Below are 71426 nucleotides of genomic sequence, written 5' to 3'. Positions count from 1 at the left end.
GATGCTTACACTGCAAATTAAACTCCTGGGTCTGAGGTGGCATAAACTCCAGTTTCTGGAGTTTATGCCTCCTCATTGCTGTGCTCATTATGGTAGAATCACTACCACACTGCGTACCTGACCCAGGAGTTAAATTTCCAGCATTAAGAAAGCTGCCTGCCCTTTACCTCGACTCCCTACGTTGCTGGGGAATAGCCGATGCCTTCTTTCACCTGGGATCTGCTTGCACCTGCGCTAATTTTGGCGCTGCTTTTTACTCCTGCTTTACCACGTATTTTTTCGGAGTTAAAAACCCTACCAGGGTTAACTGCATGCCTGCGGAAAAGCGCATGCTAAAACAGGAGTTAAAACCTGTGTTAACACTAGCGCGCCCTATCACAACAGCCCCTCCGGGAGAGAGGCACGCTTATCCGGAGGGCAGAGAAATAAATGCAGGCATTCTCTTCCATCTGAGGAGCAGAGCAAATTTACCCGGCACAGGCCAGCCCAGGGAGCTGAAGTCTCACTGCTGCATGGCACTGCGCAGCATCTGCCACTGAGCCATCGGGCCAGGTAAAGAGGTTAAGACTCTCATAAGTCCGGATACCTTTTCTCTCTCCTCCTTGGCCTACTCTCTCCTACTCTCTCTCCTACTCTCTCCTCCTTGGCCTACCAGCTTGCACCACAAAACCACTTCAGATGGTCCTGAATGCCTCGGCAAGAATTCTCTCAAATGCCAAAAAAAGAGACCATATCACCCCAATCCTGCATCATCTACACTGGCTCCCGATAAAATACAGGATCCAATTCAAGTCCTTAATGATGATACATAAGGCCTTACATAATATCGCTCCACTCAATTTAACATTTCAAATTCAGCTACACACATCAGTGAAACCAACTAGAAGCGCATATCAGTACAGACTAACCACACAACAGGCGAAATCCTCCCTGAGGAAACGTGCTCTATCCACAGCGGGCCCTTCTCTCTGGAACTCGCTCCCTCCGGACCTTCGCCTTGAACCGTGCCACGCTACATTTAAAAAGAAACTTAAGACTTGGTTGTTCGAACAAGCTTTCCCATAGAGCTAATGAGCAAGAAAAAAGGCATTTCATATCCTCCGTATCTTCCCAGCTTATATCTCTCTGAAGAAATTAACACGAAACTGTACTTAAGCATATGCAACACTATATTTTATCCTGTTACCAGATTCTATCAAGTTCAATGTTATTTACTTACTTATGTACTTATTAACCTGCCTTTTAGTTATTAACTGGTTAACCATATTATATACCTTTCCTCAAATTAACTATTTTATGTTTATTTATGTTTATTTATGTTTTCTCAAATTAACTATGTTCAATGTAAACCGCTAAATGTTCAATGTAAACCGCTAAATGAAGCGATAGTTACGGTTCCTTAGCGATAGTTTTGGTTCCTTGTAAACCGGGGTGATATGTATACTATACAGGAACCCCGGTATATAAATTCTTTAAATAAATAAATAAATAAGCCATTCTTTCTGACGGCAGTAACCTATGGTAAGAAAATGTGGCTCACGGGTCTGTTGAAGTGTAAAGTGGGAGATGGCTGAGAAGTAAAGATTTATTTATTTTATTTTATTTATTTGTATTTTTCTATACCGGCATTCACGGAGTTCGTATCATGTCGGTTTACATAAAACAAGGGGTGAGAAATACATTATAACGTAAATAACTAATAACATAAGAGTATACATTAAAAGTAAAACAAGTGCATGGAAGAAGAAGTTACAATAAAACGAGGGTCATTCTAACTGGGATTAGATTTAGAGGAAAGATAAAAAGTTTAACAAGAAGTAAAACATTGTAGTGATTGGTACACCTACACCGGGAAGCAAGATAGGGACTCGTATCTTGCTTCCCGGTGTAGGAATGGGGAACCAGGCTGCAGTGAATATTAATTGTGTCTTACCCAGACTTGCTTGAAGGGGATTCTCCTTCCCTTTCTCACTCTTTTTTTTTTCGCCTTCACAATATTTTGCATGTGAAAAGAAGTAATTAACCGCTGGCTAATGACATTTAATAAGTTCATACTCTTTACTCTCTCTGCCTAGGGGGGGGAGGGGGGGGGGGTTAAGTGGCCCTCAGGAAAGAAAGAATTTTCCAGAGGTTGCCCCTAACCCTTGATGAGGAATGAGCACAACTTATCTGTCATGAGGGGACTCCTGTTAATATTACACAAACGTCTAAGGCAGCTGAAAACGAGAAAACAAAACAGCAAACCCCATCTTACTGAATGTTTAATACTATAATAAAAAATATGTTGGAAGGTGGAGGAACTCCCTACTTTATCATAAAATGATGGCGTGAGAAAGCATTGCAATGGGTATTAAGGACTTTTAACTAGCACGGGGCAGTTCTCGGGTGACATAATTGCCCCTAACTGGGCAGAAAATCCCAGTACATACAGGACAAGGTGGACTGCATGGCAAGAGGGGACAGGTCTTAGAACGGACTCATTTACTAGTATTTATGAATATTTACTGCATACATAGAGCCATCGGTGGGGGAGGCTCATGCTTATAGGGCTTGAGTTTGAGCACAGGAAGGTTAAGTGACTTGCTCAGGGGGCTCAAAAGAACGAATCCCGTTTCTCCAGTTTTGCAGCTCGGCTCTCCAAGCCCCACCAGGTTAGTTTTCAGTAGGGAACCTCGCTGACAATGTGCGCGTGCACTTTTAAGCCCACGCAAACTCCCACATGCCACAAACGTCTGCATTACATCCCTCTCCGAGTACTTACTAAATAGAGCTAGAGTGTGCGCCCTTCCTCGGGGGAAAAAGAGAAGCCCTTCTGCATGCTTTCTGGCTTGTCTCTCTGGGGCCTGTCTTCCGGCTCAGCCTGCAGCCTGTCGTCACTTTCACTGCTTGTCAGAAGCTTTGCTTTGAAAGGATGCAGAAACGCTGTTAGGACGGCAGTAGTTCAGGAGTTATTGCAATTAATAAAAATAAATGGCAAAGCTGAAATGGTCTCCTGTGGTGTCTAATGTTAGGTAATAAGAGCTCTGTCCTAAAGTGGTCAGAATGACTTAGCTGACAGGTGCTTATTTGCTCCCTGGGATCGGGTCCTGTAGTCCAAGTGCTCTCGCAGGCCCTCTTCGGGTCAGACGTGCACGGGCTCAGCCTATCAGCAGAGAGGGAGCGGGGTTTCTCCCATGCTGTGGCGAGGAGCGCTGTTCTCCTGCTGCACGCGCTCGGGGAGGGCACTTCCGTCGCAGAATGCGCGGAGCGTGGACTCGCTCCGGAGGGCTTTCTATGCCCCTCTTTCTCGAGGTGTGGGACCCTTAGTTCCTTAATCTTTCAGAAAACAGAATGCACTGAAATTGGACAAGTCACTCTTTGTGCCTCGGTCCATGCACCCAGCTATAACTGAGTAATACTAACAGGAAAATCTCTTCCCCCCATTTAGAAGATCCACGGTCAGGTGCTTCCATCCCAGGGGTGACTACACCTAGATGTGACATGAATTTGGATTCTGTTCGAATGAAAGCCATTATTATTATTATTATTATTATTATTATTATTATTATTTAAAAGTTTTTATATACCGGGGCACGTGAAGCACATCACCTCGGTTTACAGATAACAAAAACTTAGCAATCGCTTTACAGACACCTAACAGATTAACATTATGAATAACAACATGTATTTTTTAACTATTGAATCTGAAACATTCCTGTGTCACTCAGTAACCTCCTTGCACAGATGACACTGCCTGTAAAAATGTCATCAATACATATTCTTTCCCTTGATTTTCCAGAGTACTTTGCAAAAGATTGCCAGGCTGCCTACCTGCGTGGGAGAAGGCAAAACGGACTCTATGTCATCCGACCCAAGGACGGGCCCCTGATGGTGGTCAGCTGCCTTTTTCTGAAAGATGGAGGCTGGACAGTCCTGCAGCAGGGCTTCCGGCACGAGGAAGTAATCTGGTCCCGATCCTGGGCTGATTATAAAGTTGGGTTTGGCAGCCTGAAGCACAGTCATTGGCTTGGCAATGAATACATTCACCTGCTGACCCGGCATAATTCCTTTACTGTCAGGTTTTCACTTAACGACTCTAAGGGGCATAGTCATCATGCTGACTACTATAGCTTCAAGGTGGATAGTGAGGGCGCTGGCTATGCTCTGAGGTTAGGAGCCCATCTGGGCAACACGAATGATGCTCTCACTGTCATGAACGAGACTGGCATCCATGATAACATGAACTTTTCCACTTATGACCGGGATAACGACAGATATAAATACAACTGTGCTGCTGATAATCAGGGTGGATGGTGGTACGACAGGTGTCGTTCTGCCGTCCTAAATAGTGACCGTGGCATTTACTGGCAGGGAGTGTGTGATGACGCTAACCCTTGCCTGTCATCTGTTATAATGATTAAACCAAGCAGGATAAATTGTGTTAAAGCCCTGTCGAACTATCCTAGCTACCTGTCCAGCTGATGATCCTCGCCGCCCTCTGCATAGCGCCTCTGCGTTGGGACCACATAGATGCATTTCCCAATACTTCATGCAAGTTTGAGCTTTCATTGACATTTCCAAAATGTTAAAGTGAATCATTCCATCTGTAGGTTGATATTTAAGATGTAAAAAAATGAATGTCAGAAAGGCAAGAGTAATCTCCATACAGACAACTTTCCTGTTGATTTACACTGTAGATACCTATAGATGTACAATAAACATGCAACAATGAAAAAATAAAAAGGGTTGCCTCCTGCTTTTTTTCTTTATTTCAGCGATAAACTGATTTCCATTCATACTTGTGCAGTGGTTAGTTGGTACAGCTCTAGAGGCACCATACTGAAGCGAGGTGTCTCTCTTGAGTTAGATGCATGTGAAGCACAGACCATGAAACCCATCTTTCTCTGACAGCTCCTGCAGGCAAATCCATCTCATGCATATTCATTATGGATATCCTGAAAATCTGACTGGCTAGGTGTGTCCCAAGCACTGGGTTAAGAACCCCTGCTCGTATGGATTAACTGAACCCTTGCTGGCTGGTGTACATCTCCCATGTAGAGAAGATTAATACAGCAGAACACATCCAACAGGGCATTGTAGGGGAGGTCCTAACCTCTAGCACCACAGACCACCCCTCACAATGGTAAGAGATACCCACTTTTCTTTGACTTGTACAGCACCAGTGGTGATTTTCTGTTGGGTTTTACCAAGTCTCTTACACAGAACTAGGGTTGCCAGCTTTTCCATGGAGCGGGACCAGACACTTGGGGGGCTGGGGGCTTGGGGGGTGGCCGGCTGCAGCCACCTCCCCCTTTTTTCCCTTTTAAATAGAGTGTAGATGTTTTTTCCTAGGCAGATTCTTCCTGCCTGTCTTTGGGGCTCAGTTCGACTCTCCTCTTCCTCTGCGACTCCCAGGAGGACAGCGTGAAGCAGCAACAAGTGTCGAACATGTCCTAATGCCTCTATATCGCTCCATGGTGAGACCACACCTTGAATACTGTGTACAATAGTGGTTGCCGCATCTAAAAACAGATATAGTTGCGATGGAGAAGGTACAGAGAAGGGCAATCAAAATGATAAGGGGAATGGAACAGCTCCCCTATGAGGAAAGGCTGAAGAGGTTAGGGCTGTTCAGCTTGGAGAAGAGACGGCTGAGGGGGGATATGATAGAAGTCTTTAAAAATCATGAGAGGGCTTGAACGAGTAGATGTGACTCAGTTATTTACACTTTCGAACAATAGAAGGACTAGGGGGCATTCCATGAAGTTAGCAAGTAGCACATTTAAGACTAATAGGAGAAAATTATTTCACTCAACGCACAATAAAGCTCTGGAATTTGTTGCCAGAGGATGTGGTTAGTGCAGTTAGTGTAGTTGGGTTCAAAAAAGGTTTGGATAAGTTCTTGGAGGAGAAGTCCATTAACGGCTATTAATCAAGTTTACTTAGGGAATAGCCACTGCTATTAATTGCATCAGTAGCATGGGATCTTCTTAATGTTTGGGTAATTGCCAGGTTCTTGTGGCCTGGTTTGGCCTCTGTTGGAAACAGGATGCTGGGCTTGATGGACCCTCGGTCTGACTCAGCATGGAAATTTCTTATGTTCTTAAGTGCCACACAGCTGAGGGAGAGGCAGAGGAGGAGGAGGAGGAGGAGAGTCAAACCGAGCCCCAAAAACAGGCAGGTGACTGGAGTGCTGCCACCACCTATTGGCCACTGTACAACAGGCTGCAAAACCGGGCTGTCCAGTCAAAAATCAGGCAGTCAGTCACCGTACCTGGAAACATTTTTTAATGTTGCAGGAGCTGGGAAAATCTACAGGTGCCTCACACCTAATGTACTGCGAGATTTTTCATACCTAGCGGGCTGGCACCTCCTGACCTCTGATCTCAAGATATCAGTAGCCAGAATGTACCTGCTGCCAGTTCTAAAGATGCTGGAGAATGATGCAGGGATGGAGCAGCCGATGGAGCTCATCCCGCCGGCTGCCAAAGCGGAGAGTCCTTGGCAGTGTGCGGAAACAAGGAAGGCGGTCGTGGAGAGCCTGCGGCACCATCGGTGTTTGGCAGTGAGGAGAGCTCATCCTACCAGCGGCCAAAGTGAAGAGAGAGGGCCCCCTGGTGCCACTGAAGTGAGGAGAGTGGCCTGCACCACTCAGCTACTGGGGAAGGCAGGTGGGGGTGGGAAGGAGAAACAGAGAGGGGATCAGAACAGGCTTTTCTCCTCTCCTCCTACTATCCCAGCACTCATCAACTCCACACCTTGTATTTTTTCTTGTTTTTCAGAAAATCATCCCTGCCCAATACGTGGGGGGAAAAACATTTGTTTTTAATTATTTGTTTGCATTTATTGGGCTCCCATTAGAAAACTGGCTGGAGCGTCTTACAAAATACCAATATAACATGAATGCATTGCATAAAACAAGACAGCACAGCAAACAAGGCATAACATATATTTATGTATTTAATTGAGAGCTCAAAGTGCATTGCAGTCAGGTGCTGTAGGGATTTTCTCTGACCCAGAGGGCTTACTATGGAAGTTTATGCCACTAACGTTGAAACACTATCATCAAATAGGGTTGCCAACTCTCAGTTATGAAACATCCGAACACCTGGACGCACAGAGTAAAATCTTCGCCATTGGTGACCTTCCACTTCCACACATGACTTTGTGCTCAGTTGCTCACACACAAGCCGATACAGTAAGGTTCGCGGGAGAGAGGGCGAGCGATTCAGTAAACCAAAATATTTAAATTAGGCCAGGCAGTAAAAAGAGGCGCTAGGGACACTAGCGCATCCCTAGCGCCTCTTTTTGGACAGGAGCGGCGGCTGTCAGTGGGTTTGACAGCCGCCGCTCAATTTTGCCGACGTCGGTTCTCGAGCCCACTGACAGCCACGGGTTCAGAAACCGGACGCCGGCAAAATTGAGCGTCCGGTTTTCAACCCACGAGCTGCGGGCTGATTTTAATTTTTTTTTATTTTAATTTTTTACTTTTTTTAACTTTTGGGACCTCTGACTTTTCTGTGCACTTCCCTGGCGCTGGCAAAAATTAACGCCTATCTTTGGGTAGGCGCTAATTTCTTAAAGTAAAATGTGTGGCTTGGCTGCACATTTTACTTACTGTATCGTGTGGGAATGACTAATAGGGCCATCAACATGCATTTGCATGTTGCGGGCGCTATTAGTCTCGGGGGGGTTGGACGCGAGTTTTCGACGTGTTATTACCCCTTACTGAATAAGGGGTAAAGCTGGTGCGTCGAAAACTCACGTCCAAATGCCGGTTAACAGTGCCGATTAACAGTACGCTCCACCGGAGCGCATTGTACTGTATCGGCCTGACAAGGTACAAGTTCAAATAGCTCCTGCCACTCCTCCCTCCCCCAGCCCTGCTGCCCGGCTGTTAACACTTTTCATCTAAGCCTCAAGTGTCCCCACCGAGCATGGTGGGAAGCCGTGTCTGCACAGCAGTCTGTGCTCAGTGGCTCACACCAGCACATAAGAACATAAGAACATAAGAAAATGCCATACTGGGTCAGACCAAGGGTCCATCAAGCCCAGCATCCTGTTTCCAACAGTGGCCAATCCAGGCCATAAGAACCTGGCAAGTACCCAAAAACTAAGTCTATTCCATAACCATTGCTAATGGCAGTGGCTATTCTCTAAGTGAACTTAATAGCAGGTAATGGACTTCTCCTCCAAGAACTTATCCAATCCTTTTTTAAACACAGCTATACTAACTGCACTAACCACATCCTCTGGCACGAATGAACTCCCGCCGCTCCTCCCCAGCCCTGCTGCCCGGCCATGTCCGCCTCATCGAGCCTCGACTTGTCTCCCGAGCAAAGCAGCTTCTGCTGCTGGAGGCTCCTGCAGCTGGCCTGGCCCTGCCACTGCTGGCTGCCTGCAACCATCCACTTCCCGGACAAGCAAAGCAGCGCAGCTCCTGTTCCGTCTCGCTTTCAGGCTTGCTCCTGCCCTGCTCGGCTGCATCCGACCTGCACATATTACACTGCCACCAAAGCCCAGGCCTGCCAGGCCTGCCAGGGCTGCTCAATCGCATCATTGAGAAATAGACGGTATTACTGCACAGAAAGGTAAATAAATACAAATCATTGGTATACCGAGGGGGGCAGCAGGCCAAGGGGGGGCCTTTATTTGTATTTATTTTTATATAATTCAGTGCATAACTGGGAACTAAAATGTCACCTTCGGCCCCAAGTGAAAGGAAAATGGAAGAGTGGCGTTGCATCGGACCACGTGCCTCAGAAGACAGAGCAGGGGCATCCATAGCCTGTGTACATAGGGTCTCCGGCAGCTACTGGGCTGTGAAGAAGGAGTGGTCCATCAAGGCCACAGTGGATCCCATCTTGCAGAGGCCAAAGAAGAGATCTGTTGGGCTGCCGGCACACCACAACCCGCTGAAATCAAGAAAAGGCCTCAGTTCTCCCCCTTCCCCCTTACGTTCCATGACAGAGAGGACCCGGGTGAGAGAGAAAGGGAGTGTTAGTGTGTGTATGAAAGAGAGGGAGCTTGTGTGTATGTGTGTGAGAGCATGTGCATGTGAGAGAGAGAGGGAGCGTTTCTGTGAGCATATGCATAAGAGATAAAGGGAGCATGTGTTTGTGTATGAGAGAGGGAGAGTGCATTTGTGTGGGAGACTGGTTTATGAAAGAGAGGGAGCATGCGTGTGTATGAGAGCCCATGCATATGAGAGAGAGGGTACGTGCATGTGTATGAGAGCCCATGCGTATGAGAGAGAGGGTATGTGCGTGTGTATGAGAGCCCGTGCATATGAGAGAGAGGGCACGTGCCTGTGTGTATGATAGGGAGCGTTTGTGTGAGCATACGTATGTGAGAGAAAGGGGGGCTAGGTACTAGATGCCTAGAGTGGGACACATGAGGACCTGCTGCCTGCCAGCAGGCTTTCTGCAACTGGCCAACAGGAGGAAGAAGAAGATGAGGACCACACGGAGGGTAGAGGAGAGGAGGTGCATCATATGAAGGGTTGTGAAAGAAGGAAGGGAAGGGATATGAGGGAAGCAAAAGGAAAAAAAGGGGATAAGAGTGAGGGATGGGAATGGGGGAGAGGGATGGGGTGAGGGTGGTGAGTCACTGAGGGGGCAGGGAGGGTGGTGAGTGACAGAGGGGAGGGAAGGGAGGAAGGGGTGAATGACTGAGCAGGATGGGATGAGTTACTGAGAGGGAGGGGTGAGTGACTAATAAGTGAATGAAAAGGAAGGCAAGAGGGGAAGGGAGAGTGAGAAGGAGAGGATAGAAGGATGCCTGTGAGTGAATGATCGTGTGTATAGATAAGAGAGAGAAAAATTGTGTGTTCCTTCTTCTACCTACACACACACACCCCCTCCACTAATCCAGGACAATCTCAGGGTGACTGGAAATCAAAAGGTCCCAGTATGGAAGAAGGAACACATTTTTTTATCCTTAGTAGTTTTAATTATTGGGTGTCATTTGATTTGTCTGCTATTTTGAAATATTTAATTGATCTTTGGGAAATGTTTAAAGTTGTTTCTATCCTTATTTTTTATTAGATGCTCTATTCATCATCTGTTTTGAAATATTGTTTTTATTAATATGGTTTACTATTATGATTGATTTATATTTCTTGATCTTGTTTTATGGGGATTGATGATATTTCTGGGTTTTTTTGCATTTTTTTACTGCGTGTGACTCTGCTGAGGACTGGGAGGGGAGAGGTACTGGGGGGCACGACTGCTGGGGACTGAGAGGGCAGGAGAGGGAGACTGCTATTGTGTCTGTTTTTCTCAGATAGAAAGTGGGAAGAATTTGGTTTTCTCTATCATTTTTGGGACATGTGTATCAGAATATTTCTATATTTTTACAGTACAGGGAAAATGTTTTTCTTTGGTGTTTTACTGCAGGCAGAATCTGGCTTTTGGGGGATTTCCAAGCCAGATTTTGTCTCCATGATTCTCTTTCTAATTTGTGGTCACTTATTTTGTATTTGGTGAGGGGATTTTTTTTTTGTATCAGTATGGTTAACTATTATGATGGAATTATATTTCTTGAATTTGTCGAACAGGAAACGTTTTCCTCAGACTCAGCCAGAAACGTTTGTAGTGCTTTTAAGTAATCTTAGGCCTCAAGTAGCCTTTTGCAACAACAGCTTCCTTAACCCAGGGTTTGATCGAGCTAAAGATGTTTGCACGCTCAGCACTTAATTTGCATATATAAAACATGATTAGGATCAATGCTTAAAATATGGATTAAATAAAGGAAAAGAGAAAAATTCTCTTTAGTCATTAAGACATGACAAATAAGCCCTAAACTATGAGAGGGCCAAAAATAATGTATCATAAATGCAGATTTGGTCAACATTTTGTAGTATTCAAAAGAGAACGTACCAGGCCAGTGAAAGAAAGACACTTAGAACCCCGAAGAAATCTTTCACATCAATCTTAGAACTTACTGTGAGAATTATATTGGATTCTAATATGTAAGGATAGGAGGAAAAGACCTCAGAATTATAGCATGACACATTAGCCAAAGCTTAATGTCATGGTTTCTTCAATCATTGGTCAAAAACCTCCATCCATCTTTAATCTCCAAAAATTGTTTTTATGTTTTCTCCTTTTTTTAATGTGTAAGATGAATAATTTTCAATTGATTGATTAGCAATTTTCCCGCTTCAACTTGGGTTTTAGATATGGCGCATGCGTTGCTGTTATATGACAGTAGTTCACAATAACGTATGAGAGCGTAGCTCCGACCAGAAGTGTGTTTGGATCAGAGACAAATGTGAGTATATAGAGAGGATTTGTTACTGCAAAATTATTAATGATTTTGGTCATATTTGATATTTATTTATTTATTTATTTATTTTATATACCGACCTTCATGACACTTGTCATATCAAATCGGTTTACATGGAACTAGGGGATAACACTCTTAACAGCCATTTAACAATAGAGCAAACAGAAGAGGCAAAGTTACATTTAACAATATGAAGCATTCATGGGACAGTTTATTTGTAGAGGTCCGCCCTGAGGTAGCCAAGTCGGCGAAAGATTGGCCAACGTCCGCGGTTTTTTGTCCCGTCTTTCAGATCTATTGAAGACAATTGCGGCAGTTTTTCGTTCCATCTTTCTGATCTATTGAAGAGAACTGCAATGTCAAGATAAGTTCCCCATATAACTGGATATTTAGCGGCCGCTAGATAGCCGGATACGTCCTACTTATCCGCCTATCTGGCGTATGAATATCAACCTCTCCTAGGGGAACTCTGCACCACTTTGCAAAACAGATTTTGTGCAGAATTCCCCACTAGCAATATTGCAGAAGTCTATCGGGAAGGTTTGCTTTTTAGTGAATGATACCAAAATCTGCAACAGTGTATAAACCCTGGAAGGTGTGTGAAAAACACGAGGAGGGATCTACTGAGGCTTGAGGAATTGTCTATAGAGTCTGGCAGATAAGATTTAATGCTAAAAAAAAAAAATGCAGGGCTGCAAAAACTCAAGGGAGAGGTATAATGTAGGGGGTGAAATTCTTCAGTACACAAAACAAGAGCAGGATCTGGGGGGTGATCGTATCTGATGATCTTACATTGGCCAGAGAGGTAGATAAGGCGATGGCAGAAGGTGGTCCTGCACGGGACAGGACAGTTGGGGGAGACAGGGACAAGGCTGAAGGCTGGATGGGTGGGGGCTGAGAGAAGGGCTTATGCGTGCCGTGCAAGCGCACTTCCAGCCAGCCCTGAGAGCACACGTGCTCTGCGAGGCCGTCTTGCACGCGCAGCGTGCCCAGCGGCATTTCCCACACAGCAGCAGCCGCAACGGCAATAAGTGATTGGCTGCGCTGTTCCAGGCGGGAAGAAAAAGAGACCTGGGGATTGGTTAAAGCGCACCCTGCAGGCGGCAGTCAGTGTGGGGCTATTCTGAGGATGAAATTACGGACAATTTCCGGGTTTTCAGTGTTGCCTTTGGCTTCCGGACACAAAAACCTAAATCAGGGCAGACCGGAGAAAATCTGGACAGTTGGCAACCCTCTCATCAAAGCAACTAAAACATCAGCACCGAAACAGCCCTATCAAAAAGTCGGAGGCTGTTTGATTACTCACTTTCCAAACCCCATCTCAAGGCAAGTCACAATCAAGTGTAGAAGGTAATTTCCCTGCCCCAGGAGCTCATAATCTAAGGAGGCAATTTTCAAAAGGATTTACATGCATAAAACATTTCTTTATTATAATTTTTATTCCATAACAGCACATATGAGAAACAAATGCAACAACTGTCATAGAAACCAGCCCGAGAAAAAAATATACCATTTCTATAGAAACCGTGAACAAAGACATCATTTCCTCGCAGCCAGGTGCCTCTTACTTTTTTTTTTAAACTTATATATAACTATGGAACTGTCACTCATCCCCCCCACACACACACACACATCCTTCCAGCCACCCAAACTAATGTCACTCATACGCGCAGCCCCCATACAGTGGGACGAGGTTCCACTCAGAACACCAAGCACTAACCAGGTAGAAAGAAAAGCATACATTACCAAGTCACCGAGTGCCCCATTTCTAAAGGTTTTCCCGTGCGCATCAGTTTCCAGACACCCGAAACATTTTTCCTCCACAGCTGGGCCTTGCACGTGTGCTTTACGCTTGGCAAATACCTTAGCCAATCCGTCCAGCTGCATACGTTCCCACCATTTTCTCTGTTCCATACGTTGACCGGAGGAGTGTCATCCCCAACCCATGTCATTTACATGCCATTTGCATATCTCCCGCTAATAATGCTTCTCCAACTTTAGGCACCGTTATCCCCGTACACATTTGGATATTTTGAAGAATTTCCTCCCAAAAGTTTGAGACTATAGTGCATAATAGTTCTGTTTTTATGCACGTAGATAGGACTTTGAAAATTGCTACTTTTATGCATGTTATGCCTTTTAAAAGTCACTCCTGAATTTTGAAAAGGTTTCACGCATATAAATGGACTTTTGAAAGTTGCTGAATACATGCCAGTTTTACGCGTGTAACTCCTTTGAAATTTCACTCGTAAGCCTGCGCGTCAGGCGACGGAGGGGGAAACGACTTCCCGACGTCAAAGGAAAGTCAGTGGGCGAAGCAGGATTTGGTACCCGACTGCTCTACCCACTAACCTACTCTTCCACGTGAGGAGTGTGGAGGAAGCAGCCTGCTAAACCTATGAGCTTTTTAAATATCTCATTAAGAAATCTTTCACACTTGGCTTCAAAAAAGAATCCCAGTAATACAAAGTGTAATATCCAGTTTCTACTTTCTCTGTACATTGAGCTATTTCGTTACACTCTGCTGAGACCTAGTAGCACTAAACCTTTTGCTTTAGTAGTTTTTCCTGGGTAGAACAGGGAACTTTCAGCAAAACCCAATAAAGCCTTGATATAAAGTAGAGATAAAGTTACAGTGAGGCACATATCAACTTGATGATAAAAAACCCCAAAACATTAGCAATAGATTACACACATCACTTGCCCTCATGGTCAACCACAATAGTGCCAGTGGTTAAAGAATGCATCTGTCCAATAGACCGCACTATAAAAATTCATTTATGTTTAATAAGATGAATAAAGCATTTGTTTCACTTGAAGATCTCTTCAAGAATACCCTGTCTGTGCTTTACATACATGCATATATATATATATATATATATATATATATATATATATATATATATATATATATATATATATATATATAATTTCATTTTTCCAGTCTCATTCAACAAGGAAATAGAATACATAAGAATATAGGAAGTGCCATGCTGGGTCAGACCAAGGTCCACTGAACCCTATATCCTGTCTCCGACAGTGGCTGGATTGGGTCACAAGCACCCTGCAGTTCTCCAATAGTTCATCTATTTCTCTCCCAGAGATAAGTGCCGGCTTTCCCAAGTCTACCTGGCTAATAACTGTTTATGAACTTTTCCTTCAGGAACTTGTCCAATCCTCTTTTGAACTTCACTATTTTAGTTGCTTTGACCACGTCCTCTAGCAACAGATTCCAAAGCTTGACTGTGCGCTGAGTGACAAAATACTTCCTACGATTTGTTTTAAATTGCTGGTTGCTAGTTCCATAGAGTGTCCCCTACAACTAGTGCTGCTTGAAAGGGTAAATAACCATTCCCTAATTACCCATGCCACCCCACTCATGGATTTTATAAATTTACATAAAAACATAAGAAATCACCATATTTTATTTATTTATTTATTTAGGTGTTTTTATATACCGGGATATGTTGGGAACATCATCTCGGTTCACAGATAACTAAAACTGCAACAGGCTTTACAGAGAACAATTTAAACAGTGGATTGGGTCAGACGTATTGGGTCAGACGAAGGGTCCATCAAGCTCAGCATTCTGTTTCCAACAGTGGCCAATCCAGATTACAAGTACCTGGCTGTTGCGGGCGTGGCCCCTTGGACTGAGGTGGAGTTGGCGCAACCTACAGGATGGAGCCCTGCAGGTTCCTACCATCGACTGGTGGAATTGGATGAGGCAGAGGCCCAACTGAAGCTTCCTCTATAGTAGCCTTCATTCCTCGGATGCCGGGGCTGGCAGGTCTTAGGCGGGGGCCTCTGTTGATGAACTGGAGAGCCGTGAAGAGGGTTGGGTTACAGGCCAGGGTCTGGGGTAGGTAGAGTTCAGATGTAGTTGGAGAGCAGGCAGTAGTCTGTGGTAGGCAGAGTTCAGGCAGAATCCACAGCAGGCTGAAGTCTGAACTGGAGATCTCCTTGTACCTTGCTCTGTGGTCTACTCAGGTCTTACCTTGCCTTGCTGCCTCCAGGCCTGCTCCTATCTTGCACCTTACTGTGTGGCCTACTCAGGCCTTGCCTTGCCTTATGACTTCTGTTCCTTCTCTTACCTTAGACCCTGCTCTGTGGCTTACCCAGGCCTCTCCCTTGCTTAGTAGCAGCCTATGGGCCTTCTGTATTGTTGCCTTCGGACCTCAGTATTCTCTGTTGTCCTCATCTGCTCCTACCCTTATCTGCCTTATTTAGTCCTGTCCTTGAGGGTCTTGTTGTGACCTGCTCAGTTCAGTCCCTAGCATCCATTCCCTGCTTTGCCTTGCCCAAGTCTATGTCTGTATCCAGTTCCAGTCCCTTCTCCGTATCCTGCCTATCCTATGTCTGTACCTAGTTCCTGCCCTTGTTCAGTATCCTGATACCCTCCTTCTCTGTTCCAATACCTAGACCTCTGCTTCCAGTCTATCTCTGCCCACAATGTCCAACCGGTGCCAGATCTCAGTTTCAGCTTGTTCCTGCTCCGCTTTGTCCAGCCTGTCCCACCTGGTCCTGCCTTGACCAGATAAGCCCTACTGGTCCCCAGGACCCAAGGGCTCAACCTGCAGGGGAGGGGGCTGGCTAGGCAGAAGACCAGTCTTTGTCCAGTCTTGTAGTCCTGTACCACACCTGTTGGGGTATATCCTAACCCTAGCCAGGAACCACATGACACAGGCTCATGAACAGATGAACTTAACTTGTTGCTTGGTTTGGGACTGCAGGGACTAATAGGAGATGCCTCATCTATCAAAGTGTTCAGGCAACAAGTCTTTGAGGGCAGTTGAGAAAAGGAAAGTTTTTAATGCCCTTTCTAAATTCCTTTGGGGTCCTCAATACCGAGTAGTTGTAAAGGCAAATAATTCCACAAGTGGGGCCCTGCAATGGAAAAGGCCTTCTGTCTGGTGGAGTCAAGTCTGGCGTATCGGGGGGGGAAGGAATTTAAAGATTCTGTTGACTGGAGGAACGGAGGGAACGAAGGGGTATTCTATTTTAAGAGGAGAGGTCATGTTGTGAAGCAGGTTATGAGTAAAGGAGACAGGTTTGTATTTTATGTGCCTTTCGACTGGGAGCCAATGCAATTGAAATAATACTGGGGTTATATGGTCATGCAATGTTGAGCCGGTTAGGAGGCGAGCAGCGGAGTTCTGAATAATTTGTAGGGCCCTGCTGATGCATTGGGGCCGACCAGTATATAAAGAATTACAATAGTCCAGGGAGGAAAAGATAAGAGATTGGAGCACAGTCCTGAAATCGGATGGATTTAGAAAGGACTAGCTTCATTTTTGTGAAGGAAGACTGTAAGATGGCAGAAATATTGGGTTTCATAGAAAGCAGTGGGTCAATGGTAATACCTAAATTGTGCACTTTCATGGAAATCCGTATAGGTTCGTTGAAAAAACTGAGGCAGTCTGGAACTTCAGATTTCACACAGCGGCCTAAAATGATTATTTCAGTTTTTTCACATCAAGTTCTAATCTGTTATGTGTGCATAGACAGAGAATGGCAAAGTCGGCAGTAGAAGACCATGAAGATTTCAAGGGGAAAAGGACTTGTACGTCATCAGCATAAATTCAAGGTGAGGCCAAGAGTGGATAGAAGACGAGAAAGCGGACTTAGGTAGACATTAAAGACAGCAGCGGATAATGAAGACAGGATTAACATACAAGAGAAAAAGATGTCTGATGTGGAAGAGAAAGTGAAACAGATTGAAAGAAATCAGCAAAATATAATTCAAGTGGAAAACATTCAAAATAAGAAACTGGAGTACAAACATAAGAGTGGTGAACTTTCCAATTATACCCCAGATATCACCTACAGAGCTTTTTAAGAAATATTTAACTGAAAAGCTAAAAATTCCCATTAATTACAAAGGCTTACTATTTGCCTCAAAGGCAATCGGAAAGAGATCAAGGAAAGTAGGAAGAACAGAGATGGTTAAATGTGACCGACCTGCTGGAATTATCTCAAGAAGATATAGTCACTAAGAGAGGCGTACTACTTGTGACTTTTGCCTTTATTGTGGAAAAGAATAATATATTTAGGATGTTTTCAGAAATAGCACAGAATTGTTCCACAGTCAAAATGTGTGGGTGTACCCTGACATTACTAAGGCCACACAGGAAAGGCAAAGGAAATTCCTAAATTTAAGATCTGAGGCCTTAGTAATATGTTCTAAGCTTACAGTTCATTATCCATGTAAATGTTATATAAAGTATCATGGTAATGATTAAGAACATAAGAAATTGCCATGCTGGGTCAGACCAAGGGTCCATCAAGCCCAGCATCCTGTTTCCAACAGAGGCCAAACCAGGCCACAAGAACCTGGCAATCACCCAAACTCTAAGAAGATCCCATGCTACTGATGCAATTAATAGCAGTGGCTATTCCCTAAGTAAACTTGATTAATAGCAGTTAATGGACTTCTCCTCCAAGAACCTATCCAAACCTTTTTTTGAACCCAGCTACACTAACTGCACTAACCACATCCTCTGGCAACAAATTCCAGAGCTTAATTTTGCGTTGAATGAAAAGGAATTGTCTCCGATTAGTCTTAAATGTGCTTCTTGCTAACTTCATGGAATGCCCCCTGGTCCTTCTATTATCCAAAAGTGTAAATAACCGATTCACATCTACTTGTTCTAGACCTCTCATTATCTTAAAGACCTCTATCATATCCCCCCTCAGCCGTCTCTTCTCCAACCTGAAAAGCCCTAACCTCTTCAGCCTTTCCTCATAGAGGAGCTGTTCCATCCCCTTTATCATTTTGGTTGCCCTTCTCTGTACCTTCTCCATCACAACTTTATCTTTTCTGAGATGCGGCGACCACAATTGTACACAGTATTCAAGGTGCGGTCTCACCATGGAGCGATACAGAGGCATTATGACATTTTCCGTTTCATTAACCATTCCCTTCCTAATAATTCCTAACATTCTGTTTGCTTTTTTGACTGCTGCAACACACTGAGCCGACGATTTTAAAGTATTATCCACTATGATGCCTAGATCTTTTTCCTGGGTGGTAGCTCCTAATATGGAACCTAACATTTTGTAACTACAGCAATTGTTATTTTTCCCTATATGCAACACCTTGCACTTGTCCACATTAAATTTCATCTGCCATTTGGATGCCCAATCTTCCAGTCTTGCAAGGTCCTCCTGTAATGTATCACAATCCATTTGTGATTTAACTACTCTGAATAATTTTGTATCATCCGCAAATTTGATAACCTCACTCATCGTATTTGTTTCTAGATCATTTAAATATATATTGAAAAGCACCGGTCCAAGTACAGATCCCTGAGGCACTCCACTGTTTACCCTTTTCCATTGAGAAAATTGACCATTTAATCCTACTCTCTGTTTCCTGTCTTTTAACCAGTTTGTAATCCACGAAAGGACATCGCCTCCTATCCCATGACGTTTTAGTTTTCTTAGAAGCCTCTCATAAGGGACTTTGTCAAACGCCTTCTGAAAATCCAAATACACTACATCTATCGGTTCACCTTTATCCACATGTTTATTATCCCCTTCAAAAAAAAGAAGCAGAATTGTTAGGCAAGATGTTCCTTAGGTAAATCCATGTTGACTGCGTTCCAATAAAACAAGTCTTTCTATATGCTCTACGATTTTGATCTTGAGAATAGTTTCCACTATTTTTCCCGGCACTGAAGTCAGGCTCACTGGTCTATAGTTACCCAGATCGCCCCTGGAGCCTTTTTTAAATATTGGGGTTACATAGGCCACCCTCCAGTCTTCAGGTACAATGGATGATTTTAATGATAGGTTACAAATTTTAACTAATAGATCAGAAATTTCATTTTCGAGTTCCTTCAGTACCCTAGGATGCATACCATCTGGTCCAGGTGATTTTCTACTCTTTAGTTTGTCAATCTGGCCTACTACATCTTCCAGGTTCACAGTGATTTCTTTCAGTTTGTCTAACTGATCACCCCTGAAAACCATCTCCGGAACTGGTATCTCCCCAATATCCTCATTAGTAAACACGGAAGCAAAGAATTAATTTAGTCTTTCTGCAATGGCCTTATCTTCTCTAAGAGCCCCTTTAACCCCTTGGTCATCTAATGGTCCAACTGACTCCTTCACAGGTTTTATGCTTTGGATATATTTTTAAAAGTTTTTATTATGAGTTTTTGCCTCTATGGCCAACGTCATTTCAAATTCTCTCTTCGCCTGTCATATCAATATTTTACACTTAACTTGACAATGCTTATGTTTTATCCTATTTTCTTCAGATGGATCCTTCCAATTTTTGAAGGATGATTTTTTGGCTAAAATAACCTCTTTCACCTCACCTTTTAACCATGACGGTAATAGTTTTGCCTTCCTTCCACCTTTCTTAATGTGTGGAATACATATGGACTGCGCCTCTAGGATTGTATTTTTAAACAATGGCCATGCCTGTTGAACACTTTTGAACTTTCACAGTTACAATTCTTTATAGATGCTCACCCAAACGTGACCTGATCAGTACATATGGCTAAGTTTAGGCTATCTGAGTATCTACCTTTTGCTTATTACCTGTTTCCGCTCCATGTTACATGGCTATTACTCCCCCATGCATACCTTGATTTGAAGGGGGGTATATAAATATTAATGTAATAATAATCTTAGAAGATTATATTGGATTATGCTATTTTGATTTCTTGTACACCCTTTTTTTCCTTTCACATTATATATTATGTGTTATCGCCGCGGTCGCCGCGTCAGCGACCGGGCTCCTACCTCCTCAGCTGGGTCCGGGGGTCTGCCGCAAGCCGCGGGAGCCAGGGCCGGCCTGGCCGCATGGCGGTGATCCTCCCTCGTGGAGGACGCTGCCGAGCTCGGGAGATGGCTCCGCCCCCGAAGGGGAACGCGCGCGCGCGAGGGGCCGGCTTTTGACGGTCCAGCACCCGGATGTGCTGAACCGCCCCCTCTCTGACGTCAGCACCGGCGGGGAATTTAAGTCGCCTTCACTCCTTCCTACTTTGCCTTGCAACGAGTTCACTTCGGTGGATTAGTTGCTGCTCCAGGTGCCCCTGTTTCTGATTGTCAGTCTCAGCATTCCAGTTTCCAGTTTCCTGTTGCCTGCTTTGATCCCGGATTGTCTTCTCGCTTCTGATTCCTGCTGCCTGCCTTGACCACGGATTGTTTCCTCGCTTCTGATTCCTGCTGCCTGCCTTGACCACGGATTGTTTTCTCGCTCCAGACTCCAGCTGCCTGCCTTGTTCACGGTGCGTCTCTCTCTCCTGCCTTCATGCCTGTTCCAGTTCCGGTCCGGGCCTTTCACGCCAGTCCTCGCCTAAGTCCCAGCGGTCCGGGTCCCTACGGGCTCCTCCTGGGGGGACCTCGGACTTCCAGGGTGAAGCCACCTAAGTCCTAGCGACCCGGGCGTTCACAGCTCCTCTGGGGGCGTCACGGGTTTCCAGGCGAAGGTTCATCTACGGCTGTGCGTGTCTGCCTCCCGACCACTTCCCAGCAGGGGTCGGCCCAAGGATCCACTTCCGGATTTCAACAGTTTGCAAGGCCATGGATCCGGCAGACCTCGCCGGCTTACAGGCCATCCCGGGTCTGGCTCAGCGTCTGGTCCAGCAACAGCAAGTGTTAGACTCCCTGGCCGCCACCGTGGAACGTTTGGCTATGCGCCTGGACGCCGAACCTCAGGCTCCGGTTTCGGTACCTGTACCCGCACCAGTTCCAGTGGTAACACTCCATTCGCCCACGCAGCTTCCGGCTCCGTCCAGATATTCCGGAGATGCCAAGGCTTGCTGCGGTTTTTTAAACCAATGTTTCGTGCGTTTTGCTCTCCTGCCCAATCAGTTCCCATCGGATGGCGTCAAAGTGGCCTATATCTTTTCGCTCCTGGATGGGCGGGCATTGAATTGGGCATCTCCCATGTGGGAGAAGAATGATCCAGCATTGAGTAATTTAAATCGATTTGTGGAGGATTTCAAGGCAGCCTTCGATGAACCTGCACGCCTGACCTCTGCGACCTCTGAACTGCTCCAGCTCCGGCAGGGCTCGCGGCCTCTTGCAGATTATGCTTTGGAGTTTCGCACGCTCGCCCTAGAAGTAGGCTGGCAAGATGATGCTCTCCGAGGCGTGTTCCTGGAGGGTCTGGCAGCCCGGATCAAGGACGAGTTAGCGGCCCGCGACCTGCCGGAGGACCTTAAAGGCCTCATCGACTTGGCAGGACGCATTGACCGTCGGCTTCAACAAAGAGCTAAGGAGGGGCGTCCTTCCCGACGATTGCCCTCATTCTCTTCTGTGCCCTCCAGGTCAGCGAACTCGGGGTCTCGGGGCCCCAACGCTCCGACTGACACTCCCACGGAGGAGCCCATGCAACTTGGGAGGTCTTCTTTGTCACCCGAGGAGAGGCAGCGTCGTCGCGACCTGAGGCTGTGCCTGGCGGTAAAGGTCATTTTCTTGCACAATGCAAGGAACGGGCGGAAAACACCCGCGCCTAGGGGTTCGAGAGGAGTGCTCCCTAGGCTGTCTCCATGCAGCTCCTCAATGTACTGTACCAGTGACCTTGAGATATCCCGGTGGTTCTTTTCAGACCCAGGCCCTCATCGACTCCGGGGCTGGAGGGAACTTTATTACAAAGGAATTGGTACAACAGCTTCAACTCGCCACACAGCTTCGAGAACCCCCCTTAAGGGTTACTTCGATTCAGGGCACACCCCTGTCTGGTCGTATTTCCACGGTTACCACACCACTTATTCTTCAGACTGGCTTGTTTCATACCGAGAAGATTTCATTCTTGATTCTGGAAAGATCGGTACACCCGGTGGTTCTTGGCTTACCCTGGCTTCAGCAACATTCGCCTGAGATCCGCTGGAAGGATTTCCAGATCACCCGATGGAGCTCCAAATGTTTCCACTCTTGCATTCAACCTACGAAGGGACAACAGATTCTGCTGGCACATACCGGACTCTTATTACCGTCTCCATATGCAGACTTCGCAGATGTGTTTTCCAAAGAGAAAGCAGAACTGTTACCACAGCATCGACCTTTCGATTGCGCTATCGACCTGCTTCCAGGCTCCACCCCTCCTCGTGGAAGAGTATACCCCTTGTCTCAGCCTGAGACTCGGGCTATGTCAGATTATATTGCCGAAAATCTTGCGAAGGGGTTCATCCGGCCTTCAAAGTCTCCCGCAGGGGCGGGTTTCTTTTTTGTTGCCAAGAAGGATGGTACCTTGAGGCCGTGTATAGATTACCGCGGACTCAATGCCATTTCGAGGAAGAATCGCTACCCACTTCCTTTAATTCCTGAGTTATTAGACAGACTTCAAGGAGCCCGAGTTTTCACGAAGCTGGATCTCCGAGGGGCGTACAATTTGGTCCGTATCCGTCCCGGGGATGAATGGAAGACGGCGTTCAATACCCGGGACGGGCATTATGAATACCTTGTGATGCCATTCGGCTTGTGTAATGCTCCCGCCGTGTTTCAACACTTAATGAATGAGGTTCTTCGGGATTTACTGCACTCATGCGTAATCGTGTATTTAGACGACGTCCTCATTCACTCTCCTGATCTGATCTCCCACCGGCAACACGTTAGGCAAGTCCTCCAGATCTTGCGGGATCATCAGTTATACGCAAAGTTTGAGAAATGTCTCTTTGAACAAGAGGCCTTGCCCTTTTTAGGGTATATTGTCTCTGCGACTGGATTCCGTATGGATCCCAGCAAAGTGTCCGCCATCAGGAAATGGCCCCGGCCGGTGGGTCTAAAGGCTCTACAACGTTTCCTAGGATTTGCAAACTTCTACCGACACTTCATTCCTCAGTATTCCCGATTGGTGGCACCCCTAACCGCTCTAACCAGAAAGGGCGCGGACCTTCGAGTATGGCCTCAAGAGGCTTGTAGAGCCTTTGAAGATTTAAAAGAGGCATTTCTCCAGGACACCTGTTTACGACATCCAGACCCGACTCGGCCTTTCTTCGTTGAGGTGGACGCCTCTAGTATGGCCGTAGGGGCAGTCCTGTCTCAGAACTCTAGTGCCGGTCATCTCCTACCCTGCTCCTACTTTTCCAAGAAGTTCTCTCCAGCTGAGGGCAACTACGGGATAGGGGACAAGGAATTACTAGCAATTAAATTGGCGCTGGAAGAATGGAGACAATGGCTGGAAGGGTCTCTTCATCCGGTGACCATTTACACGGATCACAAAAATTTAGAGTTCCTGAATCAAGCCCAACGCCTAAATCCCAGGCAAGCGCGTTGGTCGCTTTTTTTTAATCGCTTTGATTTCGTTTTGAAATATCGTCCAGCCTCAAAGAACGTTCGGGCGGATGCCTTGTCCCGTTGCGAAGTAAAGGAAGAAAAAGAAGAGGTTCCACAGCATATCATCGATCCTGCCAGGATCCAGGTAGCCAGTATCACTGTATCTGCTCTTGGGCGAGTAGTGGTGGCCCGCAGAGATCGCAAAAAAGTTCTCGTCTGGGATCACGACTCCCTCTCCGGAGGTCACGCCGGAAGAGAGAGGACTCTCGATCTACTAAATCGCTACTATTGGTGGCCCAAGATACGACAAGATGTACGGTTATATGTAGATTCCTGCCCGGTCTGTGCAAGACAGAAACCTCTCAATGGCCGACCCTGGGGTCTTCTGCAACCACTGCCCATACCCACGGAGCCGTGGTCCCATATCGCCACGGATTTTGTTGTGGATTTGCCGGTATCTGAGGGTAACTCGGTAATATGGGTTACCGTGGACCGCTTCTCAAAAATGATTCATCTCGTTCCTCTGCCTAAATTACCTTCAGCACCAGAGCTAGCGCTACTATTCACACAGCACATCTTTCGGCCCCATGGTCTCCCGCAGAGTATTGTATCGGACAGAGGGCCACAGTTTACTGCCCGTTTCTGGCGTGCTCTTTGCAAAAAGTTTGGGGTGCAACTGAATTTGTCCACAGCGTTCCATCCGCAGAGTAATGGACAAACTGAACGCATGAACCGGTCGCTAAAAACTTTCCTTCGAAGTTTCATCTCCGAGAGAGGGACTAACTGGGTTTCCCTGCTACCTTGGGCCGAGTTCGCCTACAACAATCATACTCATGCAGCTACTGGACAAACCCCCTTCCAGATAGTATTTGGTCACCATCCGAGACCTCCTGTACCTGTTCCTATCTCTGTTCCTTCGCCAGCCGCTCAGACTGTTGCCCGTCAGTTCCATCAGCAATGGAGAATAATTCAACAGAGACTTGTCACAGCCTCGGAGAAATCCCAACGGAGTGCCAATCGCCACCGACGGCCAGCCCCAGTGTTTCTACCTGGCACCAAGGTATGGTTGAGTACCAGAAACCTCCAGTTGCCTAACCGAACTCGTAAGTTGGCACCTAGGTACTGCGGTCCCTTTCAAATAGCAGAACGTATTGGACTAGTTTCATACCGGCTTCGCCTTCCCTCTTCTCTCCGCATACATAACGTGTTCCACGTTTCCCTGCTGAAGCCTGTGATACTCTCACGGTTCCATCGTCCAACTACGGATGCACTATCTTCTTCCTCTGAGGATCCTACTTACCGAGTACGGGAAGTCCTGGATACCCGCTTCCACGGCCGTCGTTGGGAATACCTCTTGGCTTGGGAGGGTTGTGGTCCCGAGGAGAATTCTTGGGAGCCGGCTCGGAACATCTTGGACAAGTCACTGCTACACCAATTTCATATGGACAATCCCGGAAAGCCAGGGCCTCTGCGGAGGGGGCGTAAGAAGGGGGGTACTGTTATCGCCGCGGTCGCCGCGTCAGCGACCGGGCTCCTACCTCCTCAGCTGGGTCCGGGGGTCTGCCGCAAGCCGCGGGAGCCAGGGCCGGCCTGGCCGTGATCCTCCCTCGTGGAGGACGCTGCCGAGCTCGGGAGATGGCTCCGCCCCCGAAGGGGAACGCGCGCGAGGGGCCGGCTTTTGACGGTCCAGCACCCGGATGTGCTGAACCGCCCCCTCTCTGACGTCAGCACCGGCGGGGAATTTAAGTCGCCTTCACTCCTTCCTACTTTGCCTTGCAACGAGTTCACTTCGGTGGATTAGTTGCTGCTCCAGGTGCCCCTGTTTCTGCTTGTCAGTCTCAGCATTCCAGTTTCCAGTTTCCTGTTGCCTGCTTTGATCCCGGATTGTCTTCTCACTTCTGATTCCTGCTGCCTGCCTTGACCACGGATTGTTTCCTCGCTTCTGATTCCTGCTGCCTGCCTTGACCACGGATTGTTTTCTCGCTCCAGACTCCAGCTGCCTGCCTTGTTCACGGTGCGTCTCTCTCTCCTGCCTTCACGCCTGTTCCAGTTCCGGTCCGGGCCTTTCACGCCAGTCCTCGCCTAAGTCCCAGCGGTCCGGGTCCCTACGGGCTCCTCCTGGGGGGACCTCGGACTTCCAGGGTGAAGCCACCTAAGTCCTAGCGACCCGGGCGTTCACAGCTCCTCTGGGGGCGTCACGGGTTTCCAGGCGAAGGTTCATCTACGGCTGTGCGTGTCTGCCTCCCGACCACTTCCCAGCAGGGGTCGGCCCAAGGATCCACTTCCGGATTTCAACATTATGTGTAATTTTGAAATGTAATAAAAATAAAAAAAAGAGAGCAGCGGAGAGAGCAGATCCCTAAGGAGCACCAATAGCAATAGGGTACCATGAGGAATGTGAAGCAGCAGTTGTGTCCGATCTAAGAGAAATGAACTGGACCATGACAGAACAAAGCCAGCGATCCTGATGTCAGAATGGTGTGAAAGGAGAATGTTATGATCAAATGTGTCGAATGCAGAGGTGATATCGAGAAGAATTAGCCTGTAAGATGCGCTGGAGCCAAAACTTCCCAGGCCTGAGTCATAGCTGGAGAGTAATAGAATTTCTCTATTCGGTTCTTTATAATGCTATGGTAGTATGACAGAAACACAGCTTTCTCCTGTGGAGAAATCTGCATGCAGCAGTGGACCCCAGTGTTACTCTGTATTGTGACCTTTTCAACACTTTGGTCCCTGATCTCAAAAGTGAAGACAGCAAAATCGGTCCAGCTATTGGCTGAGTCCCGCTCTTCTCTTGACCAGTTTTGCACACTCGCTTTTGGGTAACTGTGCAATTTCTAAATTTTAGACAGACTCATGCACTAACAGAACTCTGTACTCAGCTTGAAAAAATTACCCAGGTCAGTCAAGTGCTTGAGGATGTGTTTTGCTCTCTTTTGAAGTTGGAGCTCTTTGAGAGGACATCATCTTCCGTTCATATAAAGGGTTCCAACTGACCCATGACACCATGACCTTCAGTACAAGCCTTGGTGCAGGGCAGCCTGACGGCAGTGGTTGCCACTATAGCCCCATTTTTCAAAACGAATGGGGGTGCTAAACCGAACACAAATTACCCCTCCCTAGGCACAGTTGAAGGAGTTTGCTTTTTACTGGGGATGCTCTGGCACCCACAGAGCTGGCACCCATACACTTCAGCCTTACTGTACACTGCCGGATTTAAACCCATTTTAATAAAAAGCAACAACTTGAAGAAAATGGTTATCTTTTAAAGAAAAAAAGGCTTCTTCATGCTGTTTTTGTCCAATAAACCTACTTGAACCAAGGATCAGTGGTGTAGTCCTAAGCCAGTAAATGAACACCAATAAACGGGAAGCAGTTTGGGTCTTAGAAAAAGAAATGGCAGAGACCCCAATAAAAAGATATCACCTATGTATTTAAATGGACTATTACAATGAGAATATGACTTCTCATGGTTTCAAAGAATTTGTTTTATGTATGAAATCATTGACAGAGGTTTTCCATTCCTCTGCATCACCATCAGCAAATAACTGCCCAGATGTGCTTAAAAATATTTGAACTTGATGCACGTCTGTCTTCTGTCAACCTAAATAACTACACACCTATGTAAACGCATAATTTTTTTCCTTCAGAATTTATAGGCATTCGACTGATGGAATCATCTTAAAGGTCATTGCAAGATCAAACAGCTTAGGCTTCTGTTAAGCACTCATTTCCTTGTTCCATCTTGAAAATCCTTTGCAGATCGTGATTGATACGCAGTTGTAATCCCGTGTTTTCTACAACGAGCAACAGATTGAAAGTGCTAAGGTATGTGTACAGTTTGGCATGATGAGGACAATGCAAATATTTTTTGATTACATACAGTACAGTAGCAGGAAATGTTCTTGTGCAAAAGCAAACTTTAGGCCACGTTTACCAGCTTAGGTTTTCTGTTTGCACAGGCAGGGATATTGCAAAAGCCCGTTGTCAGAGGAGAAGCTGCAAGCTGCCGCCCTGAAATTCTGAGCCAGATGGGTTACTGCCATGCATGGAGGATAATACTGAGGCATCCAGGACTGCTAATCATGAGGCAGGACTGGTGTGAAATTCAGTAATCAGTCCCCAATGAGTGGAGATGCCGTCAAGGTATAGAGAACTCCTTTGGTGGGGGAAGGGAGGAAGTTTGGCTTGACGGCTTCCTCCTGCTACTTTGGGAACCTCATCCTAATCTAAACCTGCCCCAGCTAGGGCTATCATGCTATGAGCCTTCATTTGCAAATAATCTGGTGGGGGTGGGAACTCACTCTTCTCCTTCTGTAACCCAAGTATTTCAGTCCTTAGTAGGGACCAAAGACCATGGCTCCCTTTGAAACCCAGTAAAAGTGCACTGTGAATCCAGAGCCAGTTTTACAATTAGATGGCCGCCTAGAGTGCCACAATTTGTAAGGGGGGGGGGGGGGGGGGGCATGCTGTAGTGGAGCCCTGCCATTGGAAGAAACGTAAGAGTCGGGTGCGGCAGTGCGGCTGACAGGGATCCCCAGGCCCCCTCCATATTAAGGAAAGCTGCCACCAGTGGAAAAAGATGTGGCTGGTGAGGCTCCCCAAGCCCTGCCAGCTGAAGAGGAGGAGGCTGGCACGGTGGAAGCCCGTGCCTCTGCACCCGACCGCTCTGCCTCTTCTCTGCGCTGGCACTTCCTGCTGCTCATCCTGCCACACATGAGGTCAGCGGCAGGAAGTGCCGGCCTGAAAGCTGTGAACTTGCTGCTGGTGGGGAACCCGTGCTACTGGGAGGGAGGGAGGGAGAAAGTGAGAGACAGAGAGGCAGGGGAACGGTGCTAGGGGCAAAGAGGGAGAGAAGAGGAAGAGGCAGAGAAGATGCTGGGGGAGGGGGGAGAGGCCGGGGTAAAGTGCTGAGGAAGGGAGGAAAGGAGAAGAGGCGGGGGGGGGGGGGCAGATGCTAGAGGAGGGAGAGGGCAAAAGGGAGGTAGAGAGGGAAGAAGGGCAGTGAGCAAATGCTGGAGGCGGAAGGATGGGATAGAGACAGATGCTGACAAAGGGGGAGAGGCAGAAGGGGATGGATCCTGGGAAAAGGCAGGAAGGAGAATGTACGAACTAATAAATGTCAGTACCAGATATTGCACGTGTCCCTCATTGAGCAGCAAGAACTGTCTTCAGCCTGTCGCGGTTAAAGATTGTACTGTGGACTGGGCAGTGTCTTTGTCTGAAGCAGCGCTGCCTGATGTGTTCAGACTTGCATTGTGCATGTGGCACATTTAAAACTAATCGGAGAAAGTTCTTTTTTACTCAACGCACAATTAAACTCTGGAATTTGTTGCCAGAGGATGTGGTTAGTGCAGTTAGTATAGCTGTGTTTAAAAAAGGATTGGATAAGTTCTTGGAGGAGAAGTCCATTACCTGCTATTAATTAAGTTGACTTAGATAATAGCCACTGCTATTACTAGCAATGGTTACATGGAATAGACTTAGTTTTTGGGTACTTGCCAGGTTCTTGTGGCCTGGATTGGCCACTGTTGGAAACAGGATGCTGGGCTTGATGGACCCTTGGTCTGACCCAGTATGGCATTTTCTTATGTTCTTATGTTCTTAACCTTTGCTTAAAAAGCCATCTTTGGACCCCAGTTTGTTTGCCAGCTATAGGCCTGTAACGAACTTCCCATTTCTTGCTAAATTAATTGAGCAGACAGTGTTGGGCCAGTTGGTGTTATTTTGCGTGACAAGAATTGCTCAGATTCCTATCAGTCTTGTTTTTGCCATGGTTATAGCACGGAGCTAGGTTTGCTCTCTTTAATGGACGATCTTAAGCTCAACCTGGATGGGGAAAAGATCTGGTTAGATTTGATGGCTGCCTTTGACACTTTCAGTCAGCAGCACCTGCTATCCAGCTTAAGTGATATCGCTGCCAAAGGCAGGGAGTCTCATGGTGGTCCGAGTGCTTTCCATCCGGTAGATGAAGTCTGTTGTCTAGCAGGGAATGTCTTTGTGTTTTATCCAGTTGAGTTGTGAAGTCTCTGTCCCTATACTGTTTAACACTGATCTCTCTCTCTCTCTCGGGCTGGCAAATAACTTTCCTTGAGCTTAGATTTGGAAAAGGCGAGTAATTAACTCTAAAATCCAAATCTCTGTCCATTTTTGAAAATCATTAGGTCCTATGATATCAGTGTACGTTGTTATGCATATGACCTGCAGATCTATTGTTCCCAGACTATCGGTCTTTCAGGCATTATCTTCAGTGCCAGAGTGTTTAGCAAAAATCTCCAGTTGGATGAAGATCAATAAAATGTCCCTTGCCTTAATGCTACTGACTGAGGGCCTTTGGATCCGGAAAGCGGATTTCCCAGTTTTGGATTCCTCTCCTTGCTAACCCTGTGCTGAAGAGTTTAGGGGCGTTACTTGACAATGATCTGAATCTTGAGAAACATGGTTTAAGCATCTCAAAGAATGCTAGGTTTTCATCGCTTTTGACTTGCCATCTTTAGCCATTCCTTCCCACCTGCCAGCTTAGAAGGGGTCTGCAGGCATTACCTTCTAAACCCCCCCCCCCCCCCCACACTGATTATTGTAACTCCCTCCTGCTGGGATTACCATTAAAAAGCCTTCATGGTTTGCAATGAATTCAGAGCACTAGTGTTGGAGCGTGTTTTTTTTTCCCAGGATCAGCCTGCCTTCCCTGGCTTCCTGAATCGGGCAGAACCCAGCCTAAGGACCCTGCTTGATGTGGGACCAGATTATTCGACACTGCGATGCCGTGCGTTCCGACATGACATCTTAGATCTCGAAGTGACTTTCACCTTTAGAATCCCTCTCCCAAGGTGTGCAAGCTGGGCCTGGACAAAACCCATACCTTTACATGCTTGGCGCCTTTTTTGTGGGATTCCTTTCCAAGGGCAATCCATTTGGGGAGTAAATTCCTTAAGAATGTCAAAGGCCCCTGAAGTCCCACCTGTTTATTCGTATTTCAGACTGGTTAGATTTGGTGGTGCCTACGGTTTTTAATACACGTCGGCGGCATGCCTTCCCCTTGAGTAAAGGCGGCTGTACTTTGGGCAGAAATTTTCTTATAGTTCTTGTTTTCTTTTATTACTGTGTTTTGCACTGTTCTGTTTCTACCATGATAATGGATCTGTATTTTTTTTTTTTATTTAACTCGTTATTGTCATTTTGTTTTGCAAGTTCATATTGGGCCTAATATTTAAAGCTGGCCATTTAAGTAACTTAGGCCTAGATTTACAAAAAGACCACGGCGTCGTGAATCCTGTGGTAATGGGGGGCGGGGTGGCGAAGCAGGGGACGGTCCTGCGATAGCCGACAGCGATCGCACCTCCGCTGTGCGATCGCTGCCGGCATCGCGCCAAATAACTACACCATAAAAGGTGTAGTTATTCGGCGCGAAACTGACAGCGATAAACATGTGTACCTTTCGCTGTCGGCGAAGTCTTCGCGGTGTCAGCCCCGGTGCCGCCCCGACTCCGCCCCCATCTTGGTATCGCGTGCGATCTGCTTGGTAAATGACCCCCTTAGCTGGTTAGAACTTATCCAGCTAAGTTATGTATAGCCAGAGACATGGTAAAGCTGTCTAAGCCGTATAAGTTGTACACCTAACTCGCTCCACCCCCGTTCGGCCCAATGCACGCCCACTTTTTTTGGTCATACATTTCAGCCATATAAGGGACTTATACAGTTAAATGGTGACCGCTGAACGTAGGCACATATTCAGTAGCTGCTATTTAGCTTATCCGGCTAAATAGCGCTGAAGGCGCTTTGAATATTAGGCCCATTATGTATATTGCTTAAATCTCTTTTGTTAGGCAATAAATAGTAAGATCACTATCAACTAATTACTTTGGGGTACACTGAGCACCAGGAGACAAGGAGCTTTTCCCATAGAATGGGGAGTCATTCTCTCCTGCAGGAAGGCCTTCCCTCTGAGGAAAGGGAGAGATTGTTTTGCTGCCATGACAGAGAGAGTGCAGAGCCAGCGCTGCGGCCTTCTTTCCCCCTCCTGCAGTTTGTCGGGGTGGCAATAGTGAGCGCTGCAGGCGAGGCTCTGCTCAGCTGCGGCAAGGAAGAGCTATTTATTTATTTTAAGAACATAAGAACATGCTATACTGGGTCAGAACAAGGGTCCATCAAGCCCAGCATCCTGTTTCCAGCAGTGGCCAATCCAGGCCATAAGAACCTGGCAAGTACCCAAAAACTAAGTCTGTTCCATGTTACCATTGCTAATGGCAGTGGCTATTCTCTAAGGGGTAGATTTTCAAACTATGCGAATAGGCCTACTTTTGCTGGCGCATCAGGCGCAAGCAAAAGTACGCTGGATTTTAGTAGATACGTGCGGAGCCGCGCATATCCACTAAAATCCTGGATCGGCGCGCGCAAGGCTATCAATTCTGTATAGCCGGCGCGCGCCGAGCCGCGCAGCCTACCCCCGTTCCCTCCAAGGCCGCTCCGAAATTGGAGCGGCCTCGGAGGGAACTTCCTTTTGCCCTCCCCTCACCTTCCCCTCTCTTCCCCTACCTAACCCACCCACCTGGCCCTGTCTAAGCCCCACCCCTTACCTTGTCGGGGGATTTACACCTCCCAGAGGGAGGCGTAAATCCCCGCGCATCAGCGGGCCTCCTGCGCGCCGGGACGCAACCTGGGGGGCGGGTCCGGAGGGCGCGGCCATGCCCCCAGGCCGCCCCGGGCCGTAACCACGCCCCGTACCCGCCCCCAAAACGCCGCGACGACCGGGCCCGCCCCCGACACGCCCCCCTCGGAGAACCCCGGGACTTACGCGAGTCCCAGGGCTCTGCGCGCGCCGGTAGGCCTATGTAAAATAGGCTCACCGGCGCGCAGGGCCCTGCTCGCCTAAATCTGCCCGGATTTGGGCAGATTTAGGCGAGCAGGGCTCTTAAAATCCGCCCCATAGTGAACTTAATAGCAGGTAATGGACTTTTCCTCCATGAACTTATCCAATCCTTTTTTAAACACAGCTATACTAACTGCACGAACCACATCCTCTGGCAACAAATTCCAGAGTTTAATTGTGCGTTGAGTAAAAAAGAACTTTCTCCGATTACTTTTAGATGTGCCCCAACCTTTTCATTGTAAAGTGATTTATGAATTAAAGAAAGTGCCTTGTGCTGACGTCTATAACTAATAGGTAGCCAATGTAGGTCTTTCAATATAGGTGTCATATAATCAGATCTTTTAGAGTTAGTTAATAGTCGCGCTGCCGAATTCTGAAGAAGTTGTAGCGGTCTTATCGTAGTAGTGGGGAGGCCTTAGAGACGTGTATTACAGTAGTCCAATTTGGTAAAAATAAGGACCTGTAAAACTGTTCTAAAATCAATAGTACCTGAATGTAATCCACTTTGAAGTGCCGAATAGCGGAATATAAAAGCTGCTCTATCTCCGTAAAAGGAGATAGAGCAGCTTTTAAACTACAACAAAGAGGAAAGCCGACAGTCGCTCAGCAGCGCATGGTTCCTGGGTGCGCTGGTACCTGTCATTTGAAATGACAGGTACCAGGAAGTGGATGGTCCTCTCTCCCTCCCTCCCGAAGCAAGGCGCAGGGAAAAAGTTAAAACAAAAGTGAAAAAAGAGTAATAAAAGTAAACTTACTGGCAGGAGCCGGCGGGCGCGCGTTCATCGAGGGAGGCGGGAGCCAGCGGGCGCGCGTTCATCGAGCCGGAGGGAGCCGGCGGCGAAAGCGGCCTCCAACAGCCCCCGCCGGCGGCGAATGAATGCACGCCTGTATACGCCTGTGCAATTTGGGCGCTCAAGGCGTGACGTCGTCATTCGCTGCCGGCGGGGGCTGTTGGAGGCCGCTTTCACCGCCGGCTCCCTCCGGCTCGATGAACGCGCGCCCGCCGGCTCCCACCTCCCTAGATGAACGCGCGCCCGCTGGCTCCCGCCAGTAAGTTTACTTTTATTACTCTTTATTCACTTTTGTTTTAACTTTTGCCCTGCGCCTTGCCTCCTTTTTCGCTTTCATTGCTTCGGGAGGAGGGTAGAGAGGACTGGGCTGCCCCTTTTTCGCTCACCGGCCAGGGCAGGTGAGCGAGGGCTGGGGGAAAGTTTGCTGCCTACCCTTACCCCTGCCTCTAACGCAGGGGTAAGGGTAGGCGGTAAGTTAGCAGGTTAAACGTGCGGCTAAACTGCAGGTTAAAAAGGCGATAGTCGGGGCGCGTGTTACTGTATGGGAGGGAATAGCTAATCCGATCGTTTACATCTCATATCATGCCGCGGGCGGAAGGGGTTACTCATTGATTTAAAGAGGCGGTAAGAATGGGTTAAAGGGGATAGTGGATCGCGGGTTGGGCTAACGCGGCCAAATTGTGAGTAAAAGGCGGGTTAGAAACAGGGTAACTGCGGCCGCGCTTTACTGTATTGGCCTGTGTGTAATTCAGTCCTTGTTGGTTGTTGTCTGTATATAGAACCCCACCCTCCAAAAAAGACTCAATTTCTAGAGGTACAAATTTGAAAGGTTGGATACAGAGTAAAATAAAGAAAAAAAAAAAAAAAAGTGATACTTGTAACATTTGGGCCGGCCGTGGGAAGACCGCGTGACTGGCCACACTCACCCTGAGCGCCGCTGACACGGAGGAATGCCGCCATGCCTCCCCTGCTCTGGGCCTCTCTAGGCACGCGCGCAGGCACAGCAGATCTTAAAGGCCCCCGTGGCGGGAAGCTGCTCCGCCGGTGCACACTGAGGATGCCACACGGCTGGGTGTTTAATCCCCAGCCAAGTTCCAAGCAGACGCCTCTGCAACAGGTTCTGCTGCCTAGCGGAGCTTGTTGCTAACTCTGTGTCCATGCCTCGCTGTCTTGTGTCTGTCTTGTTGCTCCGTACTTGTCTTGTTCCTCTGCCTTGCCCCAGCTGTCCTACCTTGCTTGTTTCCCTGCCTCGCTCGTTGGTCCCAACCTCGTCCGGGTCTCAGTGTCTTGTTGTCTTTTGTCTTGTCTGTCCATGGTTTGTTTCATGGTCCTGACCTCTGCTAAGTATCTGACCTCTCTCCTGCCTGCTGCCTGGATTTGACCTCAGCTATGGACACTGACACACCTCTGGACCGCTGCCTGCCCTGACCCTGGCCTGTACCCAGATGCTATCTCTTGCTGCCAGCCCAGACTTCAGCTTGTATCCTGACACCGTCTGACCACCTCCTACTGGACTCTCTTTTAAGTTCTGCTGGCCCCTGGAACCGAAGGGCTCAATCTGAGAAGAACGGAGCCTGGTATAGGTGATTCTCTAGTCTCGGCCCTAGTAAAGGCTTGCTATTGGCGTGGGCCTAGAAGGTTCACCTACTAGGCTGCATCAACCATGCCACAGCACAAGGGCTCACAACCAAAGCCAGTGCAAGGGTAGTTGACCTAGGTGAACCTTCCACCTTGCGCCCATCCCCCTGTCGTGCAGCCCCCCCCCTGCCCCCCAACTACCCCCACCGGCTCGAGTAAGGACAGACGGGTCACTTGTCAGTCAGCAGCAAGAGAGGAGACAGCTGCTGTCGTGGTGGCAGTACTAGCAGCTCAACAGCTGCCGGCAGGATATTTCACCGACGAGCGACCCATTCGTCCTCACCCGACCCGACTACCGGTTCAAGTCAAACTAATTTGACTCGAGTCGGTAGGGGGCGGCGTGACAGACGGGTCGCTCGTCGGTGAAATATCCTGCCGGCAGCTGCTGAGCTGCCACCACAGCTGCCGCGGCTACTGCCCCCACCTAGTGCTTCCGCCAGCCCTGCTCACAACTGTGACAATATTCATCAGAATTATAGTTGGTTCGAGTTCAAAACTCTAGAAAAAAAGAGAAAAAGTAAATGTTAAAATTGTTTCTAAAGTGCATCTATGCTAGAAAAAAGTTTGAAAGCGTTTAAATTTCAAATTGTTGTCTAATTGTTCATTAATGTAAAAGAAAACAAAAGTATTGTTTCACAAATGCCTGTTAAAAGAACTTGAATATTTGTTAAACTGTCTATTGCCAGCAAATTCCAGATTATTTTCTTTTTTAGCAAAAATAAAATTGTTAAACCTGTTACTTCAAGAATTGGTTATTTCAGAGGTTCTCAGGAAATGAATCCTAAATGTATCTGTTTCCTCTCCCTACCCCTGGGAGGCTTTGCGGAGTGGATTCTGGACCCCATATCTGTACAGGAGACTTGATTGGAAAGAAGGCCATCACACCAACCTCGGCTACGACAGCAGGAGAAGGTCCCTGCCACAAGGAGGCGCCGTTCAGACTCCTGCTTTGGCTAAGATCACAACATTAATCCCTCCAATGGGGGCCACGTGGCGGAGCATTAACTCCCCACCCCTCCACATTATACAGAATCTCAGGCAAAAGGCTAAAAAGGGGACCATCCTCAGCTCTTGGCTCAGACCTAACACTTTGATCGTAACCACAAGGCTGAAAAACGACAGACTGGGGAAAATACCATTGGAGCATCAGATCCAAAATGAGTGGCACAACTTAATGCAGCCAGTGACAGGGGAGACTCGGATTCACATCCCAGTATCCCCCTGGCCACCTGGTATGATGTTTTATCCACAAGACATATGTCTTTCTCAGAATTCTCATATTACACACAACAAATAGATAACAGTATTTGACTTGCTTTGCCTATTCCACTCCCTAATTACCATCCTTAAGTCAGATACGTTTTTTTCTTTTTACAGCATTTTTACAGATTTGCAGAATGACCTCTAGTTTTATGCTTCAGATAATGAGAAGGTAAGTAAATATTCAGACAGCATGTCACAGCTGTTAGGATATCCTTACAAGTTAATGAATGACCATCTAAGTCACTACCTAGATTGAGTTTGTAGTATAAAAGCCCAAGAATTCAGGACCCCAAAGCCATCCAATTCCCCTGAATGACTGTAGCTCATGAGGTAAGTTTGTTCACTGCCACTCACTGCCATCATGTGTCCCCAAATTAATTGGTAAATACTAACCCCGGTGTAACATCTTCCAGGTTCCCAAAATGCCTTCCTGTAAGAAGTGGTTAGCTGGTACCATTTTCCTGCTGTGCGTGGCCGTTTCAGTGACACTAGATGCCAACAGTATAAAGAACGTGCTCGCCGACGTGGTCAATCTAGATAAGGTAGAGGATGTGACCAAAATTCTCAATTTGAAAGAATTTTTGCAGAGAAAAGGTAAGAAACCTCTTTATCAAAGCAATGGCTCTTTTATTGTATTTGTATCCAAGAAGCATTTCAGGCAGACTGGACAAGCTGTCGTTACACTTGTTTCGCCTGTCTTGGGTTGGCTGCACAGATATTAGACGTTCCAGGGTTAAAGGGCTGGTACAAGCAGACTTGTAGGACAGCGGGGCTCGCTCTCCACTTCTCCCCATCACGTCTTTGTTTCCCTCTATTGTAAACTAGAAGCAAAACCTGAACATTAACTTTTACCATATTGTCTCTGTTTTTCGTTAAAAAGAATTATGGGAGAAGTTTCAGATGGTTTGATTTTGTTTTGCATTGTTGGAATTGCAAACGCGCATAACCCTATGTTGATGGGGGGTGGTGGTGGAGGTTTGAAGTGGCCTTGCCTGGCCCTCTGAGATTATGCACCCGGTTGACACAGGTCCTCTGCTAGCTGAGGGTTGCAGGAGAGGGAAGAGTCCTCCATGACTGAACCCTGACCACTGGGGTTCAGTAGGGGTCACCCTACAGTGGCAGTAGCTTCTGTCCACCTGGGGGAACACAATGTCTACAACATGTCCGTACTCTGCTAATGTGGACAGATAGGAGACTCAAATAGGAGACTTGATGCTGCTGCTGAGTCACAGGGTCAGTCCACAGGATTTAGTATTTTCAAGCAGAGGATGGATAAAGTATGAGCACTGAAAGGGTCAGCTAAAAGACATTGAGACATGTAGAATCAGATTTAAGTATTGTATAACCCCCCCCCCCCCCCCCCCCGAGCTATTTGTGTTGATGAATCCTAAATTGTTTGCCTAGTGCCAAATACATGTTTTTGGTAAAAATTGTGCAAGACGATGATTTGTGTCATTATTTGCACGTTTTTATCTTTGTAGTGGTTGAAATGCCCTATTCTTGTGTCAAACCTACATTTGCAGCAAAATAACAAAGGTGACTGCCCACAAAAATAATCAAAAACAGGACAATTAGGGCAGAGGGAATCTCTTATGTCCATCAATTTTGGATTCAAAAGAGATTTTATTTGTAACAGTCCAGATGTATCAACAGATATTTCCAAATTCATAGGTGGTTACACGGTCCCTCGACACGGAGCGTGTTCCGTACAATAAAGTGCGTCGGGAGGGACCCAAAATCACGATCTTGGAAGTGAATAAACGTAGAACAACAGACAAACTCCCAGAGTTCAATCTATGCAAAATGGATGCAATGAACAAAGCTTTAAAGATGAAGCAGCCCTAATGCTTGATTGGATGCTTTAAAGCTTCTGTTCATTGCATCCATTTTGCATAGATTGAACTCTGGGAGTTTGTCTGTTGTTCTACGTTTATTCACTTCCAAGATCGTGATTTTGGGTCCCTCCCGACGCACTTTATTGTACGGAACACGCTCCGTGTCGAGGGACCGTGTAACCCCCTATGAATTTGGAAATATCTGTTGAGACATCTGGACTGTTACAAATAAAATCTCTTTTTAATCTAAAATTGATGGACATTTGAGATTGCCTCTGCCCTATTTTCCTGTTTTCAATCCTGCATTTGTCAGAAATGCAAAATGCAGGGCGAGCAGGGAGCTTTGAGTAATTAATCCTTAATTACAATGGTTAAAGACGCTGATTCGGAGTGATGGCTAACCTGAAATTCTGTCCAAGCTAATATGACATTAGGCTATAAAACAACAAACCCTCAAAGGGGAAAAAAAAATCTTTTGCATTAAAATGTATTTTCTTTTATAAATGTTGGCTTTGCTTCTTGGTGCCTCACTAGGCTCTTGAATTAAACATAGAGAGATTTTGAAAAAACAGAAATCTTACTGAAATACTTACATTGTGTTACACTACTGTCTCCAGTATGTTGTACACCGAGTAATAATCGCCTTTTTGTGATTTAATACGCATTCCATTTCTCTGTCTCCAAACGATAAACTGAGGATTGGGATTTAAATCTAAAATAAGACTAGGCCTGGCGCGACCGGGTGTGCATACCGTGCATTTGCAAGGAGCGGCACACCCAGGGAGGCGGCGGGGCGGCGGCAGCAGGAGAGGTCACAGGCTGCCGGTGGAGCCTAACCAGCTGGCGGCCGAAAAAGGAGAAAGCGCTGGCGACTGGAGGGGCCCTTCTTTCTGATATGAGCATGCGTGTGAGCATGCCCGTGCACAGCTTCCGCTCCCTCCCCCCCCCCCAAGCAGGAAGATCGGTGGGCCGTGCGGCCCAAAGATAGTAGGAGCCAGGAGGCCCTCGGGGCCATGGTGGAGCTTATCCCATGACTGCCCGATGATAACAGGAGACCATGTGTATGAGATTGTATGTATGTGCGAATGAGTGAGAGCCTGTGTGTGTCTGAGAGCCTGTGCATGTGTGCATGTGTGTGTGTGACTATGTAAGAGCCTATGTGTGTGTCTATGTGAGAACCTGTGTTCCTGTGAATGTGTCTGTGTGAGAGCTTGTGTGTTTGTCTATGTTTTGTGCCTGTGAGAGCCTCTGTGTCACATATAGGCTCTCACAGGCACACACACACACACACACATAGGGGTAGATTTTAAAAGAAGCGCGATCAGCCTACTTTTGCTTGCGCATCAGACTCAAGCAAAAGTACGCTGGATTTTAGTAGATACGCGCGGAGCCGCGCGTATCCACTAAAATCCTGGATCGGCGCGCGCAAGGCTATCGATTTTGTATAGCCTGCGCGCGCCGAGCCGCGCTGCCTCCCCCCGTTCCCTCCAAGGCCGCTCCGAAATCGGAGCGGCCTCGGAGGGAACTTTCCTTTGCCCTCCCCTCACCTTACCCTCCCTTCCCCTACCTAACCCACCCACCCGGCCCTGTCTACACCCCCCCCTTACCTTTGTCGGGGGATTTACGCCTCCCGGAGGGAGACGTAAATCCCCGCGCGCCAGCGGGCCTGCTACGCGCCGGACCGCGACCTGGGGGCGGGTACGGAGGGCGCGGCCACGCCCCCGGGCCGTAGCCACGCCCCGTACCCGCCCCCAAAACGCTCCGGCCCCGCCCCCCGACACGCCCCCCTCCGAGAACCCCGGGACGTACGCGAGTCCCGGGGCTCTGCGCGCGCCGGGAGGCCTATTTTACATAGGCTTCCCGGCGCGCAGGGCCCTGCTCGCCTAAATCCGCCCGGTTTTGGGCGGATTTAGGCGAGCAGGGCTCTGAAAATCTACCCCATAATGTATCTGTGAGGGTGAGGGAGAGGCAGCCTGTGTATGTTAGAGAGAGGGAGTGTGTGAGAGAATGAATGTGTTACTGTGCATGTGTGTGAGAGAGAAGATAAAATGTGTGCGGCCCTACCTCCCCCAATCCACAACAATCTCAGGATGACTGGAAATCAGATCCCAGGTATGGAGAACAGATTTTTAAATCCTTATTACTTTTAATTATTGGGTGCAATTTGATGATTCTGCTCTTTTGAAATATTTATGTTTTTTGAGGGAAATAGTACATTTTTTAATTGGATTATTTATTCATCAGATGTTTTGAAATATTTTATTGATGTTTGGGAAATATTTTATATTCTATTCATTAACTGGTTTGAAATATTATTTTTATGAATATGACTTTACTATTATGATTGATGATTTATATTTCTTAATTTTATTATTTAATGTTTTATGAAGAATGGTAATGTTTCTGTTTTTTCATTGTTGCTCTGCATGTAGAGGCTGGCTTGTTGTGGGTCCCAGTTCAGTTCTCCTCAGCATCTTTCTGTATATAGGTTCTGATTTCTTCATTCTGTATTTGGTCAGGGTCTGACTGGGTTCTGCATATGTGACTGAGGTGAGGTATATTGCTGGCATGTAATTTCTGTGTAGGGATCTATAACAGTTTGGTTTCCTAATAAGAGTTTTATTGGTGTTCTAGGGCCTGGTGTAATATGTGCAGTGTTGCCTTTTCATAGATAAGATTGTTAGGGTTGTTTTGATATGGGAGGTTTACTATATTGTAATGGCAATTCTGTTTATTCATGGCTTTCTGAGGGTCAAGCTCCCACCCAGCACACATTATAAAAAGTCCAATTCTATAGAAGTTTCAAGTGTCTTTTGTTCAGAGTTTTCTGGTAGGCACCACAGCAGTGCATGTAAATATAATAAGCATGTTGTGATATTTTTGCCAAAGACTGTACTTTTGAATGTTCTTTTTAATTTAATTGTGTGTGTATGTAAAGGGTGTGTGTGTGTGTGTGTGTGGCATGTGTGCAAAGCTGTACGGTTTGCCTAGGAAACCTCATACCCCTCCCTATCCACGAGTTCTGGGATGGGGGGGGGGGGCTTGTCAGCATTTAAAAATATAGATTGCAGGAGGGTGCTGGGCTTTATTTGATGGGGGGAGCACAGTAATTTTCCACACAGGGCAGCAAAATAAAAACTAGCACCGGCCCTGCACACCCAGAAGGGAATAGCCACATACAAGACAAAAAAACTCCTACACAGGCAGTCAGGAAGAACAGGGTGTATGGAACTTTAAAAAAGGGATACACAAAGGCATAAAGAATTAGGAAATAAAATGAGTTCAAAGTCCCAAAATAATGGAGACCTGTGAATAACACCAAAACGGAAGAGTCAAGGAACAGCAAGGTAAGGCAGTGGGGAATCATTGCTAGCACTGCTGTGATCTGGTGTTCTTTTCTTTAATTTCATGGTAGATATTGAGTGGGTCCCACCTAGAAAGAGGTTGACACTGCCCGTAGCATCCAACATTCTTGGACTCCAGGGCTCAGCACCCAGGTGAAACGGCTTCTCTTGTTTTCCTCCCCCCCCCCCCCCCAGCCATTGCTTACACCCGAGACTGTGAAGAGCTCTACCAGTTGGGGCACACCGAGAGCGGCCTGTACGTCATCCGCCCGGAGGACTCCCCCAAGCTGGTCGTGCAGTGCTACTTCCACGACTGCGGGGGCTGGACGGTCATCCAGCGGAACAGCTTTGACACCGAGATCACCTGGGCCACGGACTGGACCACCTACAAGTACGGGTTCGGCAACATCGAGTCCGACCACTGGCTCGGCTCCAAGTACATCTACCTGCTGGCAAAGCAGAAGTGGAACAAAGTCAGAATCATTCTCACAGATGCTAGCAATAGAACGAGGCGCGCGGACTATGACAGCTTTGTGCTGGAGGACGAGGGGCACGACTATCAGCTACGTCTGGGGGAGTATCAGGGCGACGCAGGGGACTCCCTTTCCTCATCGGTGACGAAGAACATGCATGATAACATGCTATTCTCAACCAAGGATCGCGACCGGGACAGGTCAAGTCACGATAACTGTGCAGATGTCCATGGGGGTGGCTGGTGGTTCGACTCTTGCTATGATGCGCAGCTAAATCGTAAAAATGGCCTCCACTGGGACACCCTCTGTCAACACAATTGTAGGACCTCGCTTATCCTAATAAAACCTGTTCATATGTATTGCAGCAGGGTTTAGAAACAAATGAGATCCAGGAATCTATTTGTGCACATTATAAATAAATGGTTAATCGGTCAATATTGCCTCTGCAAGACCTAGAAGCTTTCTTTGTCTTAGCTAAAATGTCTAGGATCACATTTTCATTCTAATTGTCACTAAATCTGTTCCAGCTCTGCAAGAGACGAGGGTTAACTCCTCAAGTGCCATTTATCTAATAAACCAAAAGCAACGTCAGTGCTACACTGAGCCAAATAAAATTCATCTTGCAAAGTCTAGTGCTGCGTGTTAATCATTTAGCAAGGTTCAAGTCTCCTAGTAAAGCTATGATGCATGGTGTGCACGAGGCTGTATAAGCCATAAACAGTTTATAGACCACAGGAGGTAAATGTGTACTTTGATATTTCAAGAAATGGCAGTATATTAAATGAAATATACTAAAATGGGAAAGGGGAAATATGATGCAAACATTTGAAAATCTAGCAAGCATTGAATGAGAAGCTCAAGGTCAAGGGGTCCTGATATAACGCCTGATTGTCTGCTTTTAGTCTTGACTAACTTCCTTTTCTTTTAGCCAAGTCTCTTGTCCTGTATGTTTGCCTTATTAGACTGTAAGCTCTATTGAGCAGGGACTGTCTTTTCGTATGTTTGTACAGCGCTGCGCATGTCATGTAGCAAGGCAAGAAAGATTCTGGAACAAAGAAGGATCCAATTAGTAACGAACAGCAGATAATGCAGGAGGAGCTGTTGCTGAAGCAAGGAGTCAAGCCCAGGCTTCTGTTTAAATAGCCAGGCCCTGTGATGTCACCTGGAAGTGCCCCCAAGGATTTTCCGCTGGCGGCCCTTTAAATGACGGGCAAGTGTGCCCACTCATGCCCTAAGGAGAGGAGCACCAACGTGGGACGGCGCCAAGGATGTGGCTTGCAGGGCCTGGGAGTGGCTGACGGTAAGGGTGCACCGGCCACAGGATGAGTACAGTGGTTGGCACAGCCTTAGACTGCTTTCCAGTAGGTGCAGTAGTTAAAATAAACTATGGGGCATTAGGGAATGTGTGATAAAAACCTAGCACCCACTTCTGAATACACAGTGTAAACAACAGCTTTACTGCCACTGTAATAATGATATGCTTGACACATATATGCTATGAAAAGTGCGTTAGAACAGAAAAAACATACGCTGAGCATCCCATGCATGCACTGTGCCTCTGCACTGTTAATACATAGGCCCATTCCCTCATTCTAACCGGCCCTAAGCAAAAGGATCATTTAGCCCCACAGTCAGTCTCCTGATCCCTAGAAGCTTCCTCCAAAAGACATCTCAACTCCTAGCCCTCACCCCCTCCTCATACTGAGGCAACAAGAATAGTCTCTTGCCAGCTCAGCTTCCACTGATGATCTGGCACACCCTGCTGGTTGCTCCTAACTTTGAACTGCATACCATGCCTACAATTCACTTTTCCGTCCTGCTAGATGGCACCAGATTGTCGCTGGAAACAGACGTCAGTAGGTGGTAAGAACCTGTTCCTGATAGTGTGGCAGGGGGATAACTTTGGAAGGATCATCAGGGAGGGGAGGGGAGGAGAGACTCGGGCCATGGATGTGTTTTTAGAGGCAGAGGGTAGAGGGAAGAGTTCTGGATGTAGTAACCACCGTGCAGGACTGAGAGAGTTAGCTGGAATTATAGGGGACAAATTATAGAAAAGCAGAGATGGAGCCAGCCAGAGTGAAATTATGCTGTTAAAAAATCTTCAGTAAAGGCCAAAATAGTAGAAATAATTTCTAGGCACCAGAATGCCTCGTCAGTGTGTCATTTATATCGTAATTCCTGAAAATGTTCTAAGCTTTAGATTGTGTCTTCATTTATGTTCTACAAACACTGTTGCTTTAGATGCCATTTTACAGAAGATGGTTACCATTTTGTATCAGAAGCCTATTAACACCGGAGCAGTGAGCAAGGTAAACTGGAGGCTTCTGTTCTGCTTTGAGGGAAGCTTGGTTAGTAGAAGAGCATGCAAGATGGGTATGTGGAAAAAGAGAAAGCAAAGAGCAAGAGCTCATAATGGTGAGAGAAAAGCACAGATAGCAGTGAGAGTCACTTGTATTACATGAAGCAATTACACAGGAGATTCTGTATCTGCTCCTAATTCTTATCTACAGCGACGGTGCTGGATCCTGGCCAGACCTGCAAATAAATATTCTAACCAAAGTAACTAATAATATTCCAGACCTCCTCACAGAGCGGATGCTTCCCTCAGGCAAACTAGGTGGTAGCCCAGAGTGCCAAAAATGTGGGGGCAGCAAACTCCCAGCCACACGAGGCCCAGACGGGTGCTGTGTCAGAGCCAATACTACTAAAGAAGGCAGCGCTGCGCAGGAGGTACGTTATAGGAGCAGGGTGCGTCGCTGAAGGTTCACCTGGAGCAACACATACCGGTACTCTTGCACCTACTTGGAATGGATTGGGACAAGACCCTGGTCACAGGGAGCTGAGGTGCTGTCACATTTATACACACAACCAGGGTACCAAGAGCTGCTCCTGAGCAAACCTCAGTAGACCAGAGTGGAGAGCCTCACAGCTGCAGGAAACACAGGAAGGAGAGAGTGGGAGGGAGCTGACTCCACAGCCCCAAACAGGATCCACAATTCATGCACTAAAAGTGGGTTAAATGTAGCACCCGGCACTGGGGCCTTAGTACATAGCAAGCTAATGACTAATGAGGTCATTAGCATGCTCTATACATGTCTAGCATATGTGCCACTTAGCAGCATGAGAAAAGGTACAGAGAAGGGCAGTTTTCGCTACACGATTGTTTGCTGCAAAGCACCGTTCTAAGAAATGTGTGCTCGTGCACAGTATACAATGCATAAAACATAAGGAAACCGAACATAAACCTCACTCCCCAAATTCCGCCAAGCCTTCCCAGAACCCTGGGATACACATTAGGCGTTATCTACTCACGATCAATGGAACCTCCCCTTCTCTGATTACCTGGACAGCATGGATACCGACTCTAACATGTGGACTATCTCTAGTCCGGAATTTGTTATTTCTCCCTTTAACTTAACTTAATCTTTTTTCTTCCAGCTACCTAAGCTTCCAAGTTCATGGTCCGCGTTTAATGTAACTTTGTTTTTTTTTTTCCTTTACCTAGTTATTTTTACCCCTGTTCGATGTAAACCGACCTGATATGGTATTTATCCATGAAGATCGGTATAGAAAAAAATGTTAAATAAATAAATAATAAATTTTCATTACATTTATTTTGGAAATTTGTTCTACATAAATTAGGCATATGCCCCAAACAGGCCGATGCAGTATCGGCGCATAGAAAGGGGGCGCTCAACGCTGAGCGCCCCCTTTCTTAACGTGCACCCAACCACCTCTCCAGGGGACCCAATGTAATATTCAAATGACCTGCTGCACTAAAAAGGACACGCTAGGAAACAATGTGCGTCCCTAGCACCTCGGGTACCTAGGAGAAGTGGCTGTGAGCCCTGTCTGACCTGCCCTAACCTCCCTCCCCCCCCAGGTCTGGCCTCCAATTGGTCCTTTCCCCTGACATTTGACAGAGAAAAGGACCAAGCCCCTTGCAGGACAGCCTTCTGAAAGGTGATTGGTCCTTTCACTGACATATGACAGTGAAGGGACCAATTGGCAATAAGTGAAGGAGTGAATAAATCAATATTAAAGCAACAAGCACTTAATATTAATGTATTCACTCCCTCACTTTTTGCCGATCGGTCTGTTCACTGTCATGTCAGTGAAGAGGACCAATCCTTCTGAAGGCTGTCCTGAAAGGGGATTGGTCCTCTTCACTGTCAAATGTCAGTGACAAGGACCAATCGGGAACAGCTCTGTGCTGACGTTAATTTCTGAGCATACAAATGTGCGGATTTGGAGCACATTTTTTTCTGCAGAGGGGAATACATAATAGTGCTCATCATCATGAATTTACATGCAGGCGGGTTGGTACACGTTTAGGACGCGCTAACCCCCGTTTTGTATTGGGGGTTATGGCCGCGGGTCCAAAATGCACGTCCAACCGCGAGTTGAGCCGTGCGCTGCAGTCAGTGCATCGGCCTGTAAGTGAGCTCTTGAGGCAAGAGGAGATAAAGTGACCTGCCCTATCTTCTGGTCCATTAACACTAAACTGCTCCATGTCCTCCTATCTTAAGAGCCTAAAACAATGTGACTGCACAAATTAAAAAAAATTCTCTGTCCATAGGATAGCATCTATGGACAGAAAGAAAATTGTCTTCTATCTATATAAACAAAAGCTTAAAAAATATATATTCACCTATGGAAAATCACCTTTTATTTACTTCAGGACCTTTGATAAATACTAAAAAGGGCACACAAAGCAACTTAATGCCAGGAAAGTATGTGAAGAATGTCATTCCTAAGCAAAGCTCTACATACATTTTATTAAGAAATAAGGAGCTACTGAACATTTCAGAAGCTCTATGATCCTTTTTTGATTCAATTTGTGGACCTGCAATTCCCCGAAAGCTAGTCAAGAAATGTATTGAGTTAGTTCAAGAAAAAGGTATCACCTTATGTTATTCTTTTGTCATCCTTTATTTCCATCCTTCTTTAGTACAGAAATTTGCTCATAGTTATGACCATGTCTGTTCATTATATAAATTTCTATGTAATAAGCACATCATTAAACATCAAGAGAACTCAGGAACATGGTGCAGAAGGACTGTTTCCGTTACACCCAAGCTTTGCCCATGATGGTAGGTGAAAGATCGGCTTGCAGGGAGGAGGCGGGGAGGCGAGAAAAAGAGGGGGATGCTGCTGAGCAAGAAAGGGAAGAGAGAAGAGAATACTAGGGGGAGAGGAAGAGAGGGGGGCTAATGCTGGGCAGATGGAGAGAAGTGTGTGGAGGAGAGAGATGGGTATACTGTGCTGGAGCCACTGCTGAAGGAGGGAGTGCTGTGCCAGAGCAGCTGCGGGGGAGGGGAAGGGTACCAATTTCAGTTTCCATACAGAAGACCAGTTATCCTAAGGCTGGTTCTAATCACAGTGAGGTTTCAGCTGAACTAAACTGGCCCATTTACCTGTAAGAAAGATAGAAAACAGGGCTTCTATATTTCAGGAACACTTGTGCGAGTCCGAGATCACATGAGCTCTGTTATCTTTGATGCAATTCTGAATGAAATAGGATACAGAACTCAAACATTATTGGGGGTGAACAGAGAGTGACAGAAAAAAGTTTGCATGGAAGACAAAGATTAAATTTAATTGTGTCATGTCACTTATGGGTTTAACACTCATTCACTTCCTAGGTCTGGTGCAATTTCAAAATATTTACAACTAGGTCTCTTCTGGAAGTATAAGGAGCATGTTTTAATCGGAACCAGTACCTTGGGAAAAGGTTGCCACTGGGTGCATATGTCTCCTCTCCTTGTTTACCCATAAGTTTACGTAGAGTCCTGTTGCGGGACAACAGTTTATCATAAAATTCTACCCCTCCCCCAGCATAGTCTTTTGAAAGAGTGGCTGTGTGCCTGTCAGACCTGTAGTCGAGCCACTGGTTCACTGCATCATAAGCAAGGAAATATCCAACGAGTCCAGCTCCCAGCACTGCTAAGTTATAAAGTCCTCGCAATACTATGGGACCAGAATACAAACCCAACAGCTGCTTAATGGCCACCCCGGACATGCATGTGGCCAGCAAGCAAGCTGGAGCCACTGCAGCCTGTATGATGGGGCTACTGCTTTGTAAATACATCACTTCTCTAGCCAGCGAAAATTTCTGGGCATCTCTTGTCAGCGTGAGGGCTTCCTTTAGAACGGTGCCATCCTTACTAGCCCAGTCCACCTCTTCACCATTTATCAGAACCACCCGGTTCACAATCCCTTGTCCGTCATCACTGATGTTATTGTAGTTGGCAGGGATGCCAACCAGTGACCCGCCGGGCAGCCAGGGGATACCGGCGCTGACCGGGTGGAAACCAAAGGCCGCGAACGCTCTGTAGCCCCCCGCTGGCTTCACGCCGGCGTCCTGGAGCACCTCCTGGAACCGGTTCTGCAGTTTCTCGGAGAGCTCAGCAGGCTGCCCCTTGGCCCAGCCCTGGTAAAGCGTCCTGAAGGTCTGCTCGGGGAAGACGTGGCAGGCAAGGTTTGCACCGAGCAGTCCCGCGCACGAGGCCGCCAGCAGCCCGCTCCGGTACCGCTGCACAAAGGCCGCGAGCTTCAGCAGCAAGGGAGCCGCCATCGCCAGACCTGCTTTTAAGACAAACACGAGAACCTGCCATCATGCGCAAGAAGCAAGCCGGTTTACAGAGTACCCCCCACTCCTGGCCCTTTCGTGACCGAAGCGATCGGCCGCCTTCAGAAAGCTCCCCGCGTGATCAAAACATCGAGAACTCTTTCGCTGCTTTATTTTACTTTAATAGATCCGCGACTAAGGCGTTGGCTGCTGCTGTCCTTCCCCCCGCCCCGCTTGCCAGGTTTCTTACGCTTGCCACCTGCTCCCGTGCTATTTCATAGCCGCCGCTCTGCCTGCGCCGCGCGCTCAGCGAGGGTCGCAGGCGATCGGACGTCACGAACGGTCCATAAAATAAAAGGAGTGGAGAGGGGGGAGAGAACACAGACAAAGGATGACGGAGCTAGCCAATGGCTTCGGGGGGGGCGCTAAGTGTACCGTGGTTGGGAATGAATTTTACAGCAACGTGAGTACCGAAGGTGTCGCGCGCAAAAGCAGCCGCCCCCCACTTTCTCTTTGTTCACGGATGGTAGGAGCCACGGGCTGCCGTGATGTCATCAGTCTGTGCCCAGGAGGAGGCGGAGCTGCTTTGCACTTTTGCAGCTGTTGAGGAGCAGAAGATGCTTCTCTCCTTTCCCTCAGCTGTGGATGCTCAGTTTTCCTCTCCCCCTGTAACAGGAAGGGAGAAGCACTCAGTTGTTTGTTTGTTTTTTGCAGATTCAATGCGCTTGCTGCAGCACCTTACACGTTTTTTTCATGCACGCGCACCCCCTCCCCCCCTTGGTTACAGACTCCTATCTGAACCCAACTAACTCTCTCCCACCCACTCTGCACTCCTCAGGTCATTAGATTTTCGATTGCCTTTCACTTGTAATGTTCTGTTAATTGTCTGGGGTTTATTTTGCACATTTCAGAAGTTTATTTCGCTGCCAGGTTAATCCCTGTTTAAAGTTGCTGGCAGCCCGAGTCACCCGACTCTGGCCGCGTTTCGCTCACACAGGAGCTGCCTCAGGGGCTGCTGTACCAATGGGTTCTTTTCATATAACACTCATCAACGTCAGAAATTCACAAAGTGTTAATGAGGATTCTTATTTCTTTAAGTGCAGTCTGTACCTTCGATGTGAACTTCAAAATTGTATCGGGTAAGAGTAGCAAAATATCAACAATCTGTAGCACATAGTTAGATCAGAAGGCGATCTAACTTTGTGAGCGAGAGTCGGGCAAGTTCCAATAAGGAATCCCTTGATACACCGATCATTACCTTTTGTTCTGCTTTCCAGCATCATTGATCGGCTTCCGCTTTGCTTTTTGAGCTCGAGTCACCCTCCTCTGCTTGCAGCCATTCCACTAATTGCAACAGTTCCGTTACCAGGGAGATTACTTCTGTTTTTCCTGCCCTGCAATTTTTGGTCGCTATCTGTGATGTCTGGGGAACAAAATACCCAAGCTTCTAGCAGGGCAGGTTAAAGCAGACTACTACCACCCCTAAAATCCCGCAACTTTGGTTTATTTGGTCTTCTGGAAAACTTGGCTAGAAGACCAACATTAGCTCTGTTAGCTACGCACTAATCCCATTACTGCATCGTTATTCTAGCACATGCAAACACGTATCAAGCTGTGCATTAGGTTGAGTGCACTATATTGCATCGGCCCCTATGTCCTTAAGAATGCCATCCTGGCATTTGACCAGTTTTAGTTTTGTCTTCCCCTCTAAGTTTTCAGTCACTTTCTCACATTCTTAAGGACATAGGGGCCGATGCAATATAGTGCACTCAACCTAATGCACAGCTTGATACGTGTTTGCATGTGCTAGAATAACGATGCAGTAATGGGATTAGTGCGTAGCTAACAGAGCTCATCACATGTAAATGCTATGCAGATGAGGCTATTAGCTATTTCTCCCAATGCAAAAAAATCACCATATGCCTGACCCGCACTTTTTAACATGGAAAATTTAACACCAGCCCTGGAGGTGGCATTAAGTCTTGCCACATGTCAAGGGCTCTACTAAAAAAAAAATACTGCTTTTCTGTGGTTCCTCCTACTTAGTATCATTGTAATACTAAGTGGGAGGAATCACAGAAAGCAGCATCAAAAGCTTGGATGGAAAAAATGATAGGGCGCACGATATACACCCACTGTTCTGGCTCGCATAAAACATCCATGTTTTATTATCCAGGCAGCTAAACTCCCCCCCCCCCCCCCAATCAGTCCTCATGACAAAGATTCTGTAAGTCTGAAATTGTTTATTGTACAAGTAAACCTTACTTACAAGAAGTGACTCCTGATGGGAGAGAGGGGGGCAGCAATCTAATGAAGAGGATTGCTGACATGGCAAGGCAGTGCTGGTCAAGATGAGACCGGACCAAGCCCAGAGTCGCCACGCAGCAGGAGCAGTGACTCCACCCCCCACAGAAAAGGGAGGGGTCAGCGATCTTAAATACTGAGATGACACCATCCACCCGCTGCATGACTAGACATGAACTTTTTGCATATTCATCAGCTAAGCGTTATAAGAGAAGGTAAAACAAGAAAAGACAGTCAACACCCGATGACACGGAGGCATCAACCCTGCCCCTCCCGGTGCTGAAGGGGTAGAGGATCAGGGAGACTGGAGAGAGGAAAGCCCTGCCTGATTTTTGGCCGCCTGCCATGAAGCCAGGGATGGCCCCAGAGCCAACAGACGCCTCCTTAGCCCAGCCAGTACCTGGACCAAGAAAGCAAGCTCTTTCCCTCGAGAAGGTCCCCGAGTTCTCCAGACAGAGACTGCTGTGTCGCTCTTTAAAAAAATTCCCTGCATAATCTGTTATATCAAATATAAATCATATTGTGCTTTTGAGTAAAATATAGTAGTTGCCTTGTTTGTCCGCTGAAATCGATAGTAATAAGGGTCAACAAACAAGTTGTAGATGACACCTTTTCTGCCGCTGTAATAGTGGAAAAGTATCAGTCATATTATTATTGAATAACTAATTTCTTCAATTCAGCAAGAAAAAAGAACATTTAGGAAGTTTTGGAAAAATAAATGGAACATTTTTATTTCTTTACATTCAGCTCACACCTTTTCATTAGTAGCTCAAGGCAAGTTACGTTCAGGTATTTTTCCTCACAAGCTCAGCTGCTGCTGAAGACAAGACAATCGGCACTACTGCTTACCTTTTAAACTTGTTTGTAATTTACCCCTTTTGTGTGTACATTTTTGAAAGAAAACTCACTGGTTTGCATTCTTTTCTGATGTTGTTTCAAAATTTACACAACTCTATTGATTCTTAATTATCTCACTTAGGAGGAAGTGGTGTCTGTCTGCAGCAGAGGACCAGAAGGCTGATCTGTATAGTTCTTCCAGCTGCCCCAGCAGAGGTCTCTCTAGAGGACGCCGCAAGCTGTCTAGGATTCAACTTCGAGGGACTGACAAAACAGCAAGGAAGGCTGCTTAGCAAAGCCGTGAGAGCAAAAATACAGAATAAGCAGCCAAATGTCCAATCTGGATTTCTTTATTGTATAGAGACAACAGTGTGCAAATGAGCCCAACTCTGGCCGAGTTTTGCCCTCTTTCAATAGGGCTGCATCAGGGGCAATTTTATATCTTCAACATCCTCTTAAGTGTTTAAAATAAGATTGATACCCAAAGTTGCACTGCAGATCCTGCTCTGTGAACCATAAACTTTGTCTCTCTCGAATCCAAATAAGAAAAGGTCCTATTGAAAGAGGGCGAAACTCGGCCAGAGTTGGGCTCATTTGCACACTGTTGTCTCTATACAATAAAGAAATCCAGATTGGACATTTGGCTGCTTATTCTGTAATTTTTGCTCTCATAGGATTCATCTTCCACAGTCCCCCACACTGTTTTCAGTTTCAGAAAACTGGAAGGCTCAGTTGCATACTTTTCCCAGCAGAGAAATTCAGAGGACACTGCAAGCTGCCTAGGCTTCAACTTCCGCAGCCCCCAATCTATTTCCAGCTGCAGAGAACTGAAAGGCTCATTTACATGGCAGCCCCAGCAGAGGACTCCAGAGAGCCAGGAAGATTTCAGCTATCACAGCCCCCATGCTGTTTCCAGCTGCAGAGAAGTAGAAGTTCATTTGCATATTTCTCCCAGTAGAGGGCACCTTGTACCATTTAGGTTTCATCATTTACAGGCCTCATACTCTTTCTAGCACCAGAGGACCTGGAAGCTCATTTACATACTTCTCTCAGCAGCTCCAGCAGAGCACTCCAGAGGACACTGACAGCCATGAAGATTTCAGCTTCCACAGCCCTCATGCTGTTTCCAGCTGCAGAGAAGTAGAAGCTCATTTGCATATTTCTCCCAGTAGAGGAAACCATATGCCATTTAGGTTTCATCCTTTACAGGCCTCATACTCTTTCTAGCATCAGAGGACCTGAAAGGTCATTTTTATATTTCTCCCAGCAGAGGAGGCAATAATGCGAGCACTGCGAGCTATGCTTCAGCATCCACAGCCCCCATGCTGTTTCTAGCTGCAGAAAACTGAAAGGCTCATTTTCCTAGTGTGTAAACAGATGGACTCAGGACTAGTGGGTTATGCTCCCCTGCCAGCAGATAGAGACGGATCAAACTGATGTTACAGAATATATACTCCTGCAGTGACCCAGTATTCTCCGTCTCCAGCAGATGGTGGACATGCATCTCCCTATGGGGATTGCTTCAGATTTTGGAAGGAGAATTTTACATTCCATAAGGATAAGCACCGTTTTCCTGCAGTGATACCAAGTGGTCCCTCCCCCAGTTGAGAATACCTGAGGTGATTTCCATGATCCCTCAGAGGTGTGCCTTGGTCCGGTAGCTGGGTTCCCGGGGTGGACTTATTTTGCAGTGGGTGCAGGAGGCCAAGTGCGGTGGTAATGGCAGATACCCTCTTCCCCGCAGCTGGAGACCATCTCTGTGCTCAGCTGGTAAGTGCTGAGCACCAGTAAGTTAAAAAAAAAAAAAAAGGATGACATTCTTACCTTCTGAAACAGAGGCACAGGGGTTTTAGGACTTCCTCCTGTCTCCATGCACCGTTCTGACGTTGTTCCTGCTCCCGGTGGGGTTAAGGGAACTGGGCAGCCTGGCGGGTTGAGCAGCCCCTGGTGGGCTAGGCCCCGTAGTTAGGCTTCTTGCCTATGCACCGCATGGTAGGCCACGGCAATGCTTTTTGCATGCTTTTGCCCTTTAAAGGACATTGATGTGCGCAGTTTGGGCATGCATTTTGTGCACACAACTTTTTAGACTGCTGATATGCGCAAGTGCCCACACACAGAGTGTGTGTGTGAATTAAGCGGTGCTTATTTTTTGGAGGATGCCTAATTTTTGTGCACACACATTTTTGAGTGTGAGCTGTTTGGACGCACATTCACCGCCATGCTGGTATCGGTGCACAAGCAGCCTGTGTTGCCTGTCATATCCGGGCTCCTCAGCTTGATGTGGCTTCTAACCTGTGTCAGAACTGTTTGGATGCTCAGAGAGAAGATTCCTCCTGGAATCACCAGGAGGCAACGAAGTACACGACCAGCAGAGGAGACCTGTTGCAAAGGTGACTAACAGGAGCTGAGTCCGGCCTTATATACTGGAGCTTCAGCGATGTCATCATCCGGGGCCGCGGCCAAGTTCCCGCCGCGGGCCCTTTAAAAGAGACAGTGATGCGCGTGCGCCTAGGGAGGGGCGCGGTGCTGGACAGCGGCGTCTCTCCGCGGGCCACGTGGAGATGCCCGCCGCGGAACTCAGGAGCTCGTCGTAGCATCAGGAGCAACGGGGGTGGCCCGAGGACGGAGCCAGTGGCCCACCGCCGCGAGGGAAGTGGAGCCAGACGCTGGATTAGGCAGCAGAGGGTAAGAGGGCCTGGCTGCAGGCCTGCCATGGCCGGCACATGCAACCCCCCCTTACGCCCCCCCCCCCCCTTGAGGTCTTGGTTTGCCCAGATGGACACAATGAAACTGGAGGAGGAGGAGGTTTTTATCCATAATGTTGCAAGCTGGTTCCCACAAATTTTCTTCTAGGCCGTAACCCTCCCAGGAAAGGAGGTATTCCCACCGGCGGCCCCTACGGCGAACATCTAGAACTTCATGGACCTTGTAAGTAGTGTCGGACTCCACAACCAGCTGGGATGGTTTGGGAACCTTGGGCGAAGGGCAGGATAGGATTACTGGCTTCAGAAGAGACACATGGAACGTACTGTGGATTCCCAAAGTTGGTGGCAGCCGAAGCTGGTACGTAACAGGTCCAACACGATGGATGACTGGAAATGGTCCGATGTATCTCGGTGCGAACCTTTGGGAAGGTATCTTAAGCCAAATGTACCGTGCACTCAACCAAACCTTCTGGCCAGGGAGGAACTCAGGAGCAGAGCGTCGATGATTATCCGCAGACGTCTTGGCCCGGGATGCGGCTTGGCGGAGGCGAAGGTTCGTCTGATTCCAGAGTGCCTTGAGGGCATCTGCAGTAGCTTGCGCAGCAGGAGAAGGTACTGATAATGTTATGGGTAGAGGTGGTCGAGGTTGCTTACCATAAACGATGGAGAAAGGCGATGTGCCTGTGGCAGCAGCAATATGGGAGTTGTGGGAGAACCCCACCAAGGAAGGAGTTCGGACCAGTTGTCTTGATGGTCTTTAAAAATGGCGCAGGCCATCCATTGCTCCTACCATGTGACAGGGGCTGGCCAATGGCACTGATAGCCCCTGTCACATGGTAAGGGCAAAGGGCCATCGGCGCCATTTTGATTAGTGGCAGCCAACGGCCCGAGAGCAGGAGATCGCTCCCGGGACCCCCACTGGATCACCAGGTACTTTTAAAAAGTTTTGGGGGGAGTCGGGAGGGTGGGGGAAGCTAAAGGATGTGTTTTAAAGGGTCAGGGTGGGTTTTTTGTTTATCGGCTTGGGCGCAGCCGATAAAAAAAAAAAACGATCGGACCACACGCAAAAAATTTCCCGATAGTCCCCGAATCCGGAATTGGAACCGATTCTGGTTCCGATTCACATCTCTAGTTTCCACAGTCCTCACACTCTTTCTAGCACCAGAGGACCAGAAGGCTTATCTGCAAAGTTCTCCCAGCAGAGGACTAGGGACACTGCGAGCAATCTAGGCTTCAGCTCCCGTAGGCTCCACTTGCACATCTCCCGTCTTTCCAGCAGCAGAGGATCTGAAGGCATGTGCCAAAACTCTACTTCCTATACATTTTTAACAACAGATTTATCTATCTATTTGATACAATAACAGGGAATTAGTTCAAAACAAGGGTCAATAATTTGTGTAACCGGGGAGTTATATAATAAATAGATTAATTGTAGTTTCCGGAGGATCACTGACAACATAAGATAAACCCATTAGATTAAATGTATTTCAGATTAATTTGAACGTCTACTCCCTTAGAAATTCTAGATCGCTAACAACTGAACAAAATTAAGATGCAGACAGAAGTCCAGCAGTAAGAGAAGCTATCCAGCCTTTTGCACCGAGTGCGCCGCGGACGATTAGCCACCAATAGGTGAGAGGCTGCACTCGTGCACTCGGCGCAAAGAGCTCCTCAGAGAATGAGTCCAACATCTGAAGGCGAGGGCTCTGGCTGGTAAGGGGAGCAGGCTGTCTGTGGTTGTGGGGAGATGTTCAGCCTGGGAGGGTGCAGGCTGTGCTGGGGCTTGGCCTAGAGGGGCTAGGGGAGTGCAGGCTGTGCTGCGGCTGCTGGGGCTGGCAGGGTTAGTCTGGGCTGGTGCTGAGGTGGGGGAGGGAGAGTGCAGCCTGTGACGAGGCTAAATAGGGGCTGTACTGGGGCTCAGAGCGAGACTGTAGGCTGGGGTGAGGGCAATTCATAGGGACCTCGGGGGAATTTCCACGGGTATCAGCACAGTCATATACACTGTATATCCATATTTGGTTTTTTTTTTTTTTTTTTTTAAAGAAACTTGCTACTTTGGTTCCTGAAGCCTGGGGTAAAATGTGCAGGTATGGCATGTTTGTAACTATTTTGCCGTGGTGACAGGAGTCCAGCGCTACTGGAATACTCCATTTGCACATATTTTCAGAAATTAACTGGGGGAATACCAGTAGTTGCTTGTGGCTGGCTGCTGCTCAGGAAGGTGATAAGGAGAAAAAGGGACGGACAAAGCAAGCATGACCTAGGGATATCACAGGTCACGGGGGCTGTGCAGATCCCTGGAAACCGCCTGGGTGGCACTGACAAACTGGTAGTGGCAAGGTACTGTCCAGCAAGATGACCGGGGTGGGGGGAGGGGGGCCTAGGAGGCCAGAGGGTAACGGCTTCACGAGTTGTAGGAGCTGTTTAGATTATTACAAAGCTGGGCGGTAAGACTTGGGGGGCATGGATGGGCATTTGATTAAGTCTGGCAACAAAAGCTGACTTGGATAAGAGCGATCTCCTTCTAGCGGTTAAATCTCCGACTGGCAGCTGGGATATAATATGTCGGCAGACTGGATGGGGGTCAGTCGGTCTTTTTTCTGCCCTCACCTACTCTATGATTGTGATCCCCCCAGGAGGGAGAAAACTGGAACAGCTGCTGAATTGGCCATGGGATCCAAGCAGAAAATCGACGTCCTACGGCGTTCTGTGATCAGCTGTGCCAATTTCAATAATAATAATAAAAAGCACTCCTGGGAACAGTAAGGCGGATTAATTCCAGGCAAAGCCCTTCTGGTGGCTCATCAGCCATTATCTTATTGCCTTTTTTTTTTTCCTAGAAATGGCTGTGGGGATATTTCGAAACAATTACAGCCGTCCTGTCTTCACAGGTGTTTCTGCCTGTTTGCTTGCTGTCGCCCTGCTTTCTCAGCGGCCTTTCCGTTTCTGTTTGCTAATGCTCTTCATACTTTTACTCCGCAGCACGTTCTTTGTTGCCTTTTTACTGACAACGGGAGGGGATCAGCCTGCGCATTCATTACTCCCCCCGCTGAATTCAGTGCAGGTGGCTCTGAAGAGTTAAACCTCAGATTGGGGAGCAGGGAAGCTTTGGCCGTTTTATCTCCGGTGTTTCCAGTCAGCTCGGCCCAGCCCTGTAGGCTTCAGCAGCTAATGCGGCCCAGCCCTGGAGAATAATCCTCGCTCAAGGCGTTGAATGGCTCCCAGCTCCGAAGCGCTGACGTTGCTAAGGGAGGAAGCACTGCTGGCACAGAGGGTCGACGTGCCAGAGGCACTGGGGCTCGGTGCGTTGACGGCGTCGGGGCTCGAGGCGATGGCACGTGGTGCGATGACGGTGCCGCTGGCACCGGGGCCTCGGTGCTGTGTTGGCGCCGCCGATTGCGCTGCTGCCTCCGAGGAATAGCGCTTCTTTTTCTTGGCCTGCGCTGAGCTCTGCGGTGCCCCGAGAAGCTTGTTGGTGCCTGGGGGGGGGGGGGGGGGGCGGTTGTGTGGTTTACCCGACCCTGACAAGGTGGAGGAGGGGCCAAAGGCCTGTTCCAAAGTGTGGGGGGGGGGGGGGAGGTCTGTTCGAGTAGCTCCTGTTGAACTCAAGACCTAGGGAACTAGAAGAAGCTCCGCTCTGGAAGGAGGAGAAGCTGCAGCTTTTTACCAACCTGTGCAGCTCCTCCTTCTTCCAGTCTCTTGGGGCCGATGCAATATAGTGTGGTCAGCTGCGCGTGCACTGTTTAACCCATGGTTGGACACGCGTTTTTGGATGCACGTCCACAACCCCTTATGCTATAAGGGGATTAATGTGTCCAAAACGCGTGTCCAACCCCCCTGCGAAACTAATAGCGCTCATCATATGCAAATGCTATTCTCCCCAGATCCAAAAAAAATGTGCAGGCGTCAATTTCTGAGCAGCCCAAAAATGTGTACAAAAAGCAGAAAATACTGCTTTTCTGTACAACCTTCGACTTAATATCTTGGCGATATTAAGTTGGAGGAACTAAAAGGTTTAAAAAAAATTGTTTTTTTAAAGAGTGCCGGCAGTCAGGTTATAAAAAGGGACGCTCAATTAACTAAAAAGTGTCTGTTTTCCTAACCCGCTGTCAGCCACCTCTCCTGGGCGCCCGCTGCCAAGGAGGTGCTAGGGGTGCACATTTGTCAACACTGAGCGCCCGTTTTCCACGCTGATTTATTACATCGGCCCCTCTGTATCTCTGTGCTTGTGGTGACATCCATCCCCAGTGATAAACAGTTAGGTGCATCGGGGTTAGGTCCGAGACATCAATATCAGATGTCAGGGCCATCGGTGAAAGACTTCTTTTTACCACACGCAATCCTTAAAGCCGCTGAGGGGAGTGTTTTTGGAGCTTTTTTTTGTTTTTGTTTTTTAGATAGCTCTGAAAAGTGCTATTTGGGGGCTGCCGAGGCAGCGAGGTATCTCAGAGTAATGAAAATATTAAGAAAATTCCAAAAGTAGTTTAAGAAATGAAATAAAGAAAAAACTGAGAAGCTCGGGTGAATAAACTGAGAAGCTCGGGTGAATAAAGACAGAGGCTCAGAAGGCAGCACCCATGCGGGAACTCCCGCACACGCTCAGTAGAGCAAAAGTTCTGTGAGCTATGAGAGAAGGGTCTGTTTGGGGCTGTTGGATGACATCACCCAAGAGTCCTGACTAGTTCAGCCCTGCTTGTCAGCAGATAATGCTTTTTAACTACCAGATTTGTGTACAGGGGCTATTTTGTCACACTATAAACAGTTTGCAGAAAGGAAACTGTTTAGGAAATCTCCTCCTTTATTGAGAAGATTCAATATGGGGAAACCAGAAACTAGGGTGGGGGATACAGAAAGGAACTTGTTAGCCAGCAAATAGCAACGAAACACTGAATTACAACCAGGGAATAGTTCCCCACCCCTCACCTCGCCCCATTCTCTAGACAGAAACAGTGATTTATAAAAGACAATTCAACAATTAGGAAGCCCCAGAGCAACAGGTTTTGCAGGAAAATAACAGACAGCACAGGAATGTGGGACAATCACAATCTTTTTGGAACCAGCAGAAACCAAAACACCTTAATCTGAATTTCTTGGTCAGCAACTTAAATGAATGTATTAATTCAAACTGTCCTGAATATCCCTGCTTGACGAGATCTCTCAGTGTGGATCCCGGGGCTGTGCTTCCATGCTCAGTATTCCTCGCTGTTGGCTGGGATTGCTCAGTTGCCAAGAGACCCGTTTTCTAGAGGCGCCTTTTGGACGGTCCTGGCTTTCTGACCCTCTTTCACAGCGCTGATTTAAAACTAAAGCGACAGGGCTGCATGGAGATATACATTCAAGAGCCGGGAACGGCTGAAAATCTCACTCCGGACCCCGGGGCACGCTGGGAATTGCACCTGGGATTGATCTGCCGTATCCTGGCTCTTGCATGAGGAAACACATCTAAACGTGCCGAGCAAAGGCCATGCAGGGGTCTGCATCCTCAAAATGCTTTAGCGCGTGCATTGTTAAAAATTGCACGTGCTCGCTCGAACCTTACTTAACACAGGATACGCTATATTTTTTTTTTCTGGTGCCTTTTTAGTGGGCGTGCAAAAATAGGGCGCTCCCTAATCCTGAAAAGTGCAGTGTGTACATGCTGCATCTCTAAATCCCGCATATTGACCTCCTCAAAGTGAAAGAGCTGGTTGGCTTGGGAAATTCCTCCTCCCACACACACACATGAGCACCGCAGCTCCCCCAAAGGCGTTACCATGGTGGGATACTTGGTGACGTGCTGCTAGATGGGGTCATTTGGCAGAATTCTGCGGTGCCGGCGGGAGGACCATCGTGCCCCTCGTGCCAGGCTGCTAGTGATGAGGAGGCCCTCGGGAGCTGTAAGAGAATATTCCAGATGGGTAGGGGGGGTGGGGTCAGGGATTTTGGAGGCGGGGTGACCAGACTGCGTTTGAATGATCAGGGTTTTGCGGGTTGCCATGCTTGCATCAAGCTATGGGGGGTGCCATGATGTGTGTATGTAGGGGGGTGCACATCTGTGAGGTATTTGTGCTGCGGAGAGGCCTCAAGGGCAGGGCTTCCCTCCCATCGTTAAATGTTAGCATGCCAGCCCCTACAGGCATCCTAACATTTCACATCCACGCTGAGGTACATGTTGGATTTAGGTCTTTAGCGGGCATGCGAGTGGAGAGCTGCATGCAATGTTATTTCGTGTTCCTCTGCTAAAGGCTAATTTGCATAGGATGTCCCCTCATTTAGGAGTGGACATGTTCATTTTTGTGTGCAACTGTTGTGTCCGTCGGTACCCGACACCCTCTCTCCGCCCTCCTCACCTCTTTGGCGCCTCCCTCTTTATCCGCGGGAAGATTGGCTGCCGCGGCGTTCTTCTGCCGAAGTCCTCCGGCGTCCCCGGACCGGCTGGACGCTGCAACCCGCCATGTTTCCTGGAGGCCCAGGGGCGCGCGTGCGGCACGGCCCCGACTGAAGTACCGGCGATGGCGCGAACCTCAGGGGCGTCCCCCTAAGAAGACGTCACCCGCGACGGAGATATAAGGTCTTAGAATTTGCTAACAGATTGAGTTAGCAAGGGATGGGTTACTCTACCTAAGCTACTCTGCCTCCTCGGACTTACCAGGGGTACCCGCTCCTCGGAGGCCTCGCTCTCTCCTTTGTTTTTCAGGTGCCAGTCTGGAACCGGTACTCGCTCCTCGAGGGCCCTCGTTCCCTGACTTACTCGGTACTCTCTTCTGCCTGGAAGTCATCACTGCCAACTACCTCAGTGAGTTACCATCGCTCTCTCAGAGCTTTCCCTGGAACCAGTAACTCGCTCCTCGAGGACCTATACATTCCAGCTCCTGGGCTTCTATGAGACATTGTGCGAGTGTTACCATCTGGTTCGGTACATGAACTCTCTGCATACCCTGCCTACTCACTATATTTCAGTTTCTCCTCAGCTCAGCCTCCAGGGATCGCTGTTCCAGTATCTGAGGGACTACAGCCCAGCCAGGCATTCCAGCTCACTACTGCCACCTCTGGTGGTTCAGTATACTGTCTAATAAAAGAACTACCGTAGTGTGTGTCTGTCTCCTAACTCTGAGCCTGACCGGTGGTCCCTCTCGGGATCTTTCCCCCGGGGGCGTGGTCATCTGCCACCGGTCCAAGGATCCATCCACAACTCTCCTAAATAACAACAGATTGCTAATCCCAAGCGGATTGTTAACTCCGAATTGAACAGCAACGTCTTCTGATCCTAGTTTTTAGCGTGCATGCTAGAGCTTTTGGGGTGAATTTTCAAAACTTTACATGCGTAAAAATGCACATATACATGCTTACGTAGCCTATACCCACGTATTCCGTATTTTATAAAAGTAAACAATACTTACGCATGTTCACTTTCATGTGCACATATACACACATAAAAAAAGGCAGTCTAGGGGTGTTCCAGGCAAGGCTAAAAGTTGCACCTGTAAATTGCTATTTTAAAAGACATGTATGTGCATACACATGGCAATTTACTTGCATATTTTCACACCTACCAGTTATCTGGCGTAAGTGATATTTCTCAGTTTTTGGTCCTTCCTTGTGGAACTCTATACCAGACAGTATCCGAATGACATCTAATCGAAATGAATTCAAAAAGATGGTTAAAACCTTTCTATTTAATGAAGCATACAATCTCAGTACCACCATTTAAATGTTTACTCTGAATTATCCATATCTGCTTGATACTTGTAAAGAAAGAATTATTTTGTTTTATTGTGTCTTATGTTCAAATTGTTTTTATTGTGTATGTAAATTGTAAACCGCCTAGACGGACACGTAAGTGACCCCATGTGCGGTATATAAAAAACTTTTAAATAAATAAATAAATAAATAAATGTGTTTATTGGATATTACTGACAGAGTGGGAGGTTTGAGTGGACTGGGGGAATTCCTGCTGAAGAACCAGGGGAGTCTCGATGACCTACAGAAGGACTGGGCGAACTGGTGGACCAACTGGTAAACTGGTTAATTTCATTTACATGCGATTTTTTAAAAATTGGCCGACTTATGCGCGTATATCGGGACTTATGCGAGTAAGTCCTACTTTACTTTCATGCATAAAATATACCCAGATATATTTTTTTAAATAGGTAGAAAAAGTGCATGTGCTCAATGCATTAATTTATGTGGTTTCACATATACGCGTAGCATAGATCCACGCGCATATTGTGAGATAAAAATGTGTGTACTTTATAATATGCACATATATGATATCCATGGCGTAGAACGTACTACAGTAAACCTCTGCGCAGCCTTATGCGTTCATATTTATTTATTTATTTATTTTATTTCTTATTTTCTATACCGGCTTTCACGACCATAGGTTGCATCAAGTCGGTTTACATTTAACAAGTCGTGCAATGAACATAGAACTAGAGGTAATTGAACTGGTGCAGAAAATAATAGTTACAATGAACAAGGAAGTTACCAACTGGGATAGGAGGAAAAAAGAGAAAGGGACAGGAATATTTACATATTAAAAACGCATTTACATTGAATATTTACATAGAATGCAATGCCACCGCACGTAGCTATTTGAAGGTTATCCTCTGAATGCATAGCTCACTATCTGGCTGATGCAATCATCTGAGCCTGTTTTGCTATGCTGCACGTGCTCCGCCATTTTTACCCAGTTTTCTATCCTGATGATTTTCGGACTGTTCTTTGGTCCTTCAAGTTCACGCAGTTGGACTATTGTAACTCCTTACATATCAGGTTCCCATTATACAGCCCTTCAAATCATCCTGAACGCAGCGGCACGTGTTCCCACAGGAGCTAAGCTGCACGACCCTATTATCCCCAGCTCTGTCCTCACTCCACTGGCTCCCAGTACACTGGCACGAGCAGTTATGATTCACAGCCAGCTAAGTAATGCCAAATCCACGCTGAAAGTGCACACTCCAATCCGAACTCTTCGCTCGTCAAGTCGAAATCTTCTTGACGTTCCTTCTCCTATGCCGGCCCATCTTTCCGAGAAATGGGAGCGAGCCTTTTCCATGGCCAACCCCCTACCATGGAGCTCCTTATCTGCAACATCATGGACCGTGTCGGACCCCAAGATATTCAAAAGAGCCTTGATGACCTTCCTCTTAACCCAGGCGTGTGAGACCCCTGAACCCGCGGCAGCGTGTCCGCAGAACTTCACCCCGGTAGATTATTTTCCCTGCATCGTTGCAGTTGTCTGCCTCTCATTCATGTCCCCTCCCTTACCTTTGTCTTATGTTTTTTTAACTGCTAGTTAGGTCTGTTTTTTTTAACTATTATATGTGTGAAATGTTACCCCACCCCCAGCCTTTGCAGGACATGTGATATAAATATCTTTTAAACAGAAAGAAAGAACATGCGTGCAGGTTGCCAGCGCACATTTTTAACACTCAGATAAAAACTTTTTTTTTTTTTTAAACTCCTGATGCAGTAAGCTAATGCTATGTAAATGCATCAGGAGTTAAAAAACTTGCAAAAAGTATTCAAATGTGCATTCGGCAGAAAAAGGTGGGAGGGAGACATCTCCGACAGACCATAAATGACGGCATTCGCCACCACTTAGCTGGATAAATACTGATTTATCTGGCAGTGGCAGCAGCCGCTACTTAGCTGATTAAATACTGACTTGTCCGTGGACATTTTTCAACTTTTTTTACCCTTTTTTTTTTTTTTTTATAGAGGTTTTCAGTGCCAGCACCCGAGCACTGGAAACTTAACTCCAGCTCTGATCCATGGGATTTGCATGTGAGTGCACTAAGCAGTACTCCCAATCAGAAACGCACATTTTCTGCATGCAAAACTCCTTGCTGCTTCGGCAGTAGGTTTTGCGCACAAAAAATGCACTATCTAGTGCAGGCAGAAAGGTGCGTTTGCCCGAACGCACTTTTCTGCATCGGTCTGTGTTTTTAGAGCTAACTGATCTTTAATGGATAGGCTCCATCATGCATAATTGTGAATAATTACAAACTCCTCGCGGAGAGAACACATCACTCCAGTTCTTCAAGCTCTTCATTGGCTTCCATTCCAATACCTTATTCAATACAAGGTGCTTTCTATCATCCACAATCTAATCTACAGTCCATCAACCATTTGGTTATGCTCTGTTCTAAGACTCTGCCAGCCACCTTGCCAGCTAAGATCGATGGATAAATGTATTCTCGAGGTCCCTACAGTAAATAGACCTAACTCATAGGCGTGCTTTCTCAATAGCTGGTCCGATATTATGGAACTCTCTCCCTGACCATATCCGCCTTATTCCTAAGATTTCAAAAGAGCTCTCAAGACTCACCTTTGCACTCTTGCATACAGCACACTAAACATTTCTTAACACTAACTTTCTTTTAACGTCTACCATTGTTTGACTCCTATTTGAACCAATTTTGTTTTTAAGTATTATTAACGTTGTCTATAATTATGTTTTTAACTATTATGTATGTTTTCTTTGATTACTTGTAAACCGCTTAGATACCACTATAAATTGTATAGGCGGTATATAAGAAGTTTTAAATAAATAAATAAAGAACTATTTGTCAGTAATTAAGGGAGCCAGCTAGAGGGCGCTACAGGACATGATCTGAGCCATTTCCTTGGAGTTAAATGGTTTGTTGTAGGAGTAGCAAGGAAAGCCAATTACCATGTATCCAGCTGGTGATAAAGTAAGGCACCAGAATTTGTAGCAACTAATTTTTGGCACCAATGTGCACTGGTTGACTCTTTCTGGCAGAAAAATGTAATTTGACCCTGATTAATATAATTTACATAAACTTTGATTTTTTTTTTCCATCTGTTGTACCCTTGATAAAGAGCTACATCCTTGTAATGCTAATGAGGGGTCTGTAGGTTTTGTTGAGGCCATCACTGATAGGCTGCCGCTGCCTTTATATTTGTTCTGCTTTTTTTTTTTTTTTTTAAAATAAAAGGTTATTTATTTTTAGCGTCATTGCTCTGTGCAACTTCCCAGCAGAGTGCAGCAGTTTTATACAGATTTGACTTTTTATTGACCCTTAGTAAACGATTCTCTTCCCGTCTGATTCTCATCAGGGAGATACCAGGTGGTAGTTCCAGGTGCTTTCCTTTTAATCCCGTCACATGGGTCGATTGACCCTTCACCTTAACAAACCCTGGTTATGAGAAGCTGAAATATTCTCCAGCAGATCATTCTCGTCAGCAATGAAATTCACAATGCATTATTCCTTTTGCTGAGTCGGGTTGCTATAGGAAAAGTAAGGATGATGTCCCAAAAGGTTATCGCAGGGTCAGCGGATTTGGACAGTTTATCATAGAGAGCCTGGGGATATCACGTTTGGACTGCAGCGTGAACGTCTGTCTTTTGCCGAGCAGCTTCCTCCTACTCCCGTAGCCTTGTGGGCTTCCAGCTGATTCAGAACTTTCCCTCTTCTGATACGGTAGCCGGCCGTGGAACCTCGCAGCCGGCCACATTCACCTCCCAAGCCGGTCTGGGTCCTCCTCGCAGCTCCCCAGGCTGCCGCCGTCGCCCTCCTCCAACGCGGCGGGGAGCCGATCTTGCCGCTGCCATGCTGCCAGCCCCAGCTAGGCACGCGCGCGCGGCTCCTCCACCGATTTAAAGGGGCTGCGGCGGGAAAAACTTCCCGCGGCCCCGGATGCGGTCATCAGCCCCAGCACTATTTAAGGCAGCTCCTGCTGCCCAAACTTTGCCTCAGCAACAGGTCCCATTTGCTTTGAGTCACTGGTTGCGGTTCCTGCCTCTGTGTCTTCCAGCTCCTGCCTCTGTGTCTTCCAGCTCCACCTCTGTGTCTTCCAGCTCCTGCCTCTGTGTCTTCCAGCTCCACCTCTGTGTCTTCCAGCTCTGCCTCCGTGTCTTCCAGCTCCGCCTCCGTGTCTTCCAGCTCCTGCCTCTGTGTCTTCTAGTTCCACCTCAGTGTTCCAGCTCTTGCCTCCGTGTGCTCCAGCTCCACCTCCGTGTCTTCCAGCTCCACCTCCGTGTCTTCCAGCTCCGCCTCCATGTCTTCCAGCTCCGCCTCTGTGTCTTCCAGCTCCACCTCCATGTCTTCCAGCTCCACCTCCGTGTGTTCCAGCTCCTGCCTCTGTGTCTTCCAGCTCCGCCTCCATGTGTTCCAGCTCCTGCCTCCGTGTCTTCCAGTTCCACCTCAGTGTTCCAGCTCCTGCCTCCGTGTGTTCCTGCTTCCTCGTACCTTCAGCTTGCTCCTCTGGTTTTGACTCGGCTCATCCCTGGATTCCGCCTCGTCTGCTGCCTGCCCTGACCTCTGGCCTGTCTTTGGATCCTTCTGCCTGCCGCCGGCCCCAACCTCTGGCTCGCTCGACTCTGCTTTCGCCTCCCGTCTTCAGGCTCGTCTTTGTCCGGGGACCCGCTCCTAAGTCCTGCCGGCCCCGGCACCCAAGGGCTCAACCTGTGGGGAACGTGGGCTGGTAAAGGTGAAGGTCCGGTTGGGCCTCCATCTCCAGCATCCGCCTCCCGACGACAAGGACCTATAGGAAGCACCGACCTCGTCTCGGCCCAAGGGTCCACCCACTGCGCAACAGCGTAACAGGGCTGCAGCACTCGGAGCCTCCAACCTCAGCTAACTGGGGGTTTCTCCCAATTCTTCCCCTCCCGCTTCTTCCCGGACTTCCTCAGTCATTATAGCAATTCTAAAAATGTTGTAGCATGTGCCACACATTATGGGGTGAAATTTCAAAGCTTTAGCCCTCTATTCGCATATTATGTATTTTATAAAAATCAAAAATACGTGCGCACAATTACACTGGGGAACACAATTTTCATTGAGTTACTAACTTTTGACATCTGAATCCAAAAATTACCCCAGTTTTTCTCTATCATGTCAACTTTTTAAGGTACAGGATACCCTCCTTTAGTCCCAAAAATCATAAAAAATGTACATATAAAGGAAATAAAATAAAAAATTACCTGAATATACTGTTTATTTAGAATTATTTTATTCATACAAAGGCTATATATTATTACTGTAAGTCAAATTGGGTACAAGTAGTAAAGTTCTGCTACCAAACATATATATTAAGGTAAAAATTTACTCTTATAGCTTTTCCGGCAGTGTTCAATCTGTGGACAATCTCGCCTGATGCTTCAATAATGGTCAGCCATCATATGTACATCCCATCTACCCTGATACCGTGCCTCCATGACCTTCAAATCTTGGTGGAATCGTTCACCTTCCTCATCACTGACTGCACTAAGGGGTAGATTTTCAAAAACGGCGCGTTCGTGTACTTTTGTTGGCGCTCCAGGCGCAAACAAATGTACGCGGGATTTTAGTAGATATGCGCGTAGCCGCTAAAATCCTGGATCGGCGCACACAAGGCTGCCTATTCCGTGTAGCCGGCGTGCGCCGAGCCGCGCAGCCTGCCACCGTTCCCTCCATTCCCGCCATTCCTCGGAGGGAATTCGCTATCACCCTCCCCTCATCTTCCCCTCCCTTCCTCTACCTAACCCACCCCCCCGGCCCTGTCTAAACCCCCCCCCCTACCTTTGTTGGGGGATTTACGCCTCCCGGAGGGAGAAGTAAATCCCCGCGCGCCAGCGGGCCACTGGCGCGCCTAGACGCAACCTGGGGGCGGTTCCGGAGGGTGCGGCCATGCCCCTGGACCGCCCTTGGCCGAAACCACGCCCCCGGGCCCGCCCCCAAAATGCCATATCATTCGGCCACGCCCCCGGCACGCCCCCTTCCGAAAATCCCCGGACCTACGCGCGTCCCGGGGCTCTGCGTGCGCCGGCAGCCTATGGAAAATAGGCGCGCCGGTGCGCAAGGCCCTGCTCGCATAAATCCGGGCGGATTTACGCGAGCAAGGCTTTTAAAATCCGCCCGAATATGCACATTGATGCTCATGTTGCAACGAAGCATTTTGAAGCTCTCCAAGAGTTTCTGGACAATTTCAGTGTAATTCTGTGCTTGTGGATTTCCAAGAAAGTCCTTGACAAGGTTTTTGAATGACAACCAAGCATTCTTTTGGAGTTCTGACATTGTCCCGACGAAATGTTCATCTTTAATGAGCTGCCGAATCTGTGGACCGTCAAACACACCGGCCTTTAACTTTTCAAACGACAGGCTAGGAAATGCCAAAATGAGATACTTGAAACAAGTCTCCTTCAGTTGGCAAAGCTTTAACAAATTGCTTCAAACAATCCTTGTAGGTAGGAAATACAACAATTCTGGCACTTACCGCAAAGTGCGAAAACGTTATCGCAGTTTGCGGTAATACCTATGCGAAGCACTAAGATAGCGCACTTTGCGATAAACTGCCTATTACCATAAAACACGCCCCTTTTCCTATCGCATGCGATATTTAGTGCATTTTGAGAAATCCAGGCCTAAGAGAGGCTGTAGAGAAAAAACTTGACGTGATAGAAGAAAACTAACTGCAGTTTTGAAATCAGCATGCCTGTTTAAGTCTAAAACAGCTGAAAAATCAAACTCAACAGGAATTATGTTAAAATTTGTTCCCCAGTGTTATGTGTGTCAAAAAAGGGGCAGCTGGAGCATTCTAGGGCGGGGCCAACGCTCGCACATACATTTGCCAACTTACTCTCATATTTTCACAGCTGCTAGTTATCTGGTGTAAGTGATATGAAACGTTTTTATTGTGCGGTACTGACTGGGTGGGGGGGTCAGGCTGAAGAACCAGGAGGGTCTCGATGACCTGGAGAAGGACTGGGCGAACTGGTGGAGTAATTGGTAAACTGGTTCATTTCGTTTCCGCCCGAACGTTTTAAAATTGGCCGATTTCCAAGTGTAATTCGGGAGTTGTGCGAGTAGGCCCTACTTTGCGTTCAGGTTGTAAAACGTATGCCCGTATATTTGTTGAGGAGGCAGTGAAAGTGCGCATGTTCAATGCATGGATGTACGTGGTTTCTGTGCACTGCATGCAAACGCGCGCGAATGCCGGAGGTTAGAGATCCGCATATATTATAAAACCCGCACGTGCCATACAATACTTGTGCATCTCTTGCCATGGCCGTGTGCGTGAGCGACGTGCTCTACGGCTCCTCAGGAAATGCTGTCATTTTCAAACAAATGGGAAATAAGGAGGATGTATGTTTTGTTCTGCGTTGTTTCTCATCCCGAACGACACAAAAAAACAAAAACAAACCCTCAATAAAAGATCGTTTCTTTTATTGTTTCAGCATGTGCTAAAATAGAAATGATGAAAAATAGAAACTGAAAAAAAAAAAGAAAGGTCTTTTTGGAGTGGCTCCTAATTAGGTTTCATTAGTATGGGGCATGCGTATGCCCTGACTCTGGCTAGAAAGCTGAGAGAGAGAGAGAGAAACTGACAGACAGACATGTCCATTAGATGCAAGCACAGGGAAGGGTTACTGCAGTAAATGGCTCTCACATTACCTCATGAGTGATCACTGAGACCCCCCCGCATCCCCCAGCACATCTAACAGACAACTGTTACATAATTTGGGGGTTTTTTTTATGCCATACAAGAATGGTCTCAAAATCTCCTATACGGAGGAGCGGCTTCGGGCTGAGAGCAGCGGGCTGAGGATTTGGAAAACAAGGTTTCAAACCCCACTATCCCCACTGACCCTCCTTGTGACCGTGGGCAAGGCACTTCAGCTCTCATTCCTTCAGGAACCCACTTTAAATTGTAAGCTCTCCAGGGCAGGGACTTTCTAACAACTCTGTAAGTCGCCTTGAGCAACAGCTGGGAAGATGGACCAAAATGTTTCTATGGATTGTTATTATAATTGGTCCAAAACCCCCCCCCCCCCCCCCCAGCCTCTGAGAATCAAAAAAATGCTGTTTTCTCCAGGACCAACGTGGCTGCCAGGATTTTGCATTACCCCTAATGTATGATATATGATATTCCAGAGAAAACCGTGGCATGATGAGAGAAAACAGCAGAGGAAGATGTCTCAGGACCTTGCTCGAGGGGGTAGATCTAGCTGTAGACTGATTTTCAAGATGACCTCATGGTGCTAGATGCAACTGGTGCAGGGAGGAAGGCTTAACAACCGGCAGGAACGTAATCCTTTCAGCTGCCTGCAAGATGAGGTCCCTCTTGTCACTTGGCAGAAGTAGCTGAAGGTACGGTGAATGTTCAGCAGGAAGCAGAAGGCTCCTCTGTCTGAGAGGGCAAGGATGTCAAGCCATTGATGTTCGTCACTTATTTGCAGCAATGCCTCGAACCAAGATCATTCCTTTCTCAGGAGCACCTGGCTCGGCATTGCCGCTCTCGCTGACCCCTGAATCCACCAGGCGAGAGCACGGTGTGAGTTTTTACTACATACGGCTCTGTGCAACCTTCTTCTGCGCGACCCAGCTCATTCCAGGGAGAAAATAAAAGACTGCATTCATTAAAACTAACACAACAATTTACCATCTGTCAGTGGACTGTACTATAGTTATCTGCACTTATTCAGTTAAATACCCTGAATAAGAAAGGAAACCCTTGTTTTTTTTCATTACAAACAATTCTGTTGTATTTTGGTTTTTTTTTCCCAATGGACAGCACTTTATTTTCCCTGATCTGACTGTATTTCACTTTTGGTACGGTTTAAAATTAAGTGCAATAAAATGATCACATAGGAATAAAAGTTAGAATGTGATGCGGGATGACAGCTTCTCGTCGGCCACTGGAATGCCACAGACCTTCCTAGGTCTCCCTCGCCATGGATCTCCTACTTAATTGAATTCCGTTACCGTCGACCCCTTCGTCACCTCCCTTGGAAAGCCGTCCCAGGCATCTGCTCCCCCCTTTATGTGAAGGCCCTGCTTTCTTTTACAGTAGCTGGGCCTAAAGCACTCCCCCCCAACCTCCAGCTGTATGCTTGCTCTCAAACGTCTTTTCTACTGAAAAATGCATGAGGCTCTAATGGCAGAGTAGCGAACTGAGGACGGGAGGGAGAGGTGGAGGGCAAAAGAGAGCAGTGGAATGTGATGGTGTTGAAACGAGGTTAAGTCCTGGATATAAAGTGAAGAGGAAAGCTGGGCGCAGAAAGAATTGGTGCACCCTGGTTGCTGAACTTCATATTGAAATGACACCTGCCGATGATTTGAATGTACTTCTCATATTCTCCCTTCTCCTCCTCCACACGATATGTATTAAGGCGCTAAAAGTAATCTCCTAGGGTTTGCAATGTAGACTCTACTGTAGAGTCTCTAGAGCAGTTTGATGACCTCGTATTGAATGGTACTGTTCTGTCCTATATCCCTTAGGTAGTGCAGCCTCCAGAATTAGACACCATACCCTTTCTTGCTCTCTCGTTTACTTGTTAAGCCGATTCTTTCTTCACTTGCCCTATT

The 71426-nt window shown here is 47.2% G+C and overlaps 2 protein-coding genes across 7 annotated transcripts; one reads left to right on the top strand and one right to left on the bottom strand.

Annotated features, from left to right (window-relative positions):
- Positions 1–3079: 3079 nt before the first annotated feature.
- LOC115093186 (fibrinogen-like protein 1-like protein) lies at positions 3080–4636 on the top strand. Its single transcript, XM_029604889.1, has 2 exons — positions 3080–3291; positions 3779–4636. Exons 1-2 carry the CDS (start codon positions 3174–3176, stop codon positions 4459–4461), a joined length of 801 nt encoding a protein of 266 aa, XP_029460749.1. The 5' UTR covers positions 3080–3173; the 3' UTR covers positions 4462–4636.
- A 36468-nt stretch (positions 4637–41104) lies between these two features.
- TMEM177 (transmembrane protein 177) lies at positions 41105–48816 on the bottom strand. 6 transcript variants are annotated; one of them, XR_003857311.1, is made up of 3 exons: positions 47439–48529; positions 47133–47223; positions 41105–41691 (listed from the first exon to the last, which is right to left on the bottom strand). XR_003857311.1 is itself a non-coding variant. In XM_029605151.1 (2 exons), the coding sequence occupies exon 2, from the start codon at positions 48290–48292 to the stop codon at positions 47357–47359; it is 936 nt and encodes a 311-aa protein (XP_029461011.1). In that variant the 5' UTR covers positions 48293–48303; positions 48758–48816; the 3' UTR covers positions 46748–47356. The 6 variants fall into 6 exon arrangements, 4 of the variants coding, with proteins under 4 accessions (XP_029461011.1, XP_029461009.1, XP_029461010.1 ...); XR_003857310.1 differs by having other exon boundaries at positions 47133–48529; XM_029605151.1 differs by lacking the exon at positions 41105–41691 and adding an exon at positions 48758–48816 and having other exon boundaries at positions 46748–48303.
- Positions 48817–71426: the final 22610 nt, after the last annotated feature.

This window comes from Rhinatrema bivittatum, chromosome 6 (genome assembly GCF_901001135.1).
Source record: "Rhinatrema bivittatum chromosome 6, aRhiBiv1.1, whole genome shotgun sequence".
Taxonomy (NCBI): domain Eukaryota; kingdom Metazoa; phylum Chordata; class Amphibia; order Gymnophiona; family Rhinatrematidae; genus Rhinatrema; species Rhinatrema bivittatum.
This window is presented reverse-complemented; position numbering and strand designations above follow the sequence as displayed.

Bases quoted from the DNA above. Each gene is read 5' to 3' on its own strand.
- LOC115093186 (XM_029604889.1), top strand. From the start codon at position 3,174: ATGCTGTGGCGAGGAGCGCTGTTCTCCTGCTGCACGCGCTCGGGGAGG. The intron at 3,292-3,778 runs GTGTGGGACCCT...TTGATTTTCCAG, and splicing joins CTATGCCCCTCTTTCTCGAG to AGTACTTTGCAAAAGATTGC.
- TMEM177 (XM_029605151.1), bottom strand. From the start codon at position 48,292: ATGGCGGCTCCCTTGCTGCTGAAGCTCGCGGCCTTTGTGCAGCGGTAC.